The sequence below is a fragment of the Phoenix dactylifera genome, chromosome 8 (assembly GCF_051530095.1).
Source record: "Phoenix dactylifera cultivar Ajwa chromosome 8, Ajwa_hap1_PhDact_Kaust_v1.1, whole genome shotgun sequence".
NCBI classification, from domain to species: domain Eukaryota; kingdom Viridiplantae; phylum Streptophyta; class Magnoliopsida; order Arecales; family Arecaceae; genus Phoenix; species Phoenix dactylifera.
In genome coordinates, this window is record NC_143197.1 from 10624775 (window position 1) to 10696863 (window position 72089).

Below are 72089 nucleotides of genomic sequence, written 5' to 3' on the forward strand. Positions count from 1 at the left end.
TGCAAGGTTTTATTAGATGCAACAAGACAGATGATCTATATGTATTGGTGAAGTTGGTGTTTAAAATAGGCAAGCATGGTTTCTATGATATCAGAAGTTACAGAGGTTAGATTGCTGGAGCATCAAGGCGTTGTGGTGCAACCATTCAGCTCTGAAAGGGAAGCCCAATGTCATTTCTTATTTTGAAATCAGCAAGGCCTAACGTATCATTTGAAATATTTCTATTAAGAATGGTGCAAGTTTCGAAAAGCATGGAACCTGCCTTGATCCTTCCAACATAAGCATTCTGAACGGGCATTTGAATGCAGGAGATTTGAATCAACTGAAGATTTTTTCCCCTTTAAAGTTTCAGGCTTTGGGCTTTCAAGTTGACAAGTTATATCCCATAGTTACGCATGCAACTCGAATTGGGTGTCAGAAGCCAAATTAAATCCAACTTTTACTTCGTACTGAGTTGGGGGCTTAGCTTGAGCTGGAAAATATCAACGAAATATTACTTCGAAACGTTATCATGCAGGAAGGTAATCAAGTAGCTGATCTCCTGGTCAATTATGCAAGTATAGAGCATTTAGAAGAGGTTTGGACCTGTCACGGCCCTGATCCAGACATGATTTGTTAAGCCCTAAGTCTGGCCCATGACCCGGCTGTGCTACCGTAGGAATTTGCCCACAATAACACGAAGCCTATGATAACAAAATTCTTCCATGTAACAAAATAACATTTGATCATCTTCATTTGTAAATCAAAGGAAGCAGGTACATATCATCCAAATCAACTATTTGATTTTGCAAGATTACAACGCAAATTTATTAGTATAGCTGCATCCATGAATCCTTGTAACTATGCTTCAAACTTTATTTTCTTTTATTCTTCTCCACTCCTAGCAACCGTACTTATCTGAAATAAAAAAAAAACAAAAAGAGGCATATGAGCTTTGCGACTCGATAAGTAACCATGCACCATCTTACCAGATCAAGCATGAGTTTTTTCAAGTCAATGCATCATATAAAGAAAATAATAGTTTATCCAAAATAAGCATTTCATAGCATATATATTAAAAGCATGTCATAAAGCAAGTCATGCATGTATAAATCATATAATTTCCATGAACAATGTTTCAAGCTCATTTTGCAAATAATTGCATAACTCATTTTTCTTTTTTTTTGCCATTTAGCCATTGCACATTTTAAAACCTTGCTCGCAGATGTGCATGCTGCTATGGTGACTATAATCCCGTGACACGGTAATCTTCGTAATTGGCAAGATTCATAATTGATATTCATTACTATCTTTAATCCATTGGTAGAGGGCCATTTTTGTTGGATGCTAGCTCCAGGGTATTGATTGTCCTCTATTTTTAGAAGCAGTCATAGCTATCTGAGAGCTTTTAAAATATTTCATAATTTTTCATAAACCATACCATAAATAGTAGGTTTGAAAATGCTAAATGGTGTCACAATAGTTTAATCATATATAATTATGCGAAATATGCAATTTTTAATGAAGTATTCTAATCATGCCACATATATCATTTCATATAGTTTTTCATAAATTATATATAAATCATTTACATCAATAATTCAGTAAAGATGCTATTTGACCAAAAACAGGTTTCATTATCAATCACATGCTTAATCCTATATTTTAAGAAAAACAGGATCTATCATATCAAATATCATTCATAATTTTGTACTAGAAATTAATTAGTATTTTGAAATTCAAAAGGCTTATGCCAGGGTCACTTCGCTAGACAATCCAGTTAACCCTATAAAAATATTAAAAAAAATAATTATATTCTATTTGACAATCTTAATCGCATTAAAATAATAAGATAGGGTCAAGCGTTCGACGATTCTGGGTGGGTCAGATCTAAACAATTCGATTAATAAATTATAGGGCATGGACTCGATCATAGCGAAGGTAAACTCATCATAAGTGAGTTCCATCGATCTTGACAAGGTCGGATGATCGGTTTAGTAGGCGACCCCGAGCGCCCAAGCAGTTCAAGGCCTCTTTCTAGGGGTCAACTCAGGTTCACAAATCAGGTCGACATGACTCGGCTCTAGGTTTCTTTGAATTCTAGAGAGAGAAAGTAGAGAGAAAGTGGAGAGAGGAGAGAGAATCTTTAGTCGGATCTGTATTTGGTCTGATCCTGGTCTTGGGCTCGGTTCGAGTGGTTCGAATCGACCATTAAAAGAAAGGTCTTGATCTAGTTAGAATGTGGGCTTGCTTAGAAAGAGAAAGAGATGCACGATCTTAAGGCTTATTGAGCTTTTGGGCTTGATTCAATAAGGTCCAATCAGAAGCTTGGCCTATTTAGTCCAGTTTGACCAAAATCAGAAAAGAGATATTTGGCTTAGGTCGACCTGGATCAATTATTGTTTTTGGTCCAAAATGCATGGACTCGGCCCACAATGGATGAACAGGGCCCAATAAGGCCCACAACGGTGAACATGGTCCAAAATGGGTACGGCCCAAAAGGAATGGATAGGGCCCATATTTGGTACGGCCTAAAAGGGATGGATAGGGTCCATATTTGGTATGGCCCAAGAGGGATGAACAAGGCCCAACAAGTCCCAAAGGAATACGACCCACCATGGACATGGCCCAACAGGATGAATAGAGCCCGAGCTCGGCTTACAAAGGACATGGCCCAATAGGGCCCAACGTGACTGAATAGGGCCCAAATTTGGCCCACAATGTGTACGGCCCAACATGGCCTAAAGTGATTGAACTGGCCCAAATTTGGCCTACAATGGGTACGTTACAATAGGGCATGAATGGTTGTGTTGTGGTTCAAATTTGGCCCAAGGGTGACCACACCAGTGGAGTCGAGGGAGCCACCAGTTGTTGGAAGAAGGAGACGAGAGCCACTTCCTACGCGACGGCTGCGGACCTGCATAAAAGCCTCACCGGTGTTTCCGATGAGGGCCCTCCGACGATCAAGTTAGAGTGTGATAAATTTGATCCAGCCAAAAAGTTCCTTAGAAGTTACCTGACCAGGCTATTTATAGTCCTAGTGGAGAGGCCCAGGTGGCAGAGGCACTGTCAGCCCTCATCATGAAGAGGCATGGTTCTGAGCAAAATGGTGCGCAGCTTAGGCTCGTTGGTAGTGTGTAGTACTACCCGTTCTTAAGAACGGTAGGGAGTTGATAGTCACATCAGTGTATGGCCGGAGTAGTCATCGTGCCGTCCTTTGATTGTTGAGGGCCGACTATGGAGACGTGGCATGGTGGTATTGTAATGTACGGCCACGTAGGTGAGCGTAGATGCGCAAATGGGTGCAGTTGTTGGCGAGGCCGAGCCCGTTGAGAGGTCGCATCATGTGTTTGACGAGGTCGGCTTAACGGGTGCTGAGAGTAGCTCGGCTTTTCGGATTTCGAGGTGTACTCAGTGGAACGCCTCGAGCTCGAGGGTCGGGGCATACTACTGAAGTAGACGCCCCGAGCTTGGTCGGGGCGGGTCGACGATACTGAAGACACCCCGAACTCGGTTGGGGGAGTCAGCGAATATCTGAAGCTGAGCTGGTTCCGGGCTGGAATGAGGCTTCGATCGGACTGTGTTGGCGTTTATTGGGTTAGAACTGGGCGGCCTTTTAGTTGTGAACTGGATGATTCATTTCGCCCCCCACATGATGCAGGTGCACTATAAAAACATTAAGAGATGTGAAGAATGTCATAACACATGAGCTCTTAGCTTCTTATATTTATCAGGTGGAGCTGTATAGATAGGCAAACATCAGTTATAAAGCAAATTGAGTCTAAGATTGGTGTAGTTGGCTCGATTATGAGGAGTCAGATGATGATCTCGCAAGGTGGAACTCTGTTAGAGTGCTATTGTAGAGGTACCTACAATAATATCATTGAACCAATTCATCAATCCGTTTTCTAAAAAAATAATTAAAAAACTAGTACCTACGTAGATTCAGAATACTTAACAAACTTGTCTTTTAATTTTGTTAGGAAAGATTTGAAAATTGAAAAAGGGTGGAGCATTTATATAATATTTCAAAAATTTCAGAGAAATAAGAACTTGGGCACTACAACTCTGCTGCATTGTTATAATATTGGCTATCTTATATGGTTGGCTTGGAATAGAAGGATATTTGATGCTTTGCTTCTCTCCCCACAAGAAATCTTGCAAAGAGCTGAATGTTTCTTTCAGGAATCATGCAGCCACCAACAACAATGCCCATTCTTCAATGGGGAATTTGTGGTTTCTATCATCTTTAACCTTCTCCTTATGGGATTCATTTCACCTAGGAACCTCCACCCATCATTTTGTGTAGATAAACTTTGATGGTACCATTCTTAATGGTGGGAAATTGAGTGGTGCAAGCTTTGTTATCCAAGATCATAGAGGCATGGTAATAGCACTTGGAGGCAATAACTTCTTTGATGCTAATGTTCTCATGGCTGAGGTTTGAGCTCCCTACCAAGGTCTTAATTATGCTTTCTTCAATCTCAATGCCAAGAAAATCTTCTTGGAAAGGGACTCCCTCACCATTGTTAACCGGTTCGAAAGCTGCCAAGACTTTCACCATTGCTGCTGGATATCTGGAGAATGACACCATCATTGGGAAACTTTCAGGCTGGTCTTTACAAATAGACAAATAATGTTGCAAATTGGGTTGCATCTCATGTTGCCCATCATGTTGTGAACATCCTCTAGAATTCTCTTGCTCTGTTTCCACCACCCCTTGAGGGTTTGTAATGTGATGCCTATGGATGTCTCTATAACCATACTATTTGAGTCTTCCATTTTCACAAAAAAGAAAAATGTAGGGCTCGTTTGGTTCGCGGGAAGCATTTTCCTTCCTAGGAATATGATTCCTGGGAAACAAATTCCTAGGAAGAGGATGCCTAGGAAAGTATTTTTGGCATGTTTGGTTGACCATGAGAAAGTGACAAATTTCCAAGATGCTTATGTTTGGTTGGCCATCCACTTTCCTAGAAAAGTTATATATAATTCCTATTATGCCCTTAATAAAAATTAGATTTTTAATGCCTCTTTAATGCTTCTTTAATGCTGAAGGGACTTTTTGGGAAAAAGTAAAAATAGAGTGATTCCCGCCTCATGGGAAAGTAACTTTCCCATGTTTCTCATGGGAAAGACTTTCCCATGAAATGTGGGAATCACATTCCCATGGGAATATAACTTTCCCTTCTCTCTCTTTTGAAAACTCCAACCAAACAAGAGGCATCTCATTACTTTCCCGTTGACCACACTTTCCCCCCTTCTTTTCCCGCGAACCAAACGAGCCCGTAAGGTTATTGATCCACACATATAAATAGAATCAAAAACTTTATTATAATAAAATATTGTTTGTTTTAATCCATGTCTTTCTTGTACACGCTATTTGGTTTTCTTTAAAAAATGCTCGACTAAATCAACTCATTCGAGAAGGATTTATAAGATCGATAATTCAAGGTTTTCAATAATTTGAAAATAATGGCACGATACACTAAAAAATCAATATCAATTGTTTGTTTTGCTGCACATGCTTCACTCATTGTTAATTAAAAAAATAAGACTATAAGTGCAGGAAGTAGTTTCTTTATCATTACTTTGAGCTTAATCCGAACTTAATTTCAAACCAAACCACAGAAAAATACTTGCCTAAAAATAGTAAATTGAGCTAGAAATCAGTTTAAGATTGAATGAAATTCTACTTAAGCTTGAATTAGAAACATGATTCAAATCTAAATTAATATTTAATGGATTCAAAAATTAAGTAATCATTTAAGCTTAAGTGCTCCTAATATTGTCGATCGTTGGATCTAAGATCCAATACGCACTAGCTAAACTTATATATAACATATATTTTAAAGTCTAATCAAGCTAAGCCTTATTGATTTGGGAGTATTTTGGCTTGGCTTGAAATTAATTCGAGCTTATATTGTTGGTTCAGGCTTGGTTTGTTTAGCTTCAAACCGAGCCTGAACTAGCTTTCTTTGAACTAAGCTTGAGTTGTTTAGACGTTTGTCAATTCTATTATAAACTGATTTTAGTCCATTCCCATGTAATTAGACAACAATACCTCAATTATTCGGAGGTTTTGGATTTTAGTTCATTTCCATGCAATTACACAATAGATATTTCTCAGGTTCAACCCTACCGCTATTAGCAATGGCAATCAAGTTGGCACGATTGGAGACAGGTCAAGTTAGATGTACGTTAGGTTAAAAATTTATTAAACAAAATTTGATAAAGCAAGTCAAAAATTCATTTCAAATCTATTTTTTTATTAAATAGGTGTAAATGGATCAAATCAGATTAAATAAATTAAACAAGTATTAAAAAAATTAAAATGAGTTAAGTGGGTCTTAAATAGTTCAATGAGTTTTAAAATAAGTTAAATGAATTAGGCTATGATCGGACCTAATAGGTTAAAATAGGTTAAATAGATCAAAAATCTATCTAACGTTCTTTATTTTATTTTATTTTATTTTTTTTATTTTTTGCTAGGACCTACAGAACGGGTGCAAACGAATTGACCCATTTATGGCCAATATCCATTTGTGCCAAACCTGAGTCGATTTAAAGCGAGCGAGCTGCAGGTTGGGTTGGTGTTCGCGTCGTCAATGGTCGATTACAGATTCCGCAGTGCGGTTACGGCTCAATCTATACACTTCCTCCCTCCCTCCCTCCCTCCCTCCCTCCCTCCTCCTCCTCCTCCTCCTCCTCCTCTCTCTCTCTCTCTCTCTCTCTCTCTCTCTTAATGGCTTGTGGAATCTGCAACCCCTCCTTGAGGCCTTCCATCCTTCCCCATCGCCCGACAGCGCTGAAAGAGGTAACAAACCGCTTCTTCTGTCGTCCTTCCCAAATCTCAATTTTGTTCAATTGGTTCTGCTTAAAGTTGACATTTTTAGTTGTTTAGAGAAATTTTTGGGTTGTTATCAGCTATACTAGTACCAGATTATTAATCAGCACTACGAGGGTTATACAGTGACGGCATCTTTGCCTCGGGGTCCTGTAGACTTATTCCTCCGATAACTATGTTGGCTGAGACATTATTATTATAGCGGCACTAAAATTTGTAATTAAATGCTTCCTTTTTTTTTAATGAAATCCTTACCAGGGTGTTCTTAGTAGCAATTAGCCAAGTTAAGATTGAAGTATTGTAGGAGGCTATCTATGGAGTAGATGTGGATTCTTATTAAAAAGGGTAAAGAAAAAAAATGGAAAAAGAAAAAGATTGGCCTTATCTAAGGAGATGGTAGTGCAGTGGGCTATGGAGTTTTAATTTGGTGAATGGATTTAAAGCAGTGCATAAGGGTCTTTTTAGCATCAATTTTAAGGTGCCTTTTATGCTGGGCTGGTCTCTGTTGCATTCACTTAAAGTGGTTCGAGGTGTCAATCTAAAAAAAGAAAAGTGTGAATTCTTGGTGATGGGTGTCAATGTGGGTTGTGGAAAAGTGAGAGAGTTGGTAACTTCGAGTGTCCTGGCCTTCCCCAAAAAGAAGTTGCAGCTTCTTATTAAGAATTGGAGGCAATACATGCTTGATGGCATTGTTTTATTTTTTCTTATTAAATTGTTTTTTTAGGTGTGATATTTTGTTTCTATGCTTCTGTCTTACAATAATAACTTAGTGAGAGATGTGCTAAGATGAAGATTTTTTCTGAGAAGTTATCGTTTAATTTGTTTGATTGGATTACAGAAGTTTGTCGCAATTTGCTTGAAACACGGTAGTGGTGTTCGAGAAGAATGCTAGGTATTGTTACTCTCCTCAAAGGAAAACCTTCTTTTGATGGTGAGAATCTAGGTTAGGATAGGCAGGGTACTTTGTTTAGAAGAAAGGGTGCTTCTGAAACTTTTTCTGGATGGACCTTTGGTGTTTAATCTTTCAGGGTGTTATGCCTTAAGCAATTCTGGACTGAGAGTGAAAACACAGAACTTGTCAAGGGTGTTATGAGCTGAGGAAGTTAATTTGATCCTCAAAGGTCTCTTAGGACTTGAGTAGGACTGGCGTTAGCTGGTGTTTAGCTGATTGGGCACAGTATCCATATGATATCTTGGTGTTGGTGAGATATATATAAGTTGAAGCTTTTACTATATATGAGGAGAAGTGATGGAGCATGGCAGAAGTAGGAGGAATTGGAGGTCACTGGTTTTGAAAACCCCGGAGTATAAGGCCTCAACAAATCACCTTCTTATAAGCATGTAATATTTTACGCATGGAGGTAAATGAGAGTCGAACTCCTATTCAAACCTATAATAGTAGTTCCTCCATATGATTCTATCTATTTGTGTTGTCCAGAATTGAGTCGATCTTTGGAGACCATAGTAGTTGAAACATCTGGAGGCCTTTTGGTGAGATTGTTGTGTCAAAGAGAATACTTTTATATGTCTAGGAATGAAGTAGATAGGAGAAATTGATCTCCTTCAACTTGTGGCAATTTATTTGAAGTCTTATTGTTGTTGTAGAAGTCATTCATGATCCTCCATTTGTAGTTCCTCTTGATGTGATCATTTATGAAAACCATAGAAAGATGGTGGCAAGTTACGCTTGCTAGCTTTTACTTCCTTTCTTGCAAATTAAAGAGATAATCGCCTCCTCTTATTCCCATGATTTCTGCACATTGGAAATGCTCTGCAATTGATGGCATTGATTCCTCACATGATGGTTTAATGACATACTGAAACCAATTTCTGAATTCAACACTTTAGAGTTGGGCATATGGATTCTTAAGGAGATGCTCTGACATGAACTATCAGTATAGATGACATCTTGAGTCTGAAGACAGTACTTTTCCTTTGTTACTGCAGTAATGTTACTGGAATTGATCTGTTATGTGGCTTGTTGTTTTTAATTAGTTTTTCGTTGCTGCTGAACAATCCTGTTAGGATTTCCTGTCAACTTCTGCAAGTTGTAGATCAATTGACATCTATTTTTTTTCATAGATGATTGAAAACTATTTGCAACTACCTTCATTCGCACATTCATTTATAAGTACTGGTTAACAGTTTAGATAGGTGACTTCTCTTTCTTTCGGCATTATAATTCCTATTCCCAAGTTTCGTATACTTAGAAGAATTAATAATAAGAAAAGAACACAAAAATCGTAATAAAAAAAGAAAACAAAAATCGATGTTATAAGCATGATGTAGATATATCTGAAGTCTCTTAATGAATCTCTAATGGGAGACCATCTCTTAAGTTTTCATTGTTTTGTGTTTTATGCTTCACAAACAGTCTCCTGCTATCCTGCAAGAACTCTGCTTAGCCCAACTTGCTTCCTAAACTATCTTCTTCTTCAGTATTTTAAAAGTAGAGTTTTGGACTCTTTTAAGTGAATTGAACTCTTTTAAGTGATTTACTACACTTGAAGTACTTAATTCAAAATGACATTTAATCTTTTGCATTTTCAGAACTGCCACGTGATGTTCTTCTATGTTCATAGTTACTGCAGTGATCAGCTGGTGTCGAATGTACACGTATGATATCTTCAGGGGATATTTGAATGTTCAGCTATGATATCTGTTGGTTGTCCCTTGTAATTATGGATTTACTTGGAATTGTTATTTTTGATGCATTACATGCATGGTTACTGAAGCTGGAGTCTCATGCAACTTCTATGCATAGGATACCAAAATCTGCTGATGAGGTGATTTTAGCTATACTGAAATGCCAGTTCTTGATAACTATATCAAAGGTTTCAAGTTTACATTTTCCAGCCAATTACAGCATATGAAATATCCACCAGGAGACCCCCTTTCAACACTCAATAAACTAGGCTTATAATTTATGAGAAGTTGAATCAGCTTGTTCTTTTTGCAAAGGGGGAAGATGTCCGCATTATCTCCATTTATGACTCCAAATCAAACGGAAGACTTTCATAATGTGATGAAAGAGAACCAAATGCCTACATCCAGTTCTTGCTTGCTAGTGGCATTTTGTCATGTTGTCTGTTTTTATAAGTGTCTGTCATACTGATGGACTTCCTCTCTCTGATATGTTATCAACCTGTTGGCAGGAGGCGCGAATACAAGCTTCACTTGTAAGTAGAATATCGGGTCAAGCAGCACCCAGGCCAGGTCTAATCCCATCGCTCTGTGGTGTGCAATTATTTAAATTTAAACACATCCATTTTAGCTGATGCTTTGCACTATTATTTGCAGCCATGAAACTATCCAGACCTAACAACATCATCAGTTTGGACATCACTATGGGATGCTGCCAGAATCTATTGATGCCTGTCAGATATTTGCGTGTTTCGGTTGCTAGCTGCAAGACTGAAGATTCCAATGTGATAATATCTGGTTATTGGATGGGACCTGATATTGAAGATGGTTGGGGATTTGTTGAGGCTGCAGTCGATCGAAATATTTGATTGTTGATAGGGCACATGTACTTGCCAATTATGTGAGTTTTCCAATACCCAATATACCGCATATTGTGTTGGCTCAGGCCTTTTGTACCACTTTATTTCCTTAATGAAGTCAGGTGGTGCTCTGCTCCTCCTTTTTAGCAAAAAAAGTGGCTGCATATTATGATTTCAATTATGAGCAAGTCTGTTTCATTTTTAAACTCAAGAATACTTGTTACTCTTTAGGTGTCTTTATTTTGGATCACAAAGCGATGTCGATGTTAATACAATGCTTCATGAGTGTGGGGTGCTAGCTAATTGTAACAATATGTTGTTGTGATTGGAGTCTCGAAACCAGGGTTTCAAATTCGCACATTATGAATGATATCTGAAGCTTTCAACAAAGGAAATAGTAAAGCAAATCGGTTTGATAGGTATACACCTGCACCTGGACATATCTCAGAGGCCCTGATCAATGAAATGGGGGTGGTGCATCGGCATTTCGGATGCTTATCGATTTTTCCATACTTAGCAAACATGTTTCCTTGAGCTCAGTTCTTATTCTCACTCTAGGGTTGTTTGGTTTGGCGGAAGAGGGTTGCAGCTGAACTCACCATTTTCGCATGTTTGGTTTGGCAGAAGTGAGAGAGCGAACTACCATATTAAACCCTGTCCAACAAACGGTAAAGATGCTTGTTTTTGATAAGAAACTAGAGTCACTTCAGGGAAGTGAAAATTCTCAATTATGAGTACAGAGTACTTACAACAGGGAGAGACAGAAGAAGTTCACTGATTCTAATCTCTTTGATTCCATGAACATAAAATCGACGGATACATGGGATCCTATTGCTGGTTTCTAAGACGTGGGGTGAAATAGATTAGATAATATTTATTTAGAAACATTTTTATATTTGAATCAATCCATATATAAATAGAAATTTGAGCGTCTGACTGATATCATTTTTCATATCCATAAAAAAAAAACCGAATATAGATATGGATATCAAATGATCCATATCTATATATCCGATTTTTTTGTCATTTTATTTAATTTTATATAGCAATCATGAACTTTTAAAAAAAATAAATAATCATATTAATATGTTATTAACTTGTCTTATTTTTGACTTAGTAATTTCTTTGATTCTTTAGTCATAAAGTTTAATTATCCAACTCATATCTATATTTATAGTTATACTTTCCGTATCCGATTTATATCTTTATCTATCTAAAACAAATATGGATTTAAATTTTTTGTATCCAACATCCACATCTGTATCATAAATATGGATATGTATCTAACTTCACCCTACCCAAGACTCATAGATGGGCTTTTCTGAGGTTCTCAGGTGCTCTTCGGCAGTCCTATGCATTCCTTTTACAATTAGGAGTGCCCCCATTCTTGCATTCACATAAACCATATTAGCAGTCGTATGCACTCCTTTCTACTCGGCTGCTCATCTTTCACTCATATTGCAAAATATTCACACAAAAAAATGGAAGAGGTTGGGAGAGCTATCCTCTTCTAACAACATCATAGTAGAAGATGTAAGAGGTTTTGAAATTTGAAACGGTTTTGAAACCGTTCCACCCCTTTTAAACTCATTTAAACCCATCGTGAAAGCCATATATCCGTTGGGCTCCAACGTTACTCGAGGTGGGAGAGAGAGGAGAGCCCTCTCACCCTCATTTAATTCCTCCTCTTTATATCTATTGGAGGTTTTTTCTTCTTTGGTTTTCTTTCCTTTCTTTTTCATTTTTTTTTCAAGCGGTGAGGGGAGAGGAGAAGAAGGGAGAGCTGGTTGTTGGTCTCCTCTTCGCCGATCTCTCTTCGTCCTTTGGCTCTAATTCTATTGTGTACGAGCACATAGAAAAGTCCCTGTTGAGTTCAAGAAATTTTGTAATACTGTGCACGTCTACAAATTTAACGGTTCGTTGTATCTTGGGGAGGAATCGCCAGAATTCGGTGCACGTAAGGAGGCGAATCTCTTTCAAAATTGTCAATAAAAGCTTCCATCTTCCTAAACGAATTTTAAAATCTCTTTGGAGCATAAGAGACACATCCTCTCTTTGGACAAGTACTACTGCCCCTTATTCTCCTCGGTCAAATGGAGTTGCTAAAAGAAAAAATAGAACTTTTATTGATATGATTAACTCCATGCTTACTAGTTTTGGTCTTTTCAATAATTTGTGGGGTGAAGCTCTAATTTCGGCAAATAAAATACTTAATCGTATACCATTTAAAGCTAACCAGAAAACAACATATGAATTATGGTGGGATAGAAAACCTAGTGTAAAATATTTTAAAGTTTGGGTTTGCCTTGCCAAAGTTAAAATTAACTCTAGCAAGATGACTAAATTGTCTCCTAAATCTTTCGATGCAGTTTTCATAGGATACGCGAAAAATAGTAATGCATATCGAATCTTGGTAGTACAATCAGATGTACCTAACATTACACCGAATACTATTAAAGAATCAAATGATGCAGTATTTTTTGAGAATGTGTTTCCTATGAAAAAAGAGAAAGTTAGAAATAAGAGAATCCTCTAAATCACAAAATGATAACACTGTAATAGAATCCCAAGTTGAACTTAGAAGGAGCGGGAGATCTAGAATAGAGAAAAAGCTAGGAGATGATTTCTACACATTCCTTGTTGAAGATGAATCTTTGACATATGCTGAAGCAATGAAATCTAGAGATGCACCTCTATAGGAGGAAGCTATTAAAAGTGAGATGGAATCAATCCTTTCACACAATACATGGGTGTTAACCAACTTACTTCCAAGGTCTAGACCACTAGGATGCAAATGGGTCTTTAAAAGGAAACAAAATCCTGATGAATCCATTAGAAAATACAAAGCTAGATTAGTTACTACAGGTTTTAGTCAAAGGGAAGGAAAGAACTATTTTGACACTTATTCTTCAGTCACTAGGATAACTACAATTCGAGTGCTTATAGCATTGGCAACATTATATAAACTTGAAATCCATCAAATGGATGTGAAAACCGCCGTTCTTAATGGCGAGGTATATGAAGAAATTTATATGGAGCAGCGAGAAGGTTTTGTAGTTCCTGGTCAAGAGAATAAAGTGTGTAAGCTAGTCAAATTTTTATATAGATTAAAACAAGCTCCTAGACAGTGGCATGAAAAGTTTGACCAAGTCATTTTGTCATATGGCTTTAATATTTGTGACTTCGATAAATGTGTATATTGGAAAATATTTGATAGCTCTATTATTATCTATGTTTATACATAGATGATATTTTAATTTTTGGTAGTGAACATATCACAATTTTAGAAGTGAAGAAATACTTAAGTGACAATTTTGAGATGAAAGATCTAGGGTTAGCTAAAGTAATCTTAGAAATCAGAATTAGAAGGATACAAAATGAGATTGTTCTGAGTCAATCTCACTATGTTGAAAAGGTGTTAAAAAAATTTGGGTACGAAAATTACAAGCCAGTTAGCACCCCATATGATCCTAGCATAAAATTAAAGAAAAATGGTGGGGATAGGTTTTTCCAATTAAAGTATTCTCAATTAATTGGAAGTCTTATGTATTTATCTAACTATACAAGACCAGGTATCTCCTATACTGTAGGAAGACTGAGTAGATATACTAGTAACCCCGATAAAACACATTGGGATGCAATAGAAAGGCTTCTTAAATATTTGAAGGGTACTATTAACTATGTAATATACTATTCTGGTTTTCCCGCTGTACTAGAAGGGTATAGTGATACTAACTGGATCTCTGATTCTGAAGACACAAAGGCCACCAATGGATTTGTTTTTACACTAGGTGGTGGTGCAATCGTATGGAGATCTTCCAAGCAGACCTTAATTATTAGATGCACCATGGAGGCTGAGATGGTAGCCTTAGAGTTAGCTGGTGGAGAAGCAGATTGGCTTAAGGGTATATTATCAGATATTCCCATGATGGATAGGCCTATTCCTGCTATTCTAATTAACAGTGATAATCAGGTGACTATAACAAAAGTGAAAAGTAAAAAATCACAACTCGAAGTTGTCTAGGCACATTGAGCTTCAATATAAAATTTTAGGAAAGCTCACCTCTACTAGACTTATAACTTTAAGTTATATTAAATCAATGGAGAACTTAGCAGATCATCTGACCAAGGGCTTGTTGAGAGGACAAGTTCAATATGCTTCGAGGGGGATGGGTTTAAAATCTACATTTGAGTCACCGTCGACGGCAACCCAACCTATCTGACTGGAGATCCCAAGATGTAGGTGCAATGGGGCAAACAAGCTGATTGAGTGGCTGGTAGGAGCACCAAATTTAAAGTGAACTCAGTTCACTACCCATCTCTATGGAGCAGGTGTTCAACTGCACTAGATAGGAGGATGGCGTAATGCCTTAATGATATCAAGGCTATTATAGTAGGATATAGAGTTGCAGTATACCCTTGGAGATATCACCGATGTGAGTGTGACTATAAGACTGCAGTCAAATAGAGAATTAAGGCTTGTTCTCTAAGAGATACTCACAAAATAAGATACCTGCGCACGGCTGTAATGCGCTACCCCGATGGAACTCACATGCAGGGTCAACTCTTAGTTGTTCGGTATATTAAAATCTATACATAAAGTCTAAGTTCAAGACTTTGTTCACTTCGGACTGGTGTGGATGACGAAATACCAACTAAATAAATGTTCAAGTCCGAAAGACACCTTTCATCGAAAGCTAAGTGTACTGAATGTTCTTTGAATTTTTCAAAATTTTTGACATTTTTAGAATTATCTCAAAAAAAATGAAATTTCAAAATGGTGGGGAATGTAAGAGGTTTTGAAATTTAAAACGGTTGTGAAACCGTTCTACCCGTTTAAACTCATTTAAACCCATCGTGAATGCCATGTATACGTTGGGCTCAATGTTACTCCAGGTGGAAGAGAGAGGAGAGACCTCTCACCCTCATTTAATTTCTCCTCTTCATATCTGTTAGAGGTTTTTCCTTCTTTGGTTTTTCTTTCCTTTCTTTTTCAATTTTTCTTTCGTAGATATCTGCATCATTAACATAGTCAAGAGACATATCAGCCCACCCCTCTAACCAAGCGGTATTGTAGTATTATTTGTTCATCCTGTAAAGAAAGCGTTCTACGTTATAAGCAGTCTCAGGTCTCTCGCTGAAGCTTTGGCTCTAAGAAGTGTCCTCTGGCTGATAATACGGCAATGGAGAGCCCCAGTAGAATATATCAGCAGCAAAATTTGACCTGCAAAATACTTCGTGCACCAGATTGGAAGCATCAACCGACTAATAAAAAATGTCTTCATATCATAATATGTCAAGAAGTTAATAATGCTTTATCTAGTAGGATCGGTCCAACCATCATACATCACCGTCAGTTCATATATGGACCACTTGCTTTTGTATGAGACAATCCACTTTTCTAGTTTCTCTTATTATTGTCAAGTAGCTCATTGTAGATATCCTTCGGTCTTGAAAGATTTACACTTGAATCGACTGCCTATATGAAGAAAATGACAGACTTATAGTATGTATTATTTATCACAATCACTCGAATGTGGTTGAATTAGAATTAGATCCAATAGCCCGCCACATATCCTTCTTCTTATTCTTCTTTAGAATTATGTCGACTTTTTATTGCTTCAAATCCTTGCTGGGGAGTAACTTGTATGCCCCTAAATATGCTTCTGATTTTACTTTTTTTTTAATTTTATTTTATTTTTTTAATCTAAAAATATCTTTTTAATTTTTAAAAATTATATATAATCTAAAAATTAATTTTTTTATGATTGTGTAGATCATCCTTAAATCTACAATATATCATAAAATCAAGCAAAATCAAAAATTTAGTATGATCTTCTCTTATTTTATAAATTCCAAATTATTTTTTGGCATCCAAAAAAAAGAGAGTAAATAAGATAAGGGAGAGAAAACATACCTTAGTTAGGGTTGGATCCTTCTTCAATCATGCTGAATCAGGGTGTTTTTCACTGTGAAAAAAAGGGGTTATTCGAATAGGTTGGGATGACCTGAGAAACTTCTCAGGCCTTCCCAACTTATATTCAAAGCAAAAGGAAGAGAGAGGGGAGGGCGCGGCTCAAAACTGGTCCAACTCGGTAGCTCCGGTGAGGGCCCTCCGTTGCTCAAGTTAGTGTGGAGCTTAGTTAGCCCAAAAAAGATCCCTTAGGTGTTACCTGATGGGACTATTTATAGTTCCTGTAGAGGTGCCCAGATGGCGGAGGTATGGCCCGTTCTCATCATGAGAGGGGTGAAAGAGTAGATGCCCTATAAGCCAATCATTTGATGGATTTCTCTTTGTAATCCTCCAAATCATGTACTTTGACACTCGATATATATATCAATAAAGGCATTGTGTTTCATCATTTGCTGCTTATTTGTTTTATTATTGGATGATGAACCCTATAAATTAGGACATTGGTTTTAGGGTTATGATGAGATCATACCAGTGAGATCTAAAATCCTAAAATCCTAATTTAGAATATTTCCAGTCAAATTGGTATATTGAGTCGGGGATCAATATTACTGGAAAGACTGGCACATCTTATGTATGCTCGATGTAGAGGATAATTGATCTCACAATCACTTGTGTGAGATATTAATACAAAGATGAGGATGCTCATTAGAGGAATGAGTTCACTAAAATGACCAGCCATGAGAACATCTTATGTATTCTTACTTAATTGTCAAAAGATGGTTCTCATAGTGAGAGTTGTGCAAGTGATCCTTAGACTTGAGATCACCATGGTACCTTGTGCACTTGAACCTATATTTTGGTTTACCCTCATTCACGGCATTGCATTGTGTACGGGGTATTCTGGATATGGTGGATTTTATACGAAGGTTGTGAGTAGGTCAACAAGGAATCAATCACTTCTAGTAAGAGAAGCTAACATCCTACTTACTCTAATCTTATGATGATTCAAGAAGCCTTTGATCAAAGCAAAATGAAAATTAGAAAGAGTTTCTAATGTTTCATTGTTTGAATTATCATATAAAAGATTAAGAGAGATATGAATAAGTGATTGAGTTTGATATTGATCCATACTCATACACTTATTAAGGATGTAGTATGACTGAGGGATTGAATTGCACGGTAACTTGCCACTGAAGGGTATGTTTGGATTTGTCCAATACATTCCTCATCTTTCGGGTAGACATGATACGTTGCTAGACGTCAATCTTGTCTTGTGCGTTGATCAAATCAAAGAGTTTGATTAGATCAAAGCATCAGAAAGGTTCTGATTGCTAAGTTAGGTTTAACACTAAATTGAACCTAAATTGGATTAGAGGTATTCTAATCAGGTTAGGTCAACTTGCACCTGCACCTACTGCTGGCTAAGATAAGGAACCTAATGGGTCACACACAAGGGAATTGATCAAGGGTCTAATTGGATTAGATCATGTTTGCAAGATGAACATGCTAGCACGTGTTGCAAATCCTAGCTCCTGATCCAAGTTAAATTTGAATATGATTCTTAGATTAGGTTGATCTAATATGATTAGATCATGACCTAATATGGGTTAGCCAAGAGTTGGAACCCATTTGGCTTTGATTAGACATGATTTGATTAGGTTTAATATTTTCTTTAAGTTGGTTAAACCCAATTGGATTGGGTTTGATAGGGCCTTTACTTCTGGACCATTGGATCGCTCCCTGGATGAAGGATCTGGTTCACTGGTTGGCGCCTTCATCTGGACCATTGAATGGCTTCCTGGATGAAGGATCTGGTCCACTGGTTGGCGCTTTATTCTGGACCACTGGATGGCTCTCTGGATGAAAGATCTGGACCGTTGCTCAGCGCCTGAATCTGGACCACTGGATGGCTCTCTAAATGAAAGATCTAGACTGTTGCTCAGCGCCTGAATTTGGACCATCGGTGATGGCATCTTGCTTCTGGACCATTGGATGGAACCCTGGATGATGATGCCTTGATCTGGACCATTAGATGGCGCCTAGATCTGGACCATTGGCTTTGGTTCACTACATTTGGGCCCTTGGATCATCAGGATTTAAGAGGGAGATGTGAGAAAGAAGTTGATACACCCTTCTCCTTAGCACCCCATCATGATGGGATGCCTCTCTTGGCACATGCCTCATCATGATGAGGTGTATGGATGGGATGCATCCTTTTATGATGCATCCCTCCATCTCTTATAAATAAGGAGGCGCCCTGGAGTTCTAAAGATCATCTAAGAAAAAGCCTCTCCTTCTCTCTCCCTTATCCCTTCTTTCTTACAAGCCTCTCTCTTTTGTCCTAACCCAAGACAAGAGGGTCTTCTTTAGGACAAAAAGGCTAGTGAATGTTTTAGAGGTAGAAAGGAAGAAGGAAGTGAAGAAAAATCAGCCAATTAAATCCTTTGGAAGGATTGAATAACTAGAATCAAGTTTTGGTGGAGCTCGAGTCTTGAACCCATTTCTGTGTGGATCAACATTGGAGGGTGAACATTTGGGCACCTTAGGACATCTTCAAACATATTGGATATAGCGTGATAGGTATTCTTCTATACCAAGATTATATTTTCTACATTATTTGGTTATATTATTAAGGTGATCTTGGTTTATTAGGATTTCATATAATGGGTTTATAAGAAAATTTTATAATCCTGTATCTTCCGCTGCGCCCTATGGCACTGGGAAACCTAATAGTGGTATCAGAGCCACCCTTAATCAGTTTAACCAAATGATAATACATGCTATTATCCTGATGTTATGAGATAGCTAGGTTGTTTGTATGCATGATTAGTTTATGCTATGAGATAGTGTTATATTCATGTTGTAGCACAGTATAATTGCTAGTGCTAAATTATAAAATGTGTAATGAGACCAATATAGTAGTATGAAAACTTTGGGCTGACCTATTCTGGAACAATCGACTCAGTTGGTGTCTAGGAAGGAAGCCACAGGTGGTTACTTAATTAGGACCTTACTAAGTAAGGAGAGCCTCCCACCTGCTTTCCTGGCCAATTATTTGATTGTCCTTTATGGTTGAGCCTAATGTTAGTTAGATACTACTATTTGAAAGCCCTCACTAAATATCATAATTAAGTCATAGTGTTAAATGCTTTAAACTGAGCCATTCTGAATCAATTGACTGAGTTGGTGTCTAGGGAAGAGGCTACAGGTGGTTATTTAATTAGAACCTTACTAAGTAAGGAGAGCCTCCCACCTGCTTACCTGGCCAACTATTTGATTGACCTCCATGGATAAGCTAATTGCAGATATAACACTACAAAGTTCCTTCCTTCATGCTTAGATATTATTATGTCAATATTTACGTTAGCTTGTTGTGATTCCCACAAGGCTAGTATTAGGGATTGATATTGTAATATATTGGTGCATATGATGCATATGACATATTTTAATATGTTGCCTTGTTGTGATTCCCATAAGGGCAGCATTATTCAAATATGACTGTATAAAAATGAAGGGTTTTACTTAACTAGACACAATAGTTTGTTGTGATTCCCACAAGGCTATATGTGTGCTAGAGGATAGGATAAAGTTGAAAATTGCATGGAATGCAATTGGAAAGAGTTTTCTACTTTTGAACTTATAAGGGCTTGTTGTGATTTCCACAAGATCTTTTATAAGAAATTTGGATCTCAACCCCACTAAGAAAATTAGTATTTTCTCGTTCATCATACTTGAGGGTTATGATATTCGATAAAATAGTGGAAGTAACAATTAGATAAAAGTCCTCGTTTGATTGTATACATGTCATCATGATTGGTCTGCTTATATTAGTGTTCTTTGTAATTGTAGATTAATTCTGCATAAATGACATCTTTACTCTCACTTAGAGGTATCTTAGATACAAACAAATTGACTGGTTCCAACTATGTGGACTGGTTGAGAAATTTAAAGATTGTTCTCACACAAGAAAAACTTTCCTACATTCTTGAAACCCCTGATCTAAGGTCAGCAGGAAAAGATGCAACTGAGGAGGAATTGGCCACATATCGTATGTGAAAAAATGACAGTTTGACTGTCAAATGTATCATGCTTGCTTCTATGAATAATGAATTGCAGAGGCAGTATAATAGCATGGATACTCACTCCATACTCTTTAACTTGAAGGAGTTATATGGTGAGCAGAGCAGAACTGCTAGATATGAGATATCTAAGCAGTTGTTCCATGCTAGAATGATCGAGGGATCGTCTGTGCAAGACCACTATTTAAAGGTTATAGACTTGATCACTTGATTGAGTCAACCTGGCTTTGCTATGGATAGTGAGCTCAGTCAGGATTTAATCCTGCAATCACTACCCGACTCATTCTTGCAGTTTGTCGTGAATTATCACATGAATAAACTGAATTCCTCCCTGCCTGAGCTTCTAAATATGCTGAAAATAGCAGAGTCTCACATCAAGAAGGACAAGGGTCCGATCCTTCTTGTTAGTGAGAGCTCAAAGAAGAAGTCGGGCAACAAGGGTTCAAAGAAAAAACTAAACCCTAAGAGTCGCATCAAAAAGAAGAAGGGAAAAAAAATCTCTGGACCCGGTACCTGTTTCCACTGCGGCAAGACGGGGCATTGGAAAAGGAACTGCAAGAGCTTTCTTGCAAGTGTGAAGCATGATACAAGTGTTGCATCAAAAGGTATGTTTTTATTACATGCCAATATGACATTAAGTTCTTCTAATTCTAATTCATAGGTATTGGATACCGGTTGTGGTTCTTACATATGCAAATCTTTGCATGGACTGTAGAAAATTAGAAGTCTGAAGAAAGGTGACTTCGAGCTATATGGCGCTGGAGGAGAATCCATCCAGGCTGAAGCTGTTGGCACCTACATATTGGAGCTACCCTCCGAGAAGTTTTTGAAGCTAGAAGACTGTTATTTTATGCCAAAAATCATTAGAAATGTAATTTCAATTCCTTTGTTGCTTAAGAAAGGATTCGAAATAAATGGAAAGAGCAATGGTTGCTCTATTTCTTTATCTAATGAGTATTATTGTCATGGCACTATGAAAAATGGTCTTTTAGTATTATGTCTTAATAATGTTATGTTTCATATTGGCAAAGATAATAAAAGAAAAAGAGAGAATATTTATAATACCCTACTCTAGTATTACCGATTAGGTCATATTAGTGAGACAAGGTTACACAAGTTGTATAAAGATAAATTCTTTGACCCTTATGATTTTGAATCATTAGGAACTTGTGAATCTTGTCTTATGGGTAAAATGATCAAGTCTGCATTCCGGAACATGGAGAAAGGGCAAGTGAGTTGTTAGAACTCGTACACACTGATGTGTGCGATCTTATGTCAACTCCAGCTAGAGGTGGATACTCTTACTTCATCACATTTACTGATGACTTATCAAGGTTTGGTTTTGTGTATCTAATGAAACATAAATTTGAAGCCTTTGATAAATTTAAAGAGTATCGAAGTATGGTCGAAAAACAAACTGGGAAGTGTATTAAAATCCTTCGATCTGATCGAGGAAGAGAATATCTTTCTAATGAATTTTTAAACTATCTTAAATTAAAGGGTATACTCTTGAATGGACACCTCCATATACGCCACAATTAAATGGTGTAGCTGAAAGAAGAAATCGTACCTTATTAGATATGGTACGGTCCATGATGTGCTTCACAAATCTTTCAATTTTCTTCTGGGGACATGCCCTAGAAACTACTGCATTAGTATTAAATAGAGTACCATCTAAGTCTGTATCTAGCACTACATATGAGATATGGAAAGGAAAGAAACCTAATATTAAGTATCTTAAGATATGGGATTGTCATGCTTATGTCAAAATAAATTTTGGACATAAGCTGTGCTAGATCGGACAAGTGTATATTTGTAGGTTATCCTAAAGACAGTTTAGGATATATCTTCTATGATCCTACCGAACAAAAGATATTTGTTGCTAGGCATGCCACTTTCTTGGAAAAAGAGTTTTTTTTAGAAAAGGAGAAGGATAGAAGAATTGAACTTGATGAAGTTCAAGACCTACAAGGTGAGACACGTAATAATCCTCAACCAGATGTACCCATGGAAGAGGTACAGCCACTACACACTACTCCTCTCCGAAGGTCAGAAAGAGTGCGAAATGCACCTGAGAGATATGGGTTTATCATTGAGAATGATGAAGCCCACATCGTTGATAACAATGACCCTCTGACCTATTCGGAAGCTGTCAAGAGTAGGGACTCTGACAGATGGCTGGACGCCATGAAATCTGAGATAGATTCTATGTATACAAACCAAGTGTGGACTTTGGTTGATGCACCTGAGGGAGTGATTCCAATAGGGTGCAAATGGGTATACAAGAAGAAGATAGGAGCTGATGGCCAAGTAGAAACCTACAAGGCCAAGCTAGTGGCAAAAGGTTTCAGGCAAAAACAAGGTATTGATTATGATGAAACTTTTTCACCAGTAGCTATGCTCAAATCTATTCGGATTATGCTTGCTATAGCTGCATACTATGATTATGAGATCTGGCAGATGGATGTCAAAACTGCCTTCCTTAATGACCACCTTGAGAAAGAGGTTTATATGACACAGCCAGAGGAATTTGTCTCAAGAAGGAGAGCAAATCAAGTATGTAGGCTTAAAAAATCCATTTATGGATTAAAGCAGGCATCTAAGAGTTGGAACATCCATTTTGACGTGATAGTCAAAGAGTTTGGTTTCATTAAAAATATAGATGAACCTTGTGTGTACAAGAAGACTAGTGGGAGTGCTATTGTCTTCTTGATATTATATGTGGACAATATATTGGTCATTGGAAATGATGTTCCAATGATGCAATCGGTCAAGACTTGGCTATCAAAGAAATTTTCCATGAAAGACTTGGGTGAAGCATCCTATATACTTGGTATAAGGATCTATAGAGATAGATCTAAAAGGATGCTAGGTTTGTCCCAGTCTACGTACATAGATAATGTGCTGAAGAGGTTTCAGCATGGATGGAAGTAAGAAAGATTTCTTACTCATAGGACATGGCATACAACTCTCTAGGAAGATGTCTCCTAAGACATCTGAAGAGAAGAATAAAATGAGTTCTATTCTCTATGCTTCGGCAGTAGGGTCGATCATATATGCTATGTTATGTACCAGGCCTATGTAGCTTATGCCTTGGGCATGGTAAGTAGATTTCAGACAGATCCCGGAGAGGATCATTGGAAAATTGTGAAAAGCATTCTCAAATACTTGAGAAGAACTAGAGATGTTTTTCTGATTTATGGAGGATCAGAATTGAAACTAGAAGGCTATTTAGATTCTAGCTTTCAATCTAATCCAAATGATAGCAAGTCAATCTCTGGATATATCTTCACTTTGAATGGTAGAGCTGTGAGTTGGAAGAGTTCCAAACAGCAAACTATAGCTGACTTAACTACTGAGGCAGAATACATAGCTGTTAGTGAAGCTGCTAAGAAAGCAGTCTGGATGAAGAAGTTCATCACAGAACTGGGTGTAGTTCCTGAGATTGTCGGATCAGTCTCAATTTATTGCGATAACACTAGAGCTGTTGCACATGCTAAGGAACCAAGGTCTCATCATAGATTCAAGCAAATTTTGAGACGCTTTCACCTTATTCGAGAGATAATCGAAAGACAAGACGTCAAGATTGAACGAGTAGACACAAAGAACAATATAGCAGACCCATTTACTAAAGCTCTACCACAACAGCAATTCAATCGTCACCTCGATTGTATGGGGTTAAAATATAAGGGCGATTGGCTTTAGTGCAAGTGGGAGATTGAAAGAGTAGATGCCCTATAAGCCAATTATTTGATGGGTCTCTCTTTGTAATCCTCCAAATCATGTACTTTGACACTCGATATATATCAATAAAGGTATTGTGTTTCATCATTTGCTGCTTATCTATTTTATTATTGGATGATGAACCCCATAAATTAGGACATTGGTTTTAGGATTATGATGAGATCATACCAGTGAGACCTAAAATTCTAAAATTCTAATTTAGAATATTTCCAGTCAAATTGGTATATTGAGTCGGGGATCAATATTACTGGAAAGACTGGCACATCTTATGTATGCTCGATGTAGAGGGTGATTGATCTCACAATCACTTGTGTGAGACACTAATACAAAGATGTGGGTGCTCATTAGAGGAATGAGTTCACTAAAATGACCAGCCATGAGAACATCTTATGGATTCTTACTTAATTGTCAAAAGATGTTCTCATAGTGGGAGTTGTGCAAGTGATCCTTAGACCTGAGATCACCATGGTACCTTGTGCACTTGAACCTATATTTTGGTTTACCCTCATTCACGGCATTGCGTTGTGTACGGGATATTCTGGATATGGTGGATTTTGTACGAAGGTTGTGAGTAGGTCAACAAGAAATCAATCACTTCTAGTAAGAGAAGGTAACATCTTACTTACTCTAATCTTATATGATTCAAGAAGCCTTTGATCAAAGCAAAATGAAAATTAGAAAGAGTTTCTAATGTTTCATTGTTTGAATTATCATATAAAAGATTGAGAGAGACATGAATAAATGATTCAGTTTGATATTGATCCATACTCATGCACTTATTAAGGATGTAGTATGACTGAGGGATTGAATTGCACGGTAACTTGCCACTGAAGGGTATGTTTGGATTTGTCCAATACATTCCTCATCTTCCGGGTAGACATGATACGTTGCTAGACGTCAATCTTGTCTTGTGAGTTGATCAGATCAAAGAGTTTGATTAGATCAAAGCATCAGAAAGGTTCTGATTGCTAAGTCAGGTTTAGCACTAAATTGAACCTAAATTGGATTAGAGGTATTCTAATCAGGTTAGGTCAACTTGCACCTGCACCTACTGTTGGTTAAGATAAGGAACCCAATGGGTCATACATAAGGGAATTGATCAAGGGTCTAATTGGATTAGATCATGTTTGCAAGATGAACATGCTAGCACGTGTTGCAAACCCTAGCTCCTGATCCAAATTAAATTCGAATATGATTCTTAAATTAGGTTGATCTAATATGATTAGATCATGACCTAATATGGGTTAGCCAAGAGTTGAAACCCATTTGGCTTTAACTAGACATGATTTGATTAGGTTTAATGTTTTCTTTAAGTTGGTTAAACCCAATTGGATTGGGTTTGATAGGGCCTTCACTTCTGGACCATTGGATCTCTCCCTGGATGAAGGATCTGGTCCACTGGTTGGCGCCTTCATCTGGACCATTGGACAGCTTCCTGGATGAAGAATCTGGTCCACTGGTTGGCGCTTTACTCTGGACCACTGGATGGCTCTCTGGATGAAAGATCTGAACCGTTGCTCAGCACCTGAATCTGGACCACTGGATGGCTCTCTAAATGAAAGATCTAGACCGTTGCTCAGCGTCTGAATCTGGACCATCGGTGATGGCATCTTGCTTCTGGGCTATTGGATGGAATCCTAGATGATGATGCCTTGATCTGGACCATTAGAGGGCGCCTAGATCTGGACCATTGGCTTTGGTTCACTGCATTTGGGCCCTTGGATCATCAGGATTTAAGAGGGAGATGTGAGAAAGAAGTTGATACACCCTTCTCCTTAGCACCCCATCATGATGGGATGCCTCTCTTGGCACATGCCTCATCATGATGAGGTGTGTGGATGGGATGCATCCCTTTATGATGCATCCCTCCATCTCTTATAAATAAGGAGGCGCCCTGGGGTTCTAAAGATCATCCAAGAAAAAGCCTCTCCTTCTCTCTCCCTTATCCCTTCTTTCTTACAAGCCTCTCTCTTTTGTCCTAACCCAAGACAAGAGGGTCTTCTTTAGGATAAAAAGGCTAGTGAATGTTTTAGAGGTAGAAAGGAAGAAGGAAGTAAAGGAAAATCAGCCAATTAAATCCTTTGGAAGGATTGAACAACTAGAATCAAGTTTTGGTGGAGCTAGAGTCTTGAACCCATTTTTGTGTGGATCAACATTGGAGGGTGAACATTTGGGCACCTTAGGACATCTTCAGACATATTGGATATAGCGTGATAGGTATTCTTCTATACCAAGATTATATTTTTTACATTATTTGGTGATATTATTAAGGTGATCTTGGCTTATTAGGATTTCATATAATGGGTTTTATAAGAAAATTTTATAATCCCGTATCTTCTGCTGCGCCCTAGGGCACTAGGAAACCTAACAAGGGGATGGCTTTATGCTAGATGGCATGTAGCTAGAGCTTGCTTGAGGCGCACGGTGCAGTCCGTTCTTGCGAGCGGTGAGGCATTGATAGTTGTAGCAGGATATGGCTAGAATAGCATGGCATTGTCATTGACTGTCGTTGGCCAGCAAACGAAGCATAGTGCGAAAATATTGTAATGTACGACCACGTAGGCGGGTATGGGTGAGGCCGAGCTCGATGAGGGGTCGCGTCATGTATTCAATGAGACCGGCTTGGCGAGTGCTGAGGTCGACCTCGCTTTTTTGATTCTGAGGTTTGCTCGGTAAGGCACCCCGAGTTCAAGAGTCGGAATACGTTGTTAGATGAGGTGCCCCGAACTTGGCCGGGTGTATCGTCGACTATTAAGGGCGCTCCAAGCTTGGGTCAGGGCGCGTCGGTGAATATAAAAGGCCCGAGCTCGATTGGGGCGCGTCAGTAAATATAGGGGCACCTCGAGCTCAGGTCGGGGTGTGTCGGCGAATAGTCCTGCGGTCGAAGGAGCTCTTTGGCTCACAATTGACTCAGCAGGGCATTTCGAGCTCGGGCTCGGGACGTCATTACAAGCGTTGGAAGAGGTTATGGCAGGTCGTAGTAGCGGAGAGATCCGACCGAGGTCAACTGAGCCTTCGGCGGAGTCTGAGATTGGGCTTTTTCTGAGCAGGATTGTGGTCCTACCCGGTCGGGATGGGATGATCCCTTGCCCTGAGCAGGACGATCCATTTTACCCCCCATCTACCTACTAGTTCGCGACCATGCATTGATCCCAAGTTTGCTATAATTATGGCAAGCAATTTGGATGCAAAGTTTGATTCTCCTGTCAAGAAGAAGAAGAATAAAGCCTCCGGTTCCAGCCTCATAGTTGGACTAACACCATCTGAGATATCACCCTATATTGATGGCTACTTAACTACAACCAAGGTCCAGGAAATGATTCAACAGGCAGTATCTAGTCATGGTAACACTGCTGCTACTGCCTCCGCCTTCCAACTACTTCAAGTAATTCATCTCAATATTGGCTTACTAACTATGGAGCATCCAATCAAATGCCCTTCTGTTCTAATCTTTTTTATACTCTCAAGAATGCTCAACCCTCCTATATTCGCAATACTGATAGTTTCACTATATCCATTAGTCATATTGGTTGTCTCTAAGTTTTGTAAATCATTTATCAATTTCTGATATCCTTTTTGTACCAAAACATTCGATGAAGTGATATGTGAAATGGGCCTTGATCTTATTTCCTCATTGTCTGAATGTGTCAGATGGGATCAATCAACAGGAAAGCAAGATTGGGATAGTCTGTAAAGTCGGAAGATTATTTTTTATGGATAAACAAAATGTTCCTAGTCAAATTATACTGCTCGGTTCAATTTTTAGATGTTCCCTCGTATGTTAGCTGTTGATTAGCCGAGCATCGATCATGCTCTTCCATTTAATAAAAGTGAACATGTTTCTATGTCTCTTTATGATTTGATACACTGATATTTGGAGACTTGCTCCTATTGCTTCTGTGAGGACCCGTGCGGGCGTATGTTTAGTCCTACATCGGTTATTCGCTGGGTAGATCTAGGGTGGAATCCAAATAATACCTTCCGGCTAGCTATTTTGGGTGAGATCCTGAATTGTTACAAATGGTATCCGATAAGTGCTTAATAATTCATAATTTAGTTATCTTTCCATAGCACTTATCAATGTTCTTAAACTGATAAATACGTATTTTACCATAAAATTGAATAATCGTTGAAATAAATTTACAATATGGTAAAAAGAAATAATAATAATTCTTCTCTTAAACCAGATTCTGAACTTGTTTCTCTCTTGGCTACAATCTTTCATGAAAACTACAGAAAAAACATATAAGGAGATTGTGTTCACCCGGCTAAGGTTATAATTAAATGGGTTTTAGTCCTGATTAGATTGAAAGTTATAATTGTATGGAAAATATTTGATTAACCCTTCTATTAAGTCACGGTCTTATTTATTTTATCTGGTCGAGTTCGGTCTGAAGCAGTTTAGCAAGAATTAAATTTAAACGACATTGGGCTCGAGAGTAAGTTCAAGCAAATCAACGATCATGACCCACCTCAAATCCAAAGTCAATTCCCAACCAATTTCTTGCATGCCTTCGTATAAAATTTATAATTTTAAAACAAAAAAATAATAAAATAAATAAAAATAATTTTGGGAAGAATTACTGGATTCACAGTGTACCGTGAAAACACTGTTCATATGAACAGTGTCCCGTGAAAACACTGTTCATATGAACAGTGTAAAATAAATAAATAAATAAATAAATAAATAAATAATATATATATATATATATCCCACTGTTTATCTTCTTCCTCCCGCTGCCAATCCTTCCCGTGATCCCGCCTCACTCATTTCCTTCCATCAAAACAACCCGATCTTCCATCAGCCGCGTGCCAAATCCAAGAGGGAAATCAGCCGGGCGTCTTCCGCATCCAACTATGGCATCGTCTTCATTCTCGGATGCTCCGCCGGCGACCACTCCACCGCTGCAATCAACGAGCCGGACCAACCGTCGAGAATCAATTCCTCCAATCAGCCCGTTCCGGCCACGAGTCCCATGCGGTGCAGCCAGCGACCGGATGCCCCGCCTCTTCTTCCGATCGTAACGCCTCCGATCTAGCAATCGCCCAGCACCCGAACACCTGCAACGTCTTTCCATCCGGATTCATCCCTAGCACCAAGCCGTGATCGGCTCCCAACAGCCGGAAACCCAACTCGGCATTTATCTATAGCTCAGTCCCCGGCTTCTCCGAGATCCAGACACTCCGCATCAACCCCATCGATCCCGCGGCCATCTCATCTTTTTCCCTCCACCTCCCGTCGATCCAGCGGCCAGCTTCATTTCCGGCCATCTACAATCAATCCGGCGCTCCACGGATCCCTCCCAAGATCCAGCCATTCCACGGATTGACGCGATTGATCCACTATAAAAGGAGGAGGGCGGCATTCGGTGGGAGGGGGGGACGACGGGGAGAGCTTGGCTTCGACAGAAAAACAGGGGAGACCCTCTGTTTCGGTGAAAAGAAGAAGAAAGCCGAGAGGGAGAGAAAAAGAAATAAAAAAAAAAGAGAAAGGAGGGGGAAAGAGAATGTTTTGTGATATTTTGGGAATGATGGGAGGTGAAGGCTTTCATTTGCAGATGGAAGGTCATCCAGAAGCCATGCTCAGCTAAACATCCAATCTAGGGCTGGATGAAGCCTTAGCGATGTATCAGGGCATTGTAGTTCTTACTTTTTTAATATTTTTGGAGCTTGTTTAAATTCTAATTTTCAATGAAATATTCCTTTATGATATTTAAACTTTGAGCATGCTAGTTACTATTCATGTTTGCTAAAGTAGTCTAAGATGATCCATGCCTAGGAAGATGAGGTGTGCTGCACCCTAGATTAGCATACTTAGGTAGACACTTCATGCTACACCGAAGATGGATCTTCCTAACACTCTTTATGCTTTTATTTTAAAAGGCTTGTAGCCAATTTGCATGCCTCTCCAAAAGATAAAAATTAAGAACACAGTCCCTAATGCAATGCTACGCGGTGGATTCCAAACCCTAGATCTATCTACTTTGATAAATTTCAATTCGTACTCATAGATTAATTTAGTTAAATCAAGTTAGCAAATAATTCTTCTTGATTTATTTTTAAAAGAAAAATAACTTATTCTTCAATCCCTGTGGACCGACACCCGTAATCACTATCCTACAGGATACGTGTTATTGCGTGGTTTATTTTTGAAATTGAAATAAGTTATTTGCTAATCCTTCCCACTGTTTATCTTCTTCCTCCCGTTGCCAATCCTTCCCGTGATCCCGCCTCACTCATTTCCTTCCATCTAAACAACCCGATCTTCCATCAGCCGCGTGCCAAATCCAAGAGGGAAATCAGCCGGGCGTCTTCCGCATCCAACTATGGCATCGTCTTCATTCTCGGATGCTCCGCCGGCGACCACTCCACCGCTGCAATCAACGAGCCGGACCAACCGTCGAGAATCAATTCCTCCAATCAGCCCGTTCCGGCCACGAGTCCCATGCGGTGCAGCCAGCGACAGGATGCCCCGCCTCTTCTTCCGATCGTAACGCCTCCGATCCAGCAATCGCCCAGCACCCGAACACCTGCAACGTCTTTCCGTCCGGATTCATCCCTAGCACCAAGCCGTGATCGGCTCCCAACAGCCGGAAACCCAACTCGGCATTTATCTATAGCTCAGTCCCCGGCTTCTCCGAGATCCAGACACTCCGCATCAACCCCATCGATCCCGCGGCCATCTCATCTTTTTCCCTCCACCTCCCGTCGATCCAGCGGCCAGCTTCATTTCCGGCCATCTACAATCAATCCGGCGCTCCATGGATCCCTCCCAAGATCCAGCCATTCCACGGATTGACGCGATTGATCCACTATAAAAGGAGGAGGGCGGCGTTCGGTGGGAGGGGGGGACGACGGGGAGAGCTTGGCTTCGACAGAAAAACAGGGGAGACCCTCTGTTTCGGTGAAAAGAAGAAGAAAGCCGAGAGGGAGAGAAAAAGAAATAAAAAAAAAAGAGAAAGGAGGGGGAAAGAGAATGTTTTGTGATATTTTGGGAATGATGGGAGGTGAAGGCTTTCATTTGCAGATGGAAGGTCATCCAGAAGCCATGCTCAGCTAAACATCCAATCTAGGGCTGGATGAAGCCTTAGCGATGTATCAGGGCATTGTAGTTCTTACTTTTTTTAATATTTTTGGAGCTTGTTTAAATTCTAATTTTCAATGAAATATTCCTTTATGATACTTAAACTTTGAGCATGCTAGTTACTATTCATGTTTGCTAAAGTAGTCTAAGATGATCCATGCCTAGGAAGATGAGGTGTGCTGCACCCTAGATTAGCATACTTAGGTAGACACTTCATGCTACACCGAAGATGGATCTTCCTAACACTCTTTATGCTTTTATTTTAAAAGGCTTGTAGCCAATTTGCATGCCTCTCCAAAAGATAAAAATTAAGAACACAGTCCCTAATGCAATGCTACGCGGTGGATTCCAAACCCTAGATCTATCTACTTTGATAAATTTCAATTCGTACTCATAGATTAATTTAGTTAAATCAAGTTAGCAAATAATTCTTCTTGATTTATTTTTAAAAGAAAAATAACTTATTCTTCAATCCCTGTGGACCGACACCCGTAATCACTATCCTACAGGATACGTGTTATTGCGTGGTTTATTTTTGAAATTGAAATAACCGATCAGTATCAGAGCGGACCCGGCCCATAACCTATGCGGACTAGGAGACACTGCAGCACGGATCCATTGGGGCTGACCACGGGCTGATCGTGGTGTTTGTGATTAGATTCGAATAGATTTGAACCCTTAGCCTGACGAGGACGTCAGAGCTTGAACGGGGGAAGTATGTGAGGACCCGTGAAGGCGTGTGTTTAGTCCTACTTCGGTTATTCGCTAGGTAGATCTTGGGTACTTATACAGGATCAAGGAACCCAAATAATACCTTCCGGCTAGCTATTTTGGGTGAGATCCTGAATTGTTACAGCTTCTATGGGGGAAGCTTCAAATATTATGTGTTATTCATAGATGACTATTCAAGATATACTTGGATCTACCTGCTTCATTCTCTGCCTGATATCTTGTAGGTTTATCTTCAATGCTCCACCATGGTCGCTACTCAATTTTCAAAGGCCATCAAACTATTTCTCTCTGATTCTTGTGGTGAATACTTACCTACCAAAGTTCTTCAAGAATCTACTTAACTCCCAAGGAACTTACTTTATCTCAAATATATTGTGTTGAGAACCACTAGAGAATGGTGTTTTTGAATAGAAATAGGGTCATATCATTCAAACTGCTCGCACTCTTCTACTCCCATCCTCCACACCTTGTGAATTTTAGGGGAAAGCATCACATGTTTGTATATTTAATTAATAGGACATCTTCTTCTGTCATTGCTAGAAAATATCCATATTAACACCTTTTTCAAATTTCCCAAATTTTTCTAAGCTTCCCGTTTTTGGCTCAATTTGTGCCATTCTTCTTCCAAAAAGAGTGAGATAAATTATCCGAAAAATCTGCTATTTGTGTCTTTTTAGATTATGACTCTTAACAAAAGGCTGTAGATGCTATAATCCTGCCGCTTGGAAACTCCGTATCTGTCCCCATGTAATTTGGGAATTTATACTCTTTTTAATCTCTCGAAATCTTATCTCACATCCGGTCCTTCACCTACATCACTCCATTTTATGACCTTTTTGCTGAAGAAGCTCATTCTGTCATCTAATGATAGGGAATCATCAGAATCTATTATATATTGATGCTAATGTCTCCATGCTGAATAACTGAACTACTTGGACTCGATCCTAACACAACCTTAGAGAATGATCTATTACGACGTGAGCTTTGTTATCTACAATAAGAATGAGACTCACCCTAACACCTTCAAGATTCAATGCTTCTTTTCCACCGTATTCACTTATCATGAACCACAGTTTTATCACGAGGCAATTGGAAGCAGGCTATGTAGTAGCACTATTTGCTCTATGAAATACCAAAACCTAGGATCTTGTTAATTTGCCTCCTGGAAAATCAGTTTTGCTGTAAGCGGATACAAAATCAATTATAGGTCAAATTGCTCTATTGAATGATACAAAGCTCATTTTGTTTTTAAGAATTTTCTCAAGAATATGGGATAGATTATGAAGAGACCATAGCCCTCGCAGCCTGTATAATTATTGTTCGAGCTCTTCTTGGAACAAATTCAATACAAAAGTATCATTTACTCTAGATAGATGTCAAAAGTGAATTTTTGAATGGTGAACGGTAAGATGAAGTCTACATAACTTCCACTAGTGGTTGGGCAAATCAAATTTGCTAGCTTCATCCTAGATGTATTGAAACAGGCACCTCCAGCATGGTTTGCAAAGTTTAGCAGTGTACCATGTCAAATTGGTCTTTATCAAATATTGCATGACTATGCTCTACTTTTTCGAAATATAGCTAAAGGGATGATTTTACTTTTACTATATATTGATGATATGATTGTTGATATTATGCATGCCACAAAATGCCACCTAAGCAAATGCTTTCAAATGAAGGATATAGGTCCTCTAAAGTACTTTCTCAAAATTGATATTCAAAATACATTGCAATGATATTTTCTCTTCAAGTAAAATATGCCTTAGATATTATCAGTAGAGCTGGCCTGATTGATACCAAAGTTGTGGATACACTACATGAGCTTAACGTTAAATATTGATCCATTGATGGAATTTTCTTTTAAATCTCATATTATATTAACTACTCGTTGAGAGCCTTATCTATCTCATTGATACCAAACTTAATATGCATCATATTGTCCCTATTGTCAGTTCATGATAAATCTCCTCATCTGTCCATTTTGCCCTACTTTGGCTTTTGTGCTATATTAAGCGCATAATCTCACTTTTTTTTTCTTTTTTTTGATAAAAACGGTAATTCATATAGCTCTAAAGTGAGTACATCCTGCTAAATCAGAAGAAAGTAAAGAGTACAATGAGGGCGGGAGCTCTACCATGGGCATCCACAAGAACTCCCCAAAATGCTTCGCAACATAGGAAGCGACCCAATCTGCAGCCCTGTTCGCCTCACGAAAAGCATGTACAACCTGGAACTCGCCTAGCTCCGCTACCAGTCCGTGTGTGTCACGAATAAGAGGGTGACCATCTCCGAACCTATCCGCACCCCATATCTACTTAATCACTATCGATGAGTCTCCCTCGATATACACAGTCTCTCACTTAATATCAGATATTTAAGTGTGGCAATTTATGTTCCAACCCATGGAACCCAATTCATAAATGGTAACTTACCCACTTTATTTAAATTTTGTTGAAATGATGAGTTCGGATTATAAAGGGTCTGCCCACCTGCACCAATTTGGATCTCATCTCTGTGGGCCCCATCGCACGCGCCACTCCTCGCCCTTCCTCCACGCGCCTGCATTTGTATCTCCCCGTCCCGCTTTTCCCGTTGTAAAGCTTCCGGAGAGCGGGAAAGCCTTCACGAACAGAGGATAGACGGAGGGAGCGAGCGTGCGATCTCTTCTCCTCTTTGCTCAGCTTCAGCGGTAAACCCCGGAGAGAAAGAGACCGTGAGTTCTTCTCCCACCGGTTCTGATCGTGTTGCTTCTCTTCTTGAATTACTTGATGCAAAGCAGTATGAGTTTGATTCATCTTTGTTTTCCAAGAACAAGAATTCGGATCGCTACTCCTTTTCTTTCGTACTCTTCTATAACTTCCAGCTCTTTAGTTTCCTAATTCTTGGTAGATTACCAAGATAAGGTGTTGTGGATTCTTGGATTCTTGTAGTTTATCTCTCCAAATCTCCCCTACTTTCAATCCATCAAGACGGGACATGAGTTTTTGCTTTTGTTGTTGTTGTTATTGTTGGGTGTTATTCGGTTTAATCTTTGCATGCGGTTTGAATCTTTTTATATCTTATCATCTGTTTCTTTCCTCTGTTTCTTGACCTTTCTTGATGTTATCATCGTTGGGGTAATCAGATGTCTAAGGAGATTGTTGAGTTAGAACAAGGATTGGGTTTAGTGAACACAGGGACTGCCAAGGTGCTCGCCATTCTCGAGGGCGACCAATCCGTGTCGTTGAGTTCCGAGCAGTACATGAATCTCTTCACGTAATTATTCATTCCTCTCCGCCAGCTGCATTCGTTGTTTAGTTTGTTTTTGTCTTGGTATCTCGATGTGAAGGCTCGTTGCTGTTCTGATTTTTTTTTTTTTTTGGTAATTGTTATGTGATATTAAACTGTTTTCTTGAACAGGGTTGCCTTTAATATGTGTACTCAGAACGGACCGAACAATTATGCCGAAGAACTCTACAATAACTACAGGAGAGTTGTTGAAGAATATCTCATGGATAGGGTGAGAGAACCTGAATTCTTTCTGTTATTCAAATAATTTTCTCGCTGTTTTTGTAGCTGTCACCTTGGAGTGACAACGAGGGTAGTTCATATGATATTTTTACGTACCTTTTCTTTTGAGATGAGGATCTGTAAGGCGATGATAATTAGATATAATAAGCCAGAAAAGAAATTAAATTTTAGGAACTTATCTTTATGATTTTTTTTCTTTTTTTTTTTTGAGAGAAATCTCTATGATTAACCCTTTGGTTTGGTTTCAAAACAGTAATGCTCATCATCCTATTTCTGGTTTATTCTAAATCATAATTATCATTCTTTTCAATCGCCATAGGCGAAAGTAGAACTGTTTGTACGTAAATCCATCAGGAAATATTTGTTGAGTTTGGATCCTCTGCAGTGCATCGCGAGAAAGATCAAACGCACCATGTTTGACAGCCGTCTGTCTCCATGATGGAATGATGTGGTGGCTATCGAGGGTTGTACATCCCTCTGTGGTGCAAAACATGCACAGCCGTCCGTCTGTCTCCTGAACCATTATTTGTTGTTTGCGGCTCAGGAATCACGAATAAAAGGAGGAAATAGAATTTTCATGCTCCGAGCCTAATGAAATGGTAGGATATGACTGAATGATTAGAAAATGGGGTTCCTCTTCTTCAGGTATAAATGGAAGAAGCTCATGCCAGGTCCAGATCATGCAAGATGGGGTCCCTTGACAGAAAATCTTTACATTGCACAGAGTCGCTTTGTAGATTTGACATGTCAAAAATGTATGGAACATTTTCGATTTGTTGGTTGCAAAATTTGCATTACATCATCATTATTACCAACTCTATTTTTTTCAAGGAAACATGGTTATCAACTCACTGATTTTTCAGTCATATAATTTATTCTTGGATGAACCATACTAGTGACAAAAGTAAAAAAAAATTGGTTGCTTAGTTTTTAGTTTAATTATCTGATCCCCCGAATATAGAATCCGAAGGATGTTAATTTGTTTTTGTAACAACTCAGGACCTCACCCAAAATGGCTAGCCGGAAGGTATTATTTGGGTTCCTTAATCCTGTATAAGTACCCAAGATCTACTCAGCGAATAACCGATGTGGGACTAAACACACGCCCGCACAGATCCTCACATACTCCCCCCGTTCAAGCCCTGACGTCCTCGTCAGGCTAAGGGTTCAAATCCATTCAAATCTAATCACAAATACCACGATCGGTCCGTGGTCAACCGCAATGGATCCGTGCTGCAGTGTCCCCTAGTCCACATAGGTTATGGGCCGGGTCCACTCTGGTATCATTTGTAACAACCCAGGACCTTACCCAAAATAGCTAGCCGGAAGTTATTATTTAGGTTCCTTGATCCTGTATAAGTACCCAAGATCTACCCAGCAAATAACCGATGTGGGACTAAACACACACTCGCACGGGTCCTCACATAAATGTCACGCCTCCGCCTCTGCGAGGCACGTGAGGCACCTAATGCCCACTGGGGGCCACATGAGAGGGGGAAACAATAGTCCCACATCGGAAAGACTCGTTCCAGAGCCTGGGCATATGAGGCGGGTGTCTCCTAATCCTGCAGACGTGTTTTGGGTGGAAAACAAAACCGGGGAGGGGTGAAGGACGCTTGCGTGAAGCCCCAGAACCGGACAATATCTGGCAGGGGAGCCCCGTGTTCCCCCCTCATGTGGCCCCCACATGGGCACTAGGTGCCTCACGTGCCTCGCAGAGGCGGGGGCGTGACATTTGGTATCAGAGCCGAGGACGGCTCTTGTCCGATGGTGGGAAGGGTGTGAGGCCCAATAGTCCCACATCGGAAAGACTCGTTCCAGAGCCTGGGCATATGAGGCGGGTGTCTCCTAATCCTGCAGACGCGTTTTGGGTGGAAAACAAAACCGGGGAGGGGTCAAGGACGCTTGCGTGAAGCCCCAGAACCGGACAATATCTGGCAGGGGAGCCCCGTGTTCCCCCTCATGTGGCCCCCAGTGGGCATTAGGTGCCTCATGTGCCTCGCAGAGGCGGAGGTGTGACATTTATGTGAGGATCTGTGCGGGCGTGTGTTTAGTCCCACATCAGTTATTCGCTGGGTAGATCTTGGGTACTTATACAGGATCAAGGAACCCAAATAATACCTTCCGACTAGCCATTTTGGGTGAGGTCCTGAGTTGTTACAAATGGTATCAGAGCGGACTCGGCCCATAACCTATGTGAACTAGGGGACACTGCAGCACGGATCCATTAAGGCTGACCACGAGCCAATCGTGGTGTTTGTGATTCGATTTGAATGGATTTGAACCCTAGCCTGACGAGGACGTCACGGCTTGAATGGGGGGAGACTGTGAGGACCCGTGCGGGCGTGTGTTTAGTCTCACATCGGTTATTCACTGAGTAGATCTTGGGTACTTATACAGGATCAAGGAACCTAAATAATACCTTCCGGCTAGCCATTTTGGGTGAGGTCTTGGGTTGTTATAGTTTTAGTTGACTTTTGCAGACATATATAGAGTGAAGTTGAAGAGAGAGAGAGAGAGTTTTAGTTGACTTTTGCAGACATATATAGAGTGAAGTTGAAGAGAGAGAGAGAGAGAGAGAGAGAGAGAGAGAGAGAGAGAGAGTAATTCATGTTGATAAAACTCAGCATTGGTGTCCTGGAGCAGTGGTTGTCGAAATTTTAGCTTTACTACATTATCCTTGCCTGTAATTCCTTGTTTGTTTCTATTGCTTTTTTGTTCACAAGCTTCTCCGAACCTATATGCTGGAACAGCAGCTGTAATTGTTGCTTCTGATTCTTTGATTATAATTACCTTCTTTTATTGTTGACGAAAAGCTGACTATCCCTACCTGAATCTTTTATTGAGGACATCATATGAGTTACTTCTGATGGAATGTTGGATATCATGCTTTTCTCTTGTGGATTGACAGTTCATAATTTTCTTTTATGGAACTGCTTCTTTTTGTTTCCAAATCATGATCTTTTGTGAAAACAGGTATTTCCGTCATTAAATGAGAAGCATGATGTGCATCTACTGAAAGAGCTTTCCGAAAGGTGGTCAAAACACCTTGTAATGCTCAGATGGCTGTCGCGCTTCTTCGGTTATCTTGACCGTTTCTTTGTCCCTCGAAAATATCTTCCTTCTTTGCAAGAGCTTGGTGTGACATGCTTCCGTGAATTGGTCAGTAGCAGTATTATCATTAATGCATACTTAGTGCCAATCACATTTTAAATTCAAACTTAATTCTGTCTAGTTTATTCTTCCAAATTGCTTAACGAATTATATCCAAACAATTTCAGGTATACTTTCAGATATGTGGTAGAGTCAAAGATCATATTCTCGAAGTGGTTTGTTTTTTGCTGACTAGATATAACTCATGAATCTGAATTTTTTCTACATATGCTAAGAAGAAATGCTTGTCAGATTTCTCAAGAGCGTGAAGGGGAGAAGGTTGATCGTGCTTTACTGAACAACATTATGCAAATTTTTGTAGCCATTGGGCATGGCCAGATGTTATTTTATGAGAATGATTTGGAGGCAGCAGTGCTTAATAGTACAGCTAATTACTATCGCAATATCGCCAGAAATCTTATTACAGAGCACAGTTTCCCAGAATATATGATAATGGTAATGTTTATGAAGTCTTTTAACCATTCGCAGTTGCAGTCAGATACTAGTATTAAGCATTAGATCGTATACTAGTAACAACTTGTAGAAGTGGCTATGTAATATTGGTGATAATAGGATCATTATTAAAGTAACTTGACTTGTCTTGATATCTTGCAGGCTGAGCAGTATTTGAAGCTAGAGCATGATAGGGCTTCTAGTTACTTGCATAAAGACACTAAACCAAAGCTGATGGAGGTATTTTGGGGTTCAATGAATGTATACTAGCAATATATATTACATACCAGTTTATTTCCCGTAAAATTTGTTATATGTATATTACTTGGTTTTTCTGATGGTAAGAGTAGTTTTACACAGAATGAGTGATGAAAATATTGAAGTTGTTGGTGTCTATCTCGTATTGTATAAGATACTATACCGATCTGGATGCTCTTTTTCTCTCATAGACTTAAGGTGGATTCAGTTTACTTAAAGGATGATTAGCTGTTAGAATATGAATAAATATGAAATCTAGCAAATAATAGAAGAAATTTTTGAAAGAAAATAAGATTCGGAATATAATTTTTCTGTCCTTTTTTAATCTAAACGCTGTTGAGAATAGTTGAACTTTCATAGCTAAATTAGTTGTGTTAAATAATTTTATCCAGTGGTGCCATGCAATCATGTCTCAGAATTTTCATACATATACCTGCATACGCATCAGTTGGGGTTACATGCATGCAAATGCCAAACCTATTTATCAATTCGTACTGAAGTTTGCAATTGTTGCACTTTGTTTCCTCATAAGGATGGATCTCAAAAACTTTACCTAGTTTTTATTTTCTTACATATGTTCAATTTTTTCAGATAGTACAAAAGGAGCTGCTGCTTTCACAAGAAAATGAACTACTTGAGAAGGAACACTCTGGACTGCATGTCTTGCTGCGAGATGGCAAGGTCTGCTTGCATCCAGATGTCATCTTCTACCTCCAAATCATGTTATATGTAAGATATTTCAGATTTGGTTTCAGATGAACGTCTGATGAATTTCCAATGCTGATATTCCTCAGGTTGAAGATCTTAAAAGGATGTATGAGCTCTTTCATTGCATTGATGGGGGTCTGGATCCAATTATATCAATGTTTAAGCAGGTCCTTCTCCTCCCCTACTTCCCCTCTCTCCCCACTCTTTGGAGGAGATTGTGGCTTGCATGGAACAATTTGTTGAATTGTATGGGGCCTGAAAATTTCGGGCTAAGCCTATTGTGGAGCTTCTTGGATTTTCAAAATTATGCTTCACAGATACACCCACTTTTATAGGGAAAACTTGGTCGTTGTTGTAAATAGCCATGAATATATCTTTTATCGTACTAGTTGATTTCAATTTTGCATTATTTTGTCTACACCTTATTATGATCGAGTTTCATGTGGTGCAGCATATTGTTTCTAAAGGGAAGTATTTAGTCCAACAATCTGAAGATGCTGCTCACAAGGTGCAACTTTTATTTCTTCTTTATGATTTTAGCTAAGAAGAACTGTTGGCCATCATTGACAAGTTTTTACTCCAACAAAGTTATTGATCTCATGATGATACAGCCTCCTTTTTTCAGATTGAGAATTTAGAAACTTTTGGTTGAATTCTGGGGCTTAGACTTTATTACAGTAACCGAAGATATATGCTCGGACCTTTAGCAAGCTGTGCGCCTTGCATTTTTGAGGATCAAGCAGAAAAATTTATTTTCTTTTGTTTTCTCAAACTAACAATTATATATATGGATCTGTTGTTCTATGTATTACGGTAATGTACATCACATTATATGTAACTGGATCTATTCTAAGAAAACTGATGTTTATGTAAGAATTGGAATTTTATAGCTTGTTTGACTAATTGTGGGTCTGGAAAGGGGCCTAAAGTTAACGCGGTAGTATAATTTCCAGGGTTCTATTTTCTGTTATTTTGCCGTTTTATCTTAATTTTAGGGGTTTTGAACTCTGTTTTAGGATAGCTTTATTTTAGGTTTTTAACTGCTTTTGTTTATTTTAGGATAGTACACTTAATTTAAACCAAGGATGAAGGTGCTGGCTCTGCCAAGCCCATGCCGGTCCTTGCAATGACGAGCCTGTGCCCATGCCTCGTCAAGTATATCGGGCTGACTAGTGACTAGCAGCATTGCTGATCCCAGTCAGCAAGACCTTGATTTAATTTCACATTTTTCACGCGAAGTTATAACTCTATTAAGGATTACTATTGTCACAACCCAGGATCTCACCCAAAAAATATCTTCCGGCTAGCCTTTTTGGGTGAGGTCCTGGATTGTGACAAATGGTATCAGAGCAGACCTGGCTCATAACCTATGTAGACTAGAAAACACTGCAGCACATATTTATTGGAGCTGACCATGAGCCGATCGTGGTACTTGTGATTAGATTTGAATGAATTTGAACTCTTAGCCTGATGAGAACGTCGGGGCTTAAACAGAAAGAGTATGTGAGGACCCGTGCGTGCGTGTGTTTAGTTCTACATCGGTTATTCGCTGAGTAGATCTTGGATACCTGTATAAGATAAAAAAATCCAAATAATACCTTCCGACTAGCTATTCTGGATAAGATCTTGGGATGTGATAATGGTATCAGAGTGGACCCGGCCCATAACTTATGTTGATTAGGGGACACTGCAGCACGGATCCATGGGAGCCAACCACGGGCCGATCGTGGTGCTTGTGATTAGATTTGAATTCTTAGCCTAACGAGGACATCAGAGCTTAAATCCACATCGATTATTTGCTGGGTAGATCTTGGGTATTTATACAGGATCAAAGAACTCAAATAATATATTCCGGCTAACTATTTTGGGTGAGGTCATGGGTTGTGATAACTATTGCCATGAACTGAATGGAGTCTTGGAAGCATTTAGATTACATAAATATATCGCTTATCAATAAATACTAGTTTTCATGTTTGGTTATGCTTGTTTCTGTTTTTTGATTTTCTCTTCTTCTTCCTGGTTAGAACTGTTGCTGAACATAATCTAATTTCCACAGGTGGATAACCTCGACTCAGCTGGTCAAAGGGTAACTACTTGCTGGAATTTTTCGTTCAATGAGTTAAATTTTGTACTGCAAAATAAATTCTGATCCTTAAATTGGTTTCTAGGTTTTCATGAAAAGGGTTATTGAACTTTATAATGAGCATCTAGGCTATATCACAACGTGTTTTAATGGAAACAATCAACTCTGCGAGGTCCGTCTCTTTACACATTTATTTTTGTTTTTTTTTCCTTTCCTTGGATGATGTAACTGTTTATTCCCTGTGGCTCGGATAACTTATATTACTTCTTGATCATTTAACAGGCACTTAGAGAACCAGTCGAAGTGTTCTGCAGCAAGATGATTGCTGGCGCATCTGTTGCTGAGTTGCTGGCTGTCCATGCTGATGATATTCTTAAAAAGGGTGGTGAGAGTGAAAAAATGAATGAGGAAGCTGTTGAAGAGGCACTTGATGAGGTTATTATTTTATTATTTGGATGACTGCATGAATTTATTACGTTGTAATTAATTCTAGTATTTGAAAAATCTGATCTGCAGATCGTGCAGCTTCTTGTTTGCATCCATGACAAAGATCTCTTTGCTGAATTTTATAGGTACCCTCATTTCCTGAGTCCTTACACCATGCTTAATTATGTATATTTTCTTCTCCTGTAACTAAGTAATAGCTGACTCTTAATTGTTATACATTTGTATGCATCATGTCCATTGTCCTCCAGCAAATTAGTATTGTCATTACCCTTTTTAACAGACTATGGACTAATAATATTGTTGCATTGGCATGATTGTAGAAAGAAACTTGCTCGCAGATTCTTTTGTGATAGGATCGCCAATCATGAACATGAAAATTATATCTTGTCAAAACTGAAGCACCAATTTGGTTGCAATTTCACTTCAAATATGGAGAGAATGGTGTGTCTTTTTATATAAATCACTTATTTGCTCTCTGTAAATGTGTCTTTCTGCTTTCAGGGCGTTTGGATTACTTGAAGCTTTTATTAATGGTTTGATATACTGCTGACAGATGACAGATATGACATTGGCAACGGAGAACCAAGTTGAATTTGCGAAGTATTTGCAGAGCAACCCTCAGGAAAATCTGTGCTTCGACTTGGTTGTCAATGTACTGGCAACTGGGCTTTGGCCAAATTATAAGACAATTGATCTGCACCTTCCTGAAGAAATGGTAAAAGAAATTATTATTTTTTCCCTTTTCCTATATATTTCTTGTAGCTTCTCAAAATATTTCCTGTGCTGGTATCCTTTTTTTTTTTTTTTGTGTTATTTTCCTTCACAGGCTAATGCTGTTGAGGTTTACAAGAGGTACTACTCTTCAAGAACTAGCCGTCGGAATCTTACTTGGATGTTTTCTCTGGGAACTTGTACCATGGTAGGCAGGTTTGACGCAAAACCAATGGATCTCATAGTCGCACCACATCAGGTAAATCTTTGTTTCAGTGTCTTTTAAGGCCTTGCATGATTTATAGGAAGCAGCTACTCAACCAGTTTTGCATCATTTTATCCAGGCAGTTCTCCTGATGCTCTTCAACACCTCAGAAAGATTATGTTACACGGAAATAACAGAACAACTGCAGTTGCCCGACGAGGATGTGGTTAGACTACTGCACTCTCTATCATGTGCCAAACACAAAATACTGCTCAAAGAACCAAACGATAGAAGCATCTCTAGAAATGACATCTTTGAGTTCAACTCCAGGTTCACCGACAGGATGAGGCGGATCAAGGTTTGAACTTCCCCTACACTTGTTTTTCTGCTCTTCTTTTAGCTCTTTTCTGCTATCTCATTTTCTCTGTTGCGTGCCGCTCTCCTTTGGTGAATGATGGTTGAACTTCCCCTCCTTTTTTGATGGAGAGGCAATCCGCCTGTTTATTAAAAACCGTTTATTAAGTTAGACAATACAGATAAGTGATTGCATCTCACTACTTATTCTTTATTATCTTATGGACTGCTAGTTTCTTTGACAACAGTAGTTGTCTTAAGCCAATTAAATTTCTAGTTCTTTTCTCTTCACTTCTATCTGCACAACCGATCGGTATCAGATGGTAATCGACAACGGCGACCAAGTTTCTAAGATATTTCATTTCTTATTATTTTTTGGAAAATAGATTCCTCTTCCTTCTGCTGATGAGAAGAAAAGGATACAAGAAGATGTCGTCAAAGACCGACGATTTGCTATTGATGCTGCACTTGTGAGAATCATGAAGAGTAGGAAGGTCATGGGTTACCAGCAGCTTTTGGGGGAGTGCTTACAGCAACTCAGTCACGCATTCAAGGTACTCAGCAGTTTTTTTATACACTCATTTTATCTCTTTCCATTTTTTTTTATTCTTCCCTGTTATTATTGTTTATTGTGAGGTTAAACTTGAGGGAAGATCTGGTTAGCTGCTGATCTAGAATGGCTCCATTTACAATGCTATTGATGCTGTTGCTTCAAACCTATTAATTATGGCTTCTTGTTTTTGACCCTGCAGCCGGATGTCAAGGTGGTTAAGAGACGGATTGAAGAACTGATCGGACGGGAGTACATGCAAAGGGACAAGGATGATGCAAATGTCTTTTATTATGTGGCTTAAGACGAGCAGAGAGGCTCAAGTTGGAGAGAACAGCGAAGTTGGAGCTTGTTGTTGGTCTTTCATATAAAGAGGACTCCATTCGAGAGAACTATATCTTCAGGGGCTGTTTCTTTTTTTCAGATTTTTGACATCTGAGGCACTACGTAGCTTTTTTGCATGGAGCAAGCAGCAGCAGCAGCTAAATTGTGCTGCCCATTTTCTTCTTCCCTTTTAATTTTTGGACTCCACTTTATAGGGTGGGGATTTGAAACTTAGAATTAGGAGTGAGTGGTGTACATTCAGAAGATTCTTTTAGCTTTTATATTACAAAGAAGATTATGTGGTATGCTTTGATGAACAATGGATTAGCCTTTTTATGACGCTGTGCAACCCCGCTTACGCACATGCTTATGAGGACGTGACATGGGTCGTGGCCCGGTTTTTAAATGGGCCTGACAATGTAAGCCCGGCCGGCAAGGCGAATATCTCTGCCCAGGCCTGTCCAAAATTCAAATACCTCTAAACATCGTATAACTTATTAAGTGGGAAAAAAAAAACACAAAAAAAACAACCACCCTCCTCGACCTCCTCATGCTCGCTCTCTCTCTCTCTCTCTCTCTCTCTCTCTCTCTCTCTCTCTCTCTGTTTTTTCTTTTCTTTTCTTTTTTTTCCTTTCTACTTTTCTGTTTCTTTGGTGGCTTTGAAGAGGGTGTCATCACTCACCTTTTTTTTTATGATACTTGGATTTCTCTGGCCCCATTGGCCTTGCGGCTGGCCATGATCAAAAACTACTGTACTTTGAGGGATCTAAAGGTTAGCGATCTTGATGAGAGGAGGTAGAACGTCTCTTTCATTACCCAGTTGTTTCGAGAGGGCTTAGCTGAGAGAATTCTAGCAATTGCAGAGCCTAAAAGTGACATGCTTGGGAGGTTAGCGTGGGGTTCTACTTGTACTTCCAAGGTCAAGACCAGGAAGCTAAATAAACTCTTCAATGCAATCCCAGAAATTAGGAAGGATTTTTCATGACTATGGAAGATTGAGGTACATCTTCATCTTCAAGTGGCATAATTCCTACAGAAGCTTGTGTCACATCCCGAATCCAAAGCGAAACAGATGCTGTATACCTATATAGTGGACTATACAAGCATGCAAGGCAACAGATTATATCATAGCAATAATAATTCCAAAAGATGGCGGATAGAATGGTCTGGGCAGCCACCAGGTGGTCCAGGGTGCGAGCCATCGACTTATAGGAGATGATGGGCAGTGAGGCGGCCAGACAGATGGATGGCAGATGGATATGGAGGACGTGCAGGTGGGGAGAGGAGTTAGGGTCACCCCGAGCTGCAACAATTGCCTTGGGGTGGAGGAGACCATCAGCCATGTATTGCTTGAGTGCCCGAAGGCTGTACACGTTAGGGGAGGGGCTCTAGTTCCCCTGCCTCGGGTTGTTCGTTCAGTTGAGGAACTTTTGCATCAGATGAGGGCCATCATGCAGAGTCAGTGGACGATAGGGCAGGGGATCATGTGGGCTTATCTGGCATACCACATATGGTTGGATAGGAACGCCCAAGTTTTTGAGGACAGGCGGGCGTGCTTAAGGAGTGTGGTAGACAAAGCTCTCCTTCAGGCGACTGAGGTCGCTAGAGCTACCACGACAATTTCATCTAGGATGGCCAGAGACATCTGGAACCCCTTGCTACTGTGAGAGCGCTCAGGATTGTCTTTGTTCCTTGGGAGCCCCCACCTCCTGGACATTTTAAGGTAAATTTTGATGGTAGCGTTTCAAGCAACGAAGATAGAGCTGGAGTAAGGTTCGTGATCGAGGATCACAACTCTCAGCTGATTGTCGCAGGAGGCCGCAGCATTGCTGGTTTGACAGTGATAGGGGCAGAGCTTAGGGCTGCCTGGGAGGGCATCACCTATGTGGAACGGGTGCTGAGGGCGGAGCGAATCTTTCTTGAGGGGGATGTAGCTACAGTGGTTGACTGGATTCGCGAGGAGGGACGGATGGGGGAGGAGTCCCCTCTTCTGTGCGACATCTGACAGTTGGCGGGGCAGTGCAGTACCTTTCAGACTGTACAAGTGTACCAGGAGAAAAAACAAGGTGACAGACTGGGTTACCACCTATGCTGCCTAGCATTTCAAAGAGATCTTTTGGGCATAGCAGGAGGCTCCTCCTCTATCCTTTATAATTCTATTGGCTACACCTATCCTAGAGTTGGGTGATCAGCCGTTGTATCAAAAAAAAAAAAAAAAAAAACAGCATGATAGTATGATTTTCCACAATGGATTTATGAAATGCCCACTGCCTAATCATAGTCGTGTTATTGAATCCATAATCAACATAATATTGTTATTTCTGCTATTATTGTAATTTTGTGGCATGATATTTATTTAGTATTTTTTCTCTTTCTTAGCTATAATTTTATATGTATTTTAGTTATAGTCTTACATAAGAAGCTAATTATTAAAATATTTAAACATTGGGCCTCTGCAGGAGGCACCTGCGCGCTCTATTCGTTGATCTGTCGATATGCAAAAATGGGGTTGTTGCCAAGTCAGCAAGCAGAAGATAGAGAGGTGTCCAATTATAAGCTAGATCCGCCTAGCAACAGACGCCATCATCATGCCTTTAATGTAAAAGCAGCAGTCGAGAACAGTCCCTTCACCAAATATTTTCTCTTGGTAGCAACCATGCTCGAAACCTTATGAGATAATTCATACATGTATCTTTCCGATAGACGTAGTTCCACACGAGCATTGGCCTTCACTACCTTCTTACAAGGTTCCGAGCGAGAAGGTGGAGGAGATAGTTTTGAATTCTGGTGTTCAATGCATCCCGGGAATTGCCTTCTTCTACTCAGAGCTCGTGCAGGGGATTCCTCCGATATTTGAGCATTATGTTGCAAATGTGCCCGCTTTGCACTCTATTCTTGTCTTTGTTTCCATTAAGTCACTACCAATCAGCCGAGTTCCGATGGAGGAGTGATTTTTATTCCGTCGAATGGGGTCTCATGATTGCTACGTGTTTCGGCGTGTTGCGAGGTATGGCTACAACGATGCAAGAAGTGAACATGAGCCCTTGGATGCAACGCTGGTGCAGAGATTGAAGGAGTTCATGGAGAAAGAAGTATTGTTGGGTAGGGAGTGAGGACTCCATCCCCAATGACCATAGAAGTCCCAAGCATGGTTGCCACTAAAAAAAAATATTTGGCGAAGGGACTGTTCTCGAGTGCTGCTTTTACCTTAGAAGCATGCTGATGGCGTCTGTTGCTAGGCAGTCTAGCTATTGGACACCTCTCTATCTTCTGCTTGCTGACTTGGTAACAACCTCACCTTTGCATATCGACGGATCAACGAATAGAGTACAAAGGTGCCTCTTGCAGAGACCCAATGTTTAAATATTTCAATAATTAGCTTCTTATGTAAGACTATAGCCAAAATACGTACAAATTATAGCTAAATAAGCGAAAAAATACTAAACAAATATCATGCCACGTACAAAATTACAATAACAGCAGAAATAACAAACATTAGGGAGTTCTCACCGTCGCTGTTATCGTTGGCATGGAGGATTATCACTTGACCAAGGTGATGAGAGTGATGCTATAGAAGATGAGGGAGAGAACGCCTGGGATATCGTCCTCATGCCATATCCCCCCCCCCCCCCCCCCCCCCCCCCCCAAACGTGCTCGCATACATGTACAGCAGAGATGTCCCGATGTCCCCGTACATGATCCCCACACTCTGAAACGCCAGCCTCATCACCGTTCCCCAGGCCCTATACTTCCCCTTCCATCATCGCAATCGCAATCACAATCACCCACCGCTCATCTCGCATCACACGGCTCATAAATATATTTTTTTCGATTTTAAAGAATTTAGGGATCGGAGAGATGGACCTTGGAGTCACAATTATGTACGCAACCAATATGTTCAACAACAATGTCCCAATTACGTGATTTCCTTGTTCAACCAAAACATAGGTTAGAATTAAGCCCAATGACTTTACCTGAATATTATTGCATCGGACTCCGAAGCCATTTTCCAATCAACATAGATTGGCAATGTCAAGAGATAGTCATTGTTCAATGCATATGTCAACAGCAAATCTTGTGTTGTCTTCAAATTGAGCATCACATAGAAGTTTCATAAAAGACCGCTGGAATTGAGTTGCAACAGTAGCAACTCTGCATGTGAAAACCAATTATGAGTTAGCCAAAAACAACAAGCAAACACTAAATCGAGGATGATATGTATCTTACTTTGTAGAAAACTTTATATCAGGAACAAAAAAAATAACACAAGAATCCTATCTAAATGCATTGGGCCCTGAAATGCATTGGACCGCTGCTACAATTTCTATGAACAGATCACTGCAGCAAATTAACAAACATCTGGTGCTCCAACAGTAGACTGCTATATAATAATTCCAAACTATGATGTTGTGGCATTGGGAGAGCATGTTGTGGCATTGGGGTGATCCAAACTATTATTACAACCCTAGCATATCCAAGGCCACTGCAAAACAATGTAGCATGCAGCTTGTAATTTGTATTTTTTCTCCTTGCTCTTATCATCATTCTCTCCATACATTTAATGCCAATAATTAGAGTGTAACATATTTGGTCACATATACAGTTCACATCCTGGGTATCATGGGCTTCAGGTTTTAGATTGTATTATTGGTCTATTATTTTGCATACCATAACTCTTAGTCTCTTACGCTGCACTTCTGGAAACACGTTTACTAACTACTTAGGGCTCGTTTGGTTCGCGGAAAAAGAAGGGGGAAAAGTGTGGTCAACGGGAAAGTAATGAGATGACTCTTGTTTGATTGGAGTTTTCAACGGAGAGAGATGGAAAAGTTGTATTTCCATGGGAATATGATTCCTACATTTCATGGAAAAGTCTTTTCCATGAGAAACATGAAAAAGTTACTTTGAGGTGAGAATCGCTTTATTTTTATTTTTTTCTAAAAAAGCCCTTCAGCATTAAATAAGCATTAAAGACTTAATTTTTATTAAGGGCATAATAGAAATTATACATAACTTTTTCAGAAAAGTGGATGGCCAACCAAACATAAGCACTTTGGAAATTTGTCACTTTTCCATGGTCAACCAAACATGCCAAAAGTACTTTTCTGGGCATCCTCTTTGTAGGAATTGTTTCCCAGGAATCATATTCCTAAGAGGAAAAATGCTTCTCGCGAACCAAACGAGCCCTAAGATTATCAGGCATAACTGCATAAGCCAGCACTCGAGACCAAAAAGTTGCTACATTTTCTATGAACAGATCACTGCAGCAAATTAGTGAACATATGGTGCGCCAACAGTAGACTGCCATATAACAATTCCAATTTCCAAGTCTCCAAGAAAATGGACCACAGGAGCAGCAACAAAAAACAAGAGATGCAGCCGATGTAACCCATACAAAGAGACAAGAGAGGGGAATGGGAAAGACGAGAGAGAAATTGCGATACCTGCTGGAAAATTATAGCAGTTGGACGCCGCCCACATGGCACCAGCGACGAAATAAATAGGCCAACGGGTTCGGATCAAGAACCGATCGATGACAATACCTGATTACAGTCTACACAGTGCAAAGGAATCAAGGAACTAGGAAGATTGAAGAATGAAGAAGCCAGAAGGAAATGAGGTCTGAGAAGGAAAGAGGAATAGTTGAGCTGCCGTGCTGGGATTTGGGAACTGGGAAGTGGGCATTGGGACCTGAAAGAGTAGATGCCCTACAAGCCAATCGCAATATGTATTGTGAAGGATTTTCTTTTGATTTTCCAAATCATGTACATGACATTTAATATAAATAAAGGCATTGTGTTTCATCATATGCTGTTGATTATATTTGTGATGAACCTCTTAGATTAAGACAATGATTTTGAGGCTATGATGAGATCATACTAGTGAGACCTAAAATCTTAAAATCCTAATCTTAAATATTTCCAGTCATTGGTACATTGAGTCGAGGATCAATGTTTACCGGAAAGACTGGCACATCTTATGTATACTCGATGCAGAGGGTGATTGATCTCACAATCATTTGTGTGGAGACACTAATACAAAGATGTGGGTGCTCATTAGAGGAATGAGTTCACTGAATTGACCTACAAAGAGAAATCTTATGAAGTCTTACTTACATATCAAAAGATGATTCTCTTAGTGGGAGTTGTGCAACTGATCCTATGACCTGAGATCACCATGGTATCTTGTGTACATGAACCCATATTTTGGTTTACACTCATTCATGACAATAAGTTATGTACGAGGTCTTCTGGATATGGTGAATTGTGTACGAAGATTATGAGTAGGTCAACAAGGAATTAATCACTTCTAGTAAGAGAAGATAGCATCCTATTTATTCTAATCATATGATAATTCAGAAAGTCTTTGATCAAAGCACAATGAAAATTAGAAAGAGTTTCTAATATTTCATTATTCGAATTATCATTAAAAGATTGAGAAAAATATGAATATGAAATTGAGTTTGACATATATTCATACTCATATACATATTTAGGATGCAGTTTGATTAAAGGATTGAATTGCACGGTAACTTGCCACTGAAGGGTATTTTTGGTATTTTCATCAAATTCCATATTTTCCGGGTAGACATGACACGTTGCTAGATGTCAATCTTGTCTTATAGGTTTGATCGAATTAAAGAGTTTAATTCGATCACCAATTAGAAAGGATTCTAATTGTTAAGTTTGGGTTCGCACAGTTTGGACTTAAATCGATTAGAAGAGTTCTAATCAAGTTAGGTCAACTTGCACTCACACCTATTGCTGGCTAAGTATGGAACCCAATGGGTCACACACAAGAAAACTTATTAAGGGTCTAATTGGATTAGATCATGTTTGCAAGATAGACATCCTAGCAGGTGTTGCAAACCCTTAGCTCTTGATTCGAATTGGATTCGAATCTGATTCTTAATTGATCTAATTTGATTAGATCATCTTCTAATATGGGTTAGCCAAGAGTTGGCACCTAATTGGCTTGGTTTGAGTCTAATTGGATTAGATTTAATAAATCATTCAATCTAGACCGTTAGATCTTGATCTACCGTTGGATGAAGACATAATGGAGAGTTGGTTTAACCCAATTGGATTGGATTAGAGGATGGCTATCATAATTGACCATTGGATCCTAATCCCACCATTGGATGAAGACATAATGGGTCAAGTAAATGGCGCCTTGCATTGGAGCCCTTGGATCATCATCATGAAAGATCAAGAGGTGAGGCGTGATGGACATGTGATTAGCATGTGATGTTGACTTGGTCAAAATATGGCACCACATGAAAGGACATATCATTTGATACACCTCTTCACTTGATCTGCACCTCCTCTTATTTGATATGGCCCTTAGATGATGTCCTTTCATGAAAGGATGTGTGGATGGGATGCATCCCTTGGAGATGCATCCCTACACCTATTATAAATAGGCTAGCACTCCATGGGTTTCATTATTCTAACTCCACCCCACTCCTCTCTTCTTTCTTTCTTACATTAGTTTCTTTCTTTCTAGCATTGCTTCTAGTGTGTCCTAAGCCAAGACAAGGTGGTCTTCTTTAGGACAAAAGGATTAGAAGTGATTTTAGAAGGTTAAAGAAAAATAGAAAGAAAGGAAAGCAAGCCATTAGAGTTCTTTAAGAATTCTGCATTAAGGATCAAAGTCTTTGGAGCTTAAGACTTAAATCAAGTTTTCGTGTGGATCAACGTTGGAGGGTGAATACTTGGGCACCTAGTGGAAATTCTGCATATTGGATTAGCGTTAGAGGTATTCTTCTATTTCTACATTTATATTATATTATTTGATTGCTTCCATTAAGGTGATCTTGGCTTATAAGGGTTTTATGTTAAGGAACTTTATCAAGAAATTTTTAAAATCCCTAGCTACAACGCTGCGCATTATAACATGCTAAAACCCTTCAGTGGTATCAGAGCCATCCTTAATTGGTTCAATCAAATAATTATGTATGATGTATGATTATTAATTTACTATGAGAGATAGTAATGTCATATGCTTAGAAAAATGCTGAAATGTATGATTAATATATGATATGTTATGTAATAAAATATCATGATATAAAATTTTTCATATGAAAATATGTTGAAGCATGTTAATTAATTGCTTATGATTTATACATGCTATGAGATAGCCATGATGCATAATAGTTTATTTTAGACATGTTAAATGTATGTTACAATTAAAGAATGTGCTAGAGACTAGTAAGCCCTCAATAAAAATTATATTAAGTCATAGTGTTGAAAAACTTTGAGCTAACCCATTCTAGAACAATTAATCTAATTGGTGTCTAAGGAAAGCACTAAAGGTGGTTACTTAATTAGGACCTTACTCTCTGAGTAAGGGGAGCCTCCCACCTGCTTACCTGGCCAATTGTTTGATTGCCTATTATGGATAAGCTTAATATTGATATAACACTATTGATAGCCTTCCTTCATGCCTCGATATTATTATGTCAAGATCAATGCTAGTTTGTTGTGCTAACACAAGACTTGCAATGGGGACTGATGTTATACTGTCTTGGTGCATTAAGATGCTTATGGCATATTTTAATATATATTGCCTTGTTGTGCAACCACAAGGGCAATATTATTCGAATATGACTATATGAAAATGAAGGGTTTGACTTAACTAAAATATTATTGTTTGTTGTGCTAACACAAGGCAATAAGTATTTTAAGAGGACAAGATAAAGTTGAGAATTGCATGAGATGCAATTGGAAAGAGTTTCCTACCTTTGAACTCATAAGAGTTTGTTGTGTAAACACAAGGCTTTTTATGATGAATTAGGATCTCAACCCTACTAAAAAAAATTATATTTTCACGTTTATCATAGGAGAGGGCTATGATATTCGATAAAAATAGTAGGAGACAAATTAGATTAAAGTCCTTATCTAGTTGCAAACATGTCATCATGATTGGTCTGCTTATATTAGTTTTGTTCTTGCATATGTAGAATTATTAAATGGCTTCTTCACTTTCACTAAGAGGCATCTTAGATGCCAACAAGTTGACCGGACCAAACTATGTAGACTGGTTGAGGAATTTAAAGATAGTACTCACTCAGGAGAAAATTTCCTATATACTTGAAACCCCTGATCTTGGAGATCTAGGGGATGATGCTACAGAAGAGGAGGTTGCCACACATAAGATGTGGAAAAATGACAGTGTGACTGTCAAATGTATCATACTTGCCTCTATGAACAATGAATTACAGAGGCAACATGAAGGCATGGACACTCAATCCATACTTCTCAATTTAAAAGAGTTGTATGGAGAACAAAGCAGGACTGCTAGGTATGAGATATCTAAGCAGTTGTTCCGTGCTAGAATGAATGAAGGAACTCCAGTGCAAAACCATGTTCTTATGGTTATAGACTTGATCACCAGATTAAGTCAATTAGGTTTTGCTATGGATAGTGAGCTCAGTCAGGATTTGATCCTGCAATCACTGCCTGATTCATTCTCTCAGTTTGTTGTGAACTTTCACATGAACAAGCTGAACACCTTCCTGCCTGAGCTGTTAAATATGCTCAAAACAGCTGAAGGGCATATTAAGAAGGATAAAGGTCCACTCCTTCTTATAAATAGCACCTCTATGAGGAAATCGGGAAATAAGGGTTCTAAGAAACGATTGAACCCCAAGAGTAGCATCAAAAAGAAAAAAGGAAAGAAAAACTCCGGATCAAGTACCTGTTTTCATTGTGGCAAAGCTGGCCACTGGAAAAGGAATTGCAAGAGTTTTTTTGCAAGTATGAAGACCGATGCAAGAGTTGCATCAAAAGATATGTTTATGTTACATGCCAACTTGTCATTAAGTTCTTCAAATTCAAATTCATGGGTATTAGATACCGGCTGTGGTTTTCACATTTGCAAATCTTTGCATGGACTACAGAAAATTAAAATTTTGAAGAAAGGTGACTTCGAGCTGTATGGCGCTGGAGGAGAGTCCATCCAGGCTGAAGCTGTTGGAACCTACAACTTGGAATTGCCTTCGGGAAAGCTCCTACAATTAGAAGATTGTTATTATATGCCCAAAATTATTAGAAATGTAATTTCCATTCCTTTGTTGTTAAAGAAAGGTTTTGAAATTAATGAAAAGGGCAATGGTTGCTCTATTTATTTTTCTAATAAGCATCTTTGCAATGGCATTATGGAAAATGGTCTTCTAGTTTTATTACTTAATGACAATGTCTTTCATATTAATAAAAGCAATAAAAGAAAGAGAGAGGAAGTGAATAATACCCTCCTTTGGCATTGCCGACTTGGTCACATAAGTAAATCAAGAATCAACAAGTTATACAAAGAAGAGTTCTTTGATCCTTAAGATTATGAATCATTAGGAACTTGTGAATCTTGTCTTATGGGAAAAATGGCCAAGTCTCCATTCACTGGACATGGAGAAAGGGCAAGTGAGTTATTAGGACTTATACATACAGATGTATGTGGTCCTATGACAACTCCAGCTAGAGGTGGATACTCTTACTTCATCACATTCACTGATGATTTATCAAGGTTCGGATTTGTGTATCTTATGAAACATAAATACGAAGCCTTTGATAAGTTTAAAGAGTATCAAAGTATGGTTGAAAAACAAACCGGAAAGTGTATTAAAATCCTTCGATCTGATCGAGGAGGTGAATACCTTTCTAGTGAATTTTTAAATCATCTTAAAGAAAAGGGCATTCTCTCTGAATGGACACCTCCGTATACGCCACAACTAAATGGTGTAGCTGAACGGAGGAATCGTACTCTATTAGATATGGTAAGGTACATGATGTGCTTTACAGATCTTCCTATTTCCTTCTGGGGTTATGCCTTAGAAACTGCTACATATGTGCTAAACAGGATACCTTCAAAATCTGTATCTAGTACTCCATATGAGATATGGAGAGGTAGAAAGCCCAATCTTAAATATTTTAAAATATGGGGCTGCCAAGCATATGTCAAAAGAAATTTTGGACATAAGCTAAGTGCTAGATCAGATAAATGTACATTTATAGGTTATTCCAAAGAAAGTATTGGATATCTCTTCTATCACCCTACTGAACAAAAGGTATTTGTTAGTAGGCATGCCACTTTCTTAGAAAAAGAGTTTATCTTAGAAAAGGGCAGTGAAAGAAGAATTGAACTTAATGAAGTTCAAGACCTACAAATAGAAATACAAGAAATTCTTCAACCAGATGTACCCATTGATGAAGTACAACCACAACACACATCTCCTCTCCAAAGGTCAGATAGAGTGCGAAATGCACCTAAGAGATATGGGTTTATCATTGAGAATGATGAAGCCCACATCGTCGAAAATGATGATCCTCTGACCTATTCGGAAGCTATCATGAGTAATGACTCTAACAAATGGTTAGAAGCTATGAAATCCGAAATAGACTCTATGTATACCAACCAAGTATGGACTTTGGTTGATGCACCAGAAGGTGTAAACCCTATAGGTTGCAAATGGGTCTATAAGAAGAAGATTGGAGCAGATGGCCAAGTAGAAACCTACAAGGCTAGATTGGTGGCAAAAGGTTTCAGGCAAAAGCAAGGAATTGACTATGATGAAACTTTTTCACCAGTTGCCATGCTTAAATCTATTCGGATTTTGCTTGCAATAGCTGCATGCTATGATTATGAAATTTGGCAGATGGATGTCAAAACCGCCTTCCTTAATGGTTATCTTGAGGAAGAGGTTTACATGACACAGCCAGAAGGATTTGTCTCAAGTGGGAGAGCAAATCAAGTATGCAAGCTTAAGAGATCCATTTATGGATTAAAGCAAGCATCGAGGAGTTGGAACATCCGTTTTGATACAACAGTCAAAGAGTTTGGTTTTATCAAAAATGTGGATGAACCATGTGTGTACAAGAAGACTAGTGGGAGTGCCGTTGTCTTCTTAATATTGTATGTAGATGACATACTAATCATTGGAAATGATATTCCAATGTTACAATCGGTCAAGACTTGGCTATCAAAAAGCTTTTCCATGAAAGACTTGGGAGAAGCATCCTATATACTTGGTATAAAGATCTATAGGGATAGATCTAAAAGGATGCTAGGCTTGTCCCAGTCTAAGTACATAGATCGTGTGCTAAAAAGATTCAGCATGGAAGGAAGTAAAAGAGGTTACTTACCTATGAGTCATGGCATACGTCTCTCTAAGAAGATGTCTCCTAAGACATCTGAAGAGAGGAATAGAATGAATTCTATTCCCTATGCTTCGGCAGTAGGATCAATTATGTATGCTATGCTATGTACTAGGCCTGATGTTGCTTATGCCTTAGGCATAACAAGCAGATTCCAGGCTGATCCAGGAGAAAATCATTGGATAGCTGTGAAAAATATTCTTAAGTACTTAAGAAGGACTAAAGATATTTTTCTAGTTTATGGAGGATCTGAGTTGAAACTAGAAGGATTTTCTGATTCTAGTTTTCAATCAGATCCAGATGATAGCAAGTCCACTTCAGGGTATGTCTTTACCCTAAATGGTGGTGCAGTGAGCTGGAAGAGTTCCAAGCAGCAAACTGTAGCTGACTCAACTACTGAGGCAGAATACATCGCTGTAAGTGAAGCCGCTAAGGAAGCTGTCTGGATGAAGAAGTTCATCGCTGAGTTGGGAGTAGTTCCTGAGATTGCTGGACCAGTTCCAGTTTATTGTGACAACACTGGAGCTGTTGCTCAAGCAAAGGAACCAAGATCTCATCACAAATCCAAGCACATTCTAAGACGCTTCCACCTCGTTCGAGAGATCGTCGAGAGACAAGACATAGTCATTGAACGAGTAGACACAAAGAACAACTTAGCAGACCCGTTCACTAAAGCTCTACCACAACAGCAGTTCGATCGCCACCTCGATTGTATGGGGATGAAATATAAGGGCGATTGGCTTTAGTGCAAGTGGGAGATTGAAAGAGTAGATGCCCTACAAGCCAATCGCAATATGTATTGTGAAGGATTTTCTTTTGATTTTCCAAATCATGTACATGACATTTAATATAAATAAAGGCATTATGTTTCATCATATGCTGTTGATTATATTTGTGATGAACCTCTTAGATTAAGACAATGATTTTGAGGCTATGATGAGATCATACTAGTGAGACCTAAAATCTTAAAATCCTAATCTTAAATATTTCCAGTCATTGGTACATTGAGTCGAGGATCAATGTTTACCGGAAAGACTGGCACATCTTATGTATGCTCGATGCAGAGGATGATTGATCTCACAATCATTTGTGTGGAGACACTAATACAAAGATGTGGGTGCTCATTAGAAGAATGAGTTCACTGAATTGACCTACAAAGAGAAATCTTATGAAGTCTTACTTACATGTCAAAAGATGATTCTCTTAGTGGGAGTTGTGCAACTGATCCTATGACCTGAGATCACCATGGTATCTTGTGTACATGAACCCATATTTTGGTTTACACTCATTCATGACAATAAGTTATGTACGAGGTCTTCTGGATATGGTGAATTGTGTACGAAGATTATGAGTAGGTCAACAAGGAATTAATCACTTCTAGTAAGAGAAGATAGCATCCTATTTATTCTAATCATATGATAATTCAGAAAGTCTTTGATCAAAGCACAATGAAAATTAGAAAGAGTTTCTAATATTTCATTATTCGAATTATCATTAAAAGATTGAGAAAAATATGAATATGAAATTGAGTTTGACATATATTCATACTTATATACATATTTGGGATGCAGTTTGATTAAAGGATTGAATTGCACGGTAACTTGCCACTGAAGGGTATTTTTGGTATTTCCATCAAATTCCATATTTTCCGGGTAGACATGACACGTTGCTAGATGTCAATCTTGTCTTATAGGTTTGATCGAATTAAAGAGTTTAATTCGATCACCAATTAGAAAGGATTCTAATTGTTAAGTTTGGGTTCGCACAGTTTGGACTTAAATCGATTAGAAGAGTTCTAATCAAGTTAGGTCAACTTGCACTCACACCTATTGCTGGCTAAGTATGGAACCCAATGGGTCACACACAAGAAAATTTATTAAGGGTCTAATTAGATTAGATCATGTTTGCAAGATAGACATCCTAGCAGGTGTTGCAAACCCTTAGCTCTTGATTCGAATTGGATTCGAATCTGATTCTTAATTGATCTAATTTGATTAGATCATCTTCTAATATGGGTTAGCCAAGAGTTGGCACCTAATTGGCTTGGTTTGAGTCTAATTGGATTAGATTTAATAAATCATTCAATCTAGACCGTTAGATCTTGATCTACCGTTGGATGAAGACATAATGGAGAGTTGGTTTAACCCAATTGGATTGGGTTAGAGGATGGCTATCATAATTGACCATTGGATCCTAATCCCACCATTGGATGAAGACATAATGGGTCAAGTAAATGGCGCCTTGCATTGGAGCCCTTGGATCATCATCATGAAAGATCAAGAGGTGAGGCGTGATGGACTTGTGATTAGCATGTGATGTTGACTTGGTCAAAATATGGCACCACATGAAAGGACATATCATTTGATACACCTCTTCACTTGATCTGCACCTCCTCTTATTTGATATGGCCCTTAGATGATGTCCTTTCATGAAAGGATGTGTGGATGGGATGCATCCCTTGGAGATGCATCCCTACACCTATTATAAATAGGCTAGCACTCCATGGGTTTCATTATTCTAACTCCACCCCACTCCTCTCTTCTTTCTTTCTTACATTAGTTTCTTTCTTTCTAGCATTGCTTCTAGTGTGTCCTAAGCCAAGACAAGGTGGTCTTCTTTAGGACAAAAGGATTAGAAGTGATTTTAGAAGGTTAAAGAAAAATAGAAAGAAAGGAAAGCAAGCCATTAGAGTTCTTTAAGAATTCTGCATTAAGGATCAAAGTCTTTGGAGCTTAAGACTTAAATCAAGTTTTCGTGTGGATCAACGTTGGAGGGTGAACACTTGGGCACCTAGTGGAAATTCTGCATATTGGATTAGCGTTAGAGGTATTCTTCTATTTCTACATTTATATTATATTATTTGATTGCTTCCATTAAGGTGATCTTGGCTTATAAGGGTTTTATGTTAAGGAACTTTATCAAGAAATTTTTAAAATCCCTAGCTACAATGCTGCGCATTATAACATGCTAAAACCCCCTTCAGGACCAAGGACAAGGAGACGTCAAGGACGAGGAGAATAGCCCGTAGCCGAATGCCATAGGTGATACGTTCATAGGTTTACCGCTTACCTTACCTGCTTACCAGCTTTACAGCCATGGGTTCAAAACCATAAAAAATCGAGAATAAATCCAAACAAGTGGCAACACACCAGCATGCACTCTATCCAAGTAGAAAAGTTTGGAGGCAACGACTTTTGGAGTGCTAGAATTTTGGTACAGCATGGTTGGAGCACTGCAGTGCGGCACAAGATTAAGAAGCACATGAAACTATAAATATCAATGACTAATAAAAATGGAAACTGCATGCTGCGAGAAACATTTTATTGTTTTCATAGATGAGGCGTTGTATGAGTGGTCGCCCTACTCATAAGTTGCAGGGAAATCTCAGTAGTTTGTGCATGAAAAGCCTCTTGGCCAACAGATTATTTCTCAACTCGAAGTGTAACATGTCATGGACGACAACAGAAACAAGTCTTCCTAAAACTTCATTCATGTGACATAAGATGTCACCTATGGTTTCATGTTACATGAAATGACACCACAGTCATGCAGTTGAGTTCCAATATTGCTATTCATAATCCTACCATTTGGACAACTGATTGGTTGGTAAAAACAAAGTGCTTAGTTTTTGTGTAGTGAACTCCAAAAGTATCCAGAACACTTTAACTATGTTGTGGCATCCAAAAGTTAAATAACCAAAATACAATAGCCAAACCTTTTGGTTAATCTTAAATATGGACAATCTAGAACAACAACCTAACAAGTGATAATCCTCATGAAATACATGGGAGAGCCACACTATACATGAGGGCTCGACCTAATGGAAACAATCTTGCAACAATAAGGACCTTAGTTTCTTCATCATCTTGCTGAAAACTAGCTCTCGAACGCAAGTATGTTATACTATTCAAACTCACCAAAGCATGGAGAAAACACATAGTAGAAACAACATCAAGCTTTGTAAATTTGTAAACTTGTTGTATACGATAGCTTTCGCTTCCTTTTTTCATGATGGAAAAGTAAAAAAAAATTCCTTAAATACTCGAAGACAAGTGCCAAAGTTATTATTTTAAGACAAATAAAATATACTCTCCAAAAAAATGTTAAGAATTATCCAACCAAGATTTCACATAAAATAGCCCCAAACTAGAATAGGACATCTAGGTAAAACTAAGTTAGTAATACATCTGCAGCAGCGTATGCAAAGGTAAGAATTTGGGAACAGAACCCGACAACAACAGAGAAGACTATAGATCTAAATCATTAAAACATTCAATTCTCAAAGAGGAATCAACGATTCCATGAGAGCAAATAAAAAAAAAGAAATCATCAAATCTTTGAGACTTTTCTTTCGAGGGAAAAAAAAGCATCTGGAAACCCAAAAGATTTACCTCAAAGAAAAAAAGAGGTCATCAAATCTTTAAGCCTTTTCTTATTTAGAAAGAAAAAAGTACATGTGGAAATCCTAAAGATTTACCTCAGAGGGAAGTTCAGACTATCGGCCTTTGTTGCCCTAGAGAGTCGTCGTGATGAGAAGAGGAGGAGGGGGAACGTTTTCGGAGGAAGTCCACCCAAACCCATTTTCCGCTATTTTTTCTCTCTCCCCCGCGGCAGTCAAGTTTAAGCCAATGTGGAAAATAATGATGTTTAAGTATATAACAATAGAAAATAATAAATAAAGTACTTTTGTTAAAAAATTTATTCTAAATATCCAAGAAATATCCAAAGCCGAGAGAAAAACCTAATCCTTTCATTAAAGAAATAAAATTCATATTTTTTTCAAAATTTATAATTAATTAAATTAAGAGGCTAAAACTTAACTTGGATAGCTTGAGAGTTGTAACTAGCACCGTAAGCAAGACCACCAACCAGGGTCGCGACTGGTACCGGACAACGTACCGCTTGTCCGACGGGATGAGTTAGTACAAGCCCATGTTGTGCCCTATCGGCCCGTACCGGCATAGTAAAAGAGACGAGGGAGAGGAAGAACGAAAGAGGAAAAAAAAAAGAGAAGGGGGAGGCCAGCAGAGGATCGGAGAACCGCCGAGAGGAGAAGACGGAGGCCGGAAAGCCAATTATCGACTTTATTTAATTTTTTTATTTAAAAAAATAAGTGAAGTCGACAATTGATTTGCCGACATTCACTTAACCTCAAAAATAAAGGGAGGCTCTTCAGCTCCTGTTTCGAACAAAACAGAAAACAAGAGTGAGCCCCTCTTCTATGGCTCCCCAGCCTCCGCTAGACGGCCCCGGAGGCCAGCCTCGACCTTTCTCTCTCTCCCTCCCTTCCCCACTCTCTCTCTTCTTTTTTTTCTTTCGACTTTTTCTCCTGCGGCGCGGATCTCATTTTCATTGCCAGAACCGTCCTGGTCTATGGCCGGTACAGCTCGGAATATTCCAAAACGAGCAATTCGGGATGGTTCCACCGACCTTGCCACCAACCTATAAAGTCCGGACACCAACCAAAGCCCAACCTATTTATTAACTACATCGGGTTCAAATCAAGCAAGATTTTGTCGAGCCAGCTGCAGACCAAAACCCAGTTTTCTTGCGAGCAAGTTTGAGCAGGTTGGCAGGTCCAAGTCAAGTTTTGTCGTATTTAATGGGACCGTTAAATAGGTTAGCTACATCGGATAGAAAATTTCCCAGCATCTGTAACTATGGCATCCTTAGCCGATGAGCATGGGTGTTTTTTGTTTGCTGTAATGTGGGGCTTCCTCCCCTTATCTGACCCAAATAGGAAGGGGGCAAAAAGGCATCCTATTCTTTTAGTTTTCTATAACAAATCCCCAGATTTATACTAACCAAACCCCGTCTATCTTATTAAGCCTTTAGTTAAATTTCGTAATGCATCTTATGCAAACCAAGGGCAGGAGCATAAGATCGACCATACAAGTGCCAGTAGCTCACCTCTCTTCTAAGTAGCCAGAAGAGGGCATAGAAGGTGGGGAAATGAGCTATTTGATAGTATTCCCTTGAAGAAGGAGCCAAGAATAACTCGCAAATTGATTGGACTAGCATTAGAACATACAACTTTAATGAATTAAAATCCAGGGACCAATAAGAACAAATTAGCACTGACTGATACGTTCAACATGCTTCCATGGAGGCTGGGAACCTGTTTGCCATTCTTGCCATCAATGGTGAAGCAAATATGGCAACTAACAGTTAGGCGTACGTTCTAAGAAAAAGGCCGTTATGGTGTTCATTATAATAGATTCATCAATTAAAATGAAAACAAAAAGAAAAAAACCAAGACTGGAGGAGAGCAGCCAAGAAAAAACAAGAAGGAATTTCATACAATCTTGAAAGAAAGGCAAATTGTCCGAATGAGTGTTTAGAATAGATTCATGGTCGAATTCCATCTCCTTCTTTGTTTCAAATAGGGGTTCTGCCTCGTTTCGTCTAGAAACAGACCTTCAGGCCTCCGTCCTCGAACCAGGCCTTCAGGCCTCCTTCCTTGAACCAGGCCGTGCCATTGGGCCATGACTTACAACAATTGTGGAGCTCCTGTAGTTTACAATAGAGTTGTTTGCAACATTCGAGTAAAGATGTGTGAGTGTTCTCAAAGTTCTTACAAAAAAGTACTGAACTTACTAGTTTATAACAGAGTAGGTCGCGAGATTCATGCAAGCTTGTAAGAGAGTTCTCACAATTTTCGTGTAATGCAATAATAGCGTTCACGTTGTTTGTAACATGGTTGTTTTCAACAATCAGGCAAAGGTGTTCGAGTGTTCTTACAATGTTCGTATATGAAAAGAATTGACTTCTTGCTGGTTTGTGTCAGATTGGCTTGCAACATTCTTTCAAGACTGTGGAAGTGTTCCTAGAAGATTCATGAATTGCAATAGTAGATTTCATGCTATCACTAGTTCGTACAAGAGTTCCTGCTGGTTCTCACAACATTCGTAAATTGAAAGAGTTAAGAGTTCTCGCTAATTTATATCAGAGTCGCTTGCAACATGTTTCAAGGTTGTGAGAGAATTCCTACGAGATTCATACATTGCAATAGTTGATTCCCTGCGATTTGTAATGGAGTTACTTGCAATACTCTAGCAAAGGTGTACAAGAGTGTACATGGAAACAGTTGAGTTCTTACTGGTTTGTCACTGAACAACTTTGCATCATTCTTATAATGTTGTAAGAGAGTCCTCACAAAATTCGTGCATTGCTGTGGTGGAGTTCATGCAGCTTATAACAGAGTTTATAATAAGCATTCTAGCAAATCTATATGAGTATTAAAAAATATTCATACAAAGAAATACTTGCTAGTTTGCAATACAGTCGCTTGCAACTTTGGTGTTGCAAGGGGAACTGTCAAACTTGACAAACTTAGTCATGGAGTCGATGGGCAAGTTGGCATGGTTGTCTTCCTTTTCCTACTAAGAATGGATGCCTTCTCTAATCTTGATCCACCTAGCCGCCATTTCTTGAATGCTAACATTGAAGACCGAGCAGCTTCAAACACTTCCAACAGGCAAAAAAAAAATCAAAATCAAAATATCAATGTCACATCAATGATTAGGAAATAAACCCGGACAGTTGTTCAAAGAACAGAAGCTCACATTGGGATTCTTCCTTTGTAAGACGTGTCAAGAATTTGGGAACGGTAGCAACAGAAGCACTATGTGACTTGCTCAATATCTCCTTGTATCTATGGGTGAATGCATAATGAAGGAAGGATCCGATACTTTTGTCACTAACCCTGTCCACAGCAGAGCCTGAGAGATTATAGACTTTCATGCAACTGAGAAGACTAGTTCTTTCTATTTCTTTAATTAAAAATCAATCTCATCAATCCAGACTGCCAGCTTGATCATAGGGAATAGAAATTCCTTAAAGAAAATTGCTAGTTTCAGCTAGTCATCATTTACAGATTAAAGAGTTAGGCAAATCATAAGTATTTTCATTATCAATAGTTAGACTAGCATACAAACCCATGTTTGAATTGAAACTCAAATACTTATACAAGTTCTTCCCTTGAAACAGAATAGCACTAATATCTGCAAATTGAATCACTTGACATCATTAGAAGCAGACAAGACAACATAGCTGAAAATAGGTCCGTTAAAAACAGATCTGGTCTTAATTGAAATCCATATAAGGTCTCATTCAGATATAAAAACTATATCTGGCACAGGGATAAAAAGATAGAAAATTTGTCGGATAAAGATACGGATAAAGATTATAAGTTTTTCTGCATTCAGATTCAAATATCTGGATATCCTTTTTTAAAGATTTTTAGATTTGGTTATCCAGATACTTAACATGTTCATGAAAAAATAAACCTTTTTTAATTGGAATTGTGCATAGGGACTCTTCTAACATTGACATTGATGAGCACATGTTCATGACGACCGACAACAGGGCTTTTAATTATCTGAATTCTCCAAACAAGGTTCTTGCTGTTCTCCTTCTTTGAGCAGAGATATATGTCTAGATTTTATGATCTAATTCATGCTTTCACATATGTAACTTGCTCAAGTTGTTGCCAAATAATGCAAATGCAACTCCTTCATTTCTGTATCCTAAATGATATTCAACATTACATCCGTATCTATTTAGAACAAACATGGACATGATTAATATCCAATTCGTATCTATTTAAAATAAATATAAAAAAATTCTAGTATCCCTTTAATTCCAATATCTGTATTAATACCCACTGAATCAATATAGATATAGATATGGACTTGCCAGCATCTGATCCATATTCAATTCATTTTCAACCCTAAACATAGGCATGAAATCAGTCTGACGCCATCTTCTTTCTGATTCTGTAAAATGTCGCATTTATTTGCAATGGGCTTTATAAATCTTCTCACACTAACCATATCATTCAGCAATTTGAGATTTATATTCCAGGTTTCCTAAGCTTCAATCCTTATCAGACACTTTGCTGCTGGCATGAGTCAAAAACATCTACTAAACCTCAATCTAATTCTTTTCTATCTGTCAACTGTCACACCTTGTTGCTATTCTATTAGATATTTATCATCAAGATCCCTAACTATGATATATATATCAATCTAACAAGCTACAAATCAATCTGTCACATGAATATGGAAGCACACAAAATTATATAAATGAGATGGTACAGCATGATGTTAATTTAGATTTTGCATAGATGCATTAAAGAAGGAACCTGTTCTGGATATAAAGAAATGCACTGAAGCATTATTGATGGAGTAATAATGTAATAAAGAATAAAATTTATAAAGAAATTCAACTGTCTTCCTATTAGTTGCATCTTTATGCCTTCTCCCATAACATGCTTGAAGATCCAAAACTTTCGCAAAACAAGTGTTCCTACAGAGGCTACTGTAATAATCTGTCTGGCTAGTTATAGATCAGAGAACTTACAGGGGGACAATCTTGCATCCCAATTCATAAAAGTAGGGGCAACGGATCCTCAAATGCACGCATGCTGCATCAGCCTGGATTTCTTTCCTGGTTCTGTGACATCATGGTAAACAATTTACAAATAAAAGATCTCTAAAGCACTCATGATAGGGCGTTCACTACAGTTAGAGGTGGTTCGGTGGTTGGTGCAGGGGAGGCACCAAAAAAGTTATAATCATTTCAATTTTCAACAATGTACAAAATCCAGCATAACAAAAATTGCTGATTTGCTAAGTTTTGTTCTTAAGGTACCATGGAGGGGTACCCAAATGGCTGATGCTGTGGAAGTGGAGTCCTCAAGGACATCCATAGACAAGATGCCACATTCTTTTTATAAAGACATATTGGTATCCTGAAATTTTAGTATTATAGGATCAACAGCTTCCCTTATTCCTCCCACTTCACTTCCCCTACTTCCTCTCAGCTGTATCTAGGTCTTTGTCATGCTCATGACATGCGTGCAGAATTCATACAGATAGGATTTTTGAGCAGTAAGCAAAAAATGGAACCTACTTCTGGCTAAAACAGGCAGGAACACTGATCGATACTGCTTGTCTCAAGTACAACTCATGAGCAAGCCAAAAAGGCAGGTCCACTTTAGCACCTTTTTCAACCTATATAGAATCAATGAACATTAGAACATAAACATCAAGTGTCACCTGCTTATGGTTTCTAGAGAACTTACACTGTTTGTTTCTGAACCAGGATCTAGCAGGCCAACACCATGTGCTCCAACTTGAAAAACAACTGAAATGGACTGCAAGCACAACATTGATCAAGACAAAATTTGTCAAGATTCTGCATCATCTCAAGGACAAGAAATGAAAATCTAGTAGTCCTAACCTCTTCCTCCATGATGATGTCATCTATATCATAATATCCTGGCATTTTCTCCAGCTGAGATCAAAGACTGCAATTGCCCTTTTTCTACCAGCAAAGATAACAGGTTCACACCTTAAGACTGTCAAAAATGCTAATTGCCAGCTATTACAACAGCCATAAAAAATGGATATGGAATCTATTAAGCTTCAGACTTATACACGATAAGTAAGAATGAGTTGACATCGAGCTATAAAGTTAAAGTCATTGCGAATCACATGCCAAGAAAAAGCTGACTACAGTTAAGAGTCCATGTCACCGTTTAGCTCTTTAATAACTGGAGTAAGTAAATCGCAGTATGATTTTTCCTACAATATATAAAACAATTAACTACAATCAGGATAGCATGAGTCTCAATTTCAATGGTTGCAAACAGTGTAAATTCTACCAACCTCCATATAGCTGCAGTTATGTTGTCCTAAATTGGTTTCTGCTTTACAGGTACATAGGTGTGATGTTTGGACAAGTAATCTTGTTTTACTTTGCAATGTTTGTGTGGTTGCAGTTACACTGTCATGAGATGTGATGTTTGGGCAAATAATCTTGTTTGTGTCATAATTTTTTCCCAATTTTTCTTGTATATTCTCGTAGTTTGCTTACATTTGCATTTCAAGGTGAAAATTGGGGTTCAAAACCATAAAAAATCGAGAATAAATCCAAACAAGTGGCAACACACCAGCAGGCACTCTATCCAAGTAGAAACGTTTGGAGGCAACAACTTTTGGAGTGCTAGAATTTTGGTACAGCCTGGTTGGAGCACTGCAGTGCGGCACAAGATTAAGAAGCACATGAAACTATAAATATCAATGACTAATAAACATGGAAACTGCACGCTGCGAGAACCATTTTATTGTTTTCATAGATGAGGCGTTGTATGAGTGGTCGCCCTACTCATAAGTTGCAGGGAAATCTCAATAGTTTGTGCATGAAAAGCCTCTTGGCCAACAGATTATTTCTCAACTCGAAGTGTAACATGTCATGGACGACAACAGAAACAAGTCTTCCTAAAACTTCATTCATGTGACATAAGATGTCACCTATGGTTTCATGTTACATGAAATGACACCACAGTCATGCAGTTGAGTTCCAATATTGCTATTCATAATCCTACCATTTGGACAACTGATTGGTTGGTAAAAACAAAGTGCTTAGTTTTTGTGTAGCGAACTCCAAAAGTATCCAGAACACTTTAACTATGTTGTGGCATCCAAAAGTTAAATAACCAAAATACAATAGCCAAACCTTTTGGTTAATCTTAAATATGGACAATCTAGAACAACAACCTAACAAGTGATAATCCTCATGAAATACATGGGAGAGCGACACTATACATGAGGGCTCGACCTAATGGAAGCAATCTTGCAACAATAAGAACCTTAGTTTCTTCATCATCTTGCTGAAAACTAGCTCTCGAACGCAGGTATGTTATAGTATTCAAACTCACCAAAGCATGGAGAAAACACATAGTAGAAACAACATCAAGCTTTGTAAATTTGTAAACTTGTTGTATACGATAGCTTTCGCTTCCTTTTTTCATGATGGAAAAGTAAAAAAATTTTCCTTATATACTCGAAGACAAGTGTCAAAGTTATTATTTTAAGTAACAAATAAAATATACCCTCCAAAAAAATGTTAAGAATTATCCAACCAAGATTTTACATAAAATAGCCCCAAATTAGAATAGGACATCTAGGTCAAACCAAGTTAGTAATACATCTGCGGCAGCGTATGCAAAGGTAAGAATTTGGGAACAGAACCCGACAACAACAGAGAAGACTATAGATCTAAATCATTAAAACATTCAATTCTCAAAGAGGAATCAACGATTCCATGAGAGCAAATAAAAAAAAAAGAAATCATCAAATCTTTGAGACTTTTCTTTCGAGGGAAAAAAAGCATCTGGAAACCCTAAAGATTTACCTCAAAGAAAAAAAGAGGTCAGCAAATCTTTAAGCCTTTTCTTATTTAGAAAGAAAAAAGTATGTGTGGAAATCCTAAAGATTTACCTCGGAGGGAAGTTCAGACTATCGGCCTTCGTTGCCCTAGAGAGTCGTCGTGATGAGAAGAGGAGGAGGGGGAACGTTTTCGGAGGGAGTCCACCCAAACCCATTTCCCTCTATTTTTTCTCTCTCCCCCGCGGCAGTCGAGTTTAAGCCAATGTGGAAAATAATGATGTTTAAGTATATAACAATAGAAAATAATAAATAAAGTACTTTTGTTAAAAAATTTATTCTAAATATCCAAGAAATATCCAAAGCCAAGAGAAAAACCTAATCCTTTCATTAAATAAATAAAATTCATATTTTTTTTCAAAATTTATAATTAATTAAATTAAGAGGCTAAAACTTAACTTGGATAGCTTGAGAGTTGTAACTAGCACCATAAGCAAAACCACCAACCAGGGTCGGCGAAACTGGTACGGGACAACGTACCGCTTGCCCGACGGGACAAGTTAGTATAAGCCCATGTTATGCCCTATCGGGCCCGTACCGGCACAGTAAAAGAGACGAGGGAGAGGAAGAACGAGAGAGGAAAAAAACGAGAAGGGGGAGGCCAGCAGAGGATCGGAGAACCGCCGAGAGGAGAAGACGGAGGCCGGAAAGCCAATTATCGACTTTATTTAATTTTTTTATTTAAAAAAAATAAGTGAAGTCGACAATTGGTTTGCCGACATTCACTTAACCTCAAAAATAAAGGGAGGCTCTCCAGCTCCTGTTTCGAACAAAACAGAAAACAAGAGCGAGCCCCTCTTCTATGGCTCCCCAGCCTCCGCCAGACGGCCCCGGAGGCCAGCCTCGACCTTTATCTCTCTCTCTCCCTCCCTTCCCCACTCTCTCTCTTCTTCTTTTTCCTTCGACTTTTTCTCCTGCGGCGCGGATCTCATTTTCATTGCCAGAACCGTCCTGGTCTATGGCCGGTACGGCTCGGAATACTCCGAACCGAGCAATTCGGAACGGTTCCACCGACCTTGCCACCAACCTATAAAGTCCGGACACCAACCAAAGCCCAACCTATTTATTAACTACATTGGGTTCAAATCAAGCAAGATTTTGTCGAGCCAGCTGCAGACCAAAACCCAGTTTTCTTGCGAGCAAGTTTGAGCAGGTTAGCAGGTCCAAGTCAAGTTTTGTCATATTTAATGGGACCGTTAAATAGGTTAGCTACATTGGATAGAAAATTTCCCAGCATCTGTAACTATGGCATCCTTAGCCGATGAGCATGGGTGTTTTTTGTTTGCTGTAATGTGGGGCTTCCTTCCCTTATCTGACCCAAATAGGAAGGGGGCAAAAAGGCATCCTATTCTTTTAGTTTTCTATAACAAATCCCCAGATTAATGCTAACCAAACCCCGTCTATCTTATTAAGCCTTTTGTTCAGTGTTCCAAGCTGAAAAGTACAATGTCAGAGCAATTAAATACAATTCAAATATGAAGCAAATACGTCCCATCAGAGACATACAATATTCTAAAAATATACATATAACCCATGCCTCAAATTCGAAATCACGAATAATTCGATTCGTAAAACAGATATTAAGTTTGCCGATAAATCTAGTAAAGAGGTTACATCACTTACCTTGCGAACGCGATCCACAACAAATCCAATTAATTCCGCAAATCCCTCGCAGAACCTAATATTCAAAAACCATTTTCTTCTTTTAAAATTCATCACAATATATATATATATACAAAGACTTAAATTTTTAATATCCCCCCTGGCTGATCCTGCAGGAGTGCCTAGTACCCCAAGTTTGGGTTCATACCCGTAAACCACCCCTTTTTTTTTGTTTTCTCTTTTCTTTTTCTTTTTTTTTTCTTTTCTTTTTCTTCTTTCTTCTTTTCTCTCCCGACTCCCCCTCTTCTCCTTCGGTGAAACAGGGGGTCCCGTGACCCCCCCTTCTTCTTCTTCTTCCCTCTCGGTCGGACTCCGGGGCGGCCATGATGGCAGGCCCCGACGGCGGCAGGAGGCGGCGGAGCAAGCCCGAGCACCCCCGGCGGCTGGCGGCGGCGAGCATGCCGGCGGCTAACGCCTCTAGCCGAAGCAAAGCATCCCTTTTTGGGTCAAAATCCGGCGATCGGCTGGCTCAAAATCACCACCCACCATGGCTAATCACCAAGCAAGGAGAAGGAAAAAGCTTACCTTAGCCCCGACGAAGATCCGGCGCCTCCCTTCCTCTCCGGCGGCGACGTGCTACTTGGCTCTCCCTCTTCCTCTCTCTCTCTCCGGCAATGCGAAGAAAAATCTCTCCCCCTTCTCCCTGGCCGCTCTTCTCGGTGGCCTCAAGGAGGAGAGGAAGCCCTAAAAACAGGGCTTCCTTCTTCTTCGGGATGGAAACAGTCGGGGTTTTGGGACTGGGCCGGTCATTTGGACCGGGCCCAGTTCTGGGGTCTTACAAATGCTAACCAAACCCCGTCTATCTTATTAAGCCTTTAGTTAAATTTCGTGATGCATCTGATGCAAACCAAGGGCAGGAGCATAAGATCGACCATACAAGTGCCAGTAGCTCACCTCTCTTCTAAGTAGACAGAAGAGGGCATAGAAGGTGGTGAAATGAGCTATTTGATAGTATTCCCTTGAAGAAGGAGCCAAGAATAACTCGCAAATTGATTGGACTAGCATTAGAACATACAACTTTAATGAATTAAAATCCAGGGACCAATAAGAACAAATTAGCACTGACTGATACGTTCAACATGCTTCCATGGAGGCTGGGAACCTGTTTGCCATTCTTGCCATCAATGGTGAAGCAAGTATGGCAACTAATCGTTAGGCGTACGTTCTAAGAAAAAGAACGTTATGGTGTTCATTATAATAGATTCATCAATTAAAATGAAAACAAAAAGAAAAAAACCAAGACTGGAGGAGAGCAGCCAAGAAAAAACAAGAAGGAATTTCATACAATCTTGAAAGAAAGGCAAATTGTCCGAATGAGTGTTTAGAATAGATTCATGGTCGAATTCCATCTCCTTCTTTGTTCCAAATAGGGGTTCTGCCTCGTTTCGTCTAGAAACAGACCTTCAGGCC

General features: G+C 39.0%; 3 protein-coding genes across 7 annotated transcripts; 2 read left to right on the forward strand and 1 right to left on the reverse strand.

The window, feature by feature from the left end:
• The first annotated feature begins 6649 nt into the window (after positions 1-6649).
• LOC103723884 (uncharacterized) lies at positions 6650-11232 on the forward strand. Of its 2 annotated transcripts, XM_039124590.3 has the most exons (5): positions 6650-6793; positions 9374-9439; positions 9559-9609; positions 9979-10039; positions 10124-11232. In XM_039124590.3, exons 1-5 carry the CDS (start codon positions 6722-6724, stop codon positions 10333-10335), a joined length of 462 nt encoding a protein of 153 aa, XP_038980518.2. In that variant the 5' UTR covers positions 6650-6721; the 3' UTR covers positions 10336-11232. The 2 variants fall into 2 exon arrangements, with proteins under 2 accessions (XP_038980518.2, XP_038980519.2); XM_039124591.3 differs by lacking the exon at positions 9559-9609 and having other exon boundaries at positions 10124-11231.
• Positions 11233-27232: 16000 nt separating this feature from the next.
• LOC103723886 (cullin-1-like) lies at positions 27233-44627 on the forward strand. Its single transcript, XM_039124023.3, has 20 exons — positions 27233-27448; positions 35004-35134; positions 35279-35378; positions 38366-38551; positions 38671-38718; positions 38795-38998; positions 39158-39235; positions 39845-39934; positions 40048-40128; positions 40413-40469; positions 42018-42047; positions 42130-42216; positions 42327-42479; positions 42561-42616; positions 42812-42932; positions 43045-43206; positions 43318-43461; positions 43547-43765; positions 44148-44315; positions 44514-44627. The coding sequence occupies exons 1-20, from the start codon at positions 27233-27235 to the stop codon at positions 44613-44615; spliced, it is 2433 nt and encodes an 810-aa protein (XP_038979951.3). The 3' UTR covers positions 44616-44627.
• A 19259-nt stretch (positions 44628-63886) lies between these two features.
• Positions 63887-71459, reverse strand: LOC120110232 (DNA replication complex GINS protein PSF3-like). 4 transcript variants are annotated; one of them, XM_088702766.2, is made up of 8 exons: positions 71205-71453; positions 70641-70695; positions 67030-67113; positions 66872-66943; positions 66700-66800; positions 66148-66240; positions 64350-64489; positions 63887-64251 (listed from the first exon to the last, which is right to left on the reverse strand). In XM_088702766.2, the coding sequence occupies exons 3-8, from the start codon at positions 67072-67074 to the stop codon at positions 64121-64123; spliced, it is 582 nt and encodes a 193-aa protein (XP_088558892.1). In that variant the 5' UTR covers positions 67075-67113; positions 70641-70695; positions 71205-71453; the 3' UTR covers positions 63887-64120. The 4 variants fall into 4 exon arrangements, with proteins under 4 accessions (XP_088558892.1, XP_038980523.1, XP_088558893.1 ...); XM_039124595.3 differs by having other exon boundaries at positions 67030-67147; XM_088702767.2 differs by lacking the exon at positions 66148-66240 and having other exon boundaries at positions 67030-67147; positions 71205-71459.
• Between the last annotated feature and the right edge of the window lie 630 nt (positions 71460-72089).

What these genes read in the sequence shown, in the direction of transcription:
- LOC103723884 (XM_039124590.3), top strand. Translation starts at nt 6,722, where the DNA reads ATGGCTTGTGGAATCTGCAACCCCTCCTTGAGGCCTTCCATCCTTCCC. An exon ending in AGCTGGTGTCGAATGTACAC is followed by an intron (nt 9,440 to 9,558) that starts GTATGATATCTT and finishes TGGTTACTGAAG; the next exon opens with CTGGAGTCTCATGCAACTTC. An exon ending in TCAAGCAGCACCCAGGCCAG is followed by an intron (nt 10,040 to 10,123) that starts GTCTAATCCCAT and finishes TATTATTTGCAG; the next exon opens with CCATGAAACTATCCAGACCT.
- LOC103723886 (XM_039124023.3), top strand. Translation starts at nt 27,233, where the DNA reads ATGGCAAGCAATTTGGATGCAAAGTTTGATTCTCCTGTCAAGAAGAAG. An exon ending in AAGAATATCTCATGGATAGG is followed by an intron (nt 35,379 to 38,365) that starts GTGAGAGAACCT and finishes TTGTGAAAACAG; the next exon opens with GTATTTCCGTCATTAAATGA. An exon ending in TCGACTCAGCTGGTCAAAGG is followed by an intron (nt 42,048 to 42,129) that starts GTAACTACTTGC and finishes ATTGGTTTCTAG; the next exon opens with GTTTTCATGAAAAGGGTTAT.
- LOC120110232 (XM_088702766.2), bottom strand. Translation starts at nt 67,074, where the DNA reads ATGCCAGGATATTATGATATAGATGACATCATCATGGAGGAAGAG. An exon ending in CTGGTTCAGAAACAAACAGT is followed by an intron (nt 66,801 to 66,871) that starts GTAAGTTCTCTA and finishes GATTCTATATAG; the next exon opens with GTTGAAAAAGGTGCTAAAGT. An exon ending in GGATGCAAGATTGTCCCCCT is followed by an intron (nt 64,490 to 66,147) that starts GTAAGTTCTCTG and finishes TGCTGTGGACAG; the next exon opens with GGTTAGTGACAAAAGTATCG.